Source organism: Hakea prostrata, chromosome 3 (assembly GCF_041222555.1).
Source record: "Hakea prostrata isolate BN-2017 chromosome 3, UWA_Hpros_2, whole genome shotgun sequence".
NCBI lineage: Eukaryota > Viridiplantae > Streptophyta > Magnoliopsida > Proteales > Proteaceae > Hakea > Hakea prostrata.
Genome location: NC_142602.1, coordinates 37,025,468 through 37,097,556, shown reverse-complemented (window position 1 = coordinate 37,097,556; position 72,089 = coordinate 37,025,468). Strand labels below are relative to the sequence as shown.

Here is a 72,089-nt window from a genome sequence, read left to right as displayed (position 1 = left end):
ATGGATGTTGTTGATGGAGTTCCATACTTGGATGTCTGTGTAGATTTGGAAAGGAAGCTGCAGTTGTCTGAAGATGAGATTAGTTGAAGGACTTGGAGTATTATCTGACTTGGTTTGAAGGTATTTCTTCACACTTGACTTGTTACTTGATGCATATGCAAAAGCCCATAAGGTTTAAAGCCCATTTGATCTTCCAAATCCCTGATTATTCCTTACTGTCTGCCTTGGTCGACTGACTGGTCGAGTGGGCCACTCGACCAAGCACTCGACCAAAGGAAGGTGAAATCCGAGAAATTGTAATTTTAGGGTTTTTCACTCTTATTTAAACCCTACTTCGTATTTCTTTGTTACGGCTGCCTCCTAAACACTTTGTGAACGTGAGAACACCTCTCCGAAACTCTCTCTAGTGATTTCGAAGATTCCTCTGCAGATCTAAAACCTCTCTTCTCTGTTCTTACAATCCAAGGTTAGTATCTCTTCTGAATTATTAATTCTCTTTTCTTGATCTTGTTCTTGATTGAGATCAGGAAGTTGATGCTGCATCCTTGCAACCATCCCTTCGTGATCTCCTTCGTTTCTTTGAGATCTATGATCATCATCATGATCTCAACCCTAGCCGAAGGTTTTCTTGAAACCCTAACCCTTGCTGGAGTTCTGGAAACTCTTGTTAACCTCCCATGCGAGGGAAACCTCATGGGTAATATTTCTAGTAACCTAAATTAGTTTTCCTATGATTTTCTTATTGCCTTTGGCCAATTATTTAATTTTCTTTCATTCTGTGATCTCAACCTTTTTATGGGAACCATAAGGTTGAAACCCTAAATTCTTGGGTTAAATCAAGAACCCAAATTTTCCCCATGACTTGATGTTTTTATCTTACTATATGATCCTAATATACCTTAGGAAGTTCCCCTTCGAATTTCGGATCATTCCGACTTCAAACGAAGAAGTTATGGCCAAAGCGATGCAGTACAATTCCGTACTGACTTGCTTGGTCGACTGGGCCAGTCTACCAAGCACTTGACCAAAGGATTCAGTAGCTTCGTTTTTCGCCCGAATTGATTCGTTTGCTCTCTGATCTTTTAGGCATCTTTCCTAATGTTGTATCTATGATTGTTAGGAGTCTATTTGCTAAGTTTGGAGTTGCTCTCTTTGATCTTTGGATCATCTTCTTCGATAATCGAGTAAGGACAGTTAATTCCTTAACTACATAGATTACTTGTTCTCTCGGGTTTCTACCTTATGAAACTATGAGATTACTTACTGTTATTATAATTTAATTATGATCTCTTACTGTGAGATCAGTAGCACTTGTTTATATTATCTTTTTCATTTTTCATGTTATATGAATTACCTACTATTGCCTAATCTAATTTTGCTTTTACATTCTCTTGTATATGATGAACTGTTGGTTGTATATGTTATGACTGATCTGAGAATGTGTTTGCTTAAGTTTGGTTTGGGATTGGGAAGTTGTCCTTTCGAAACTTCTGTCCTTGGACATCGGAGGGAATAGTATGGGATGTTCTCCGAAGATGCCCATCGACGTTTTCCCGAATCAATGGTTGTCATACCTAGGGCTGTCTACCAGTGTTTGGCTAGGATATACCCCTGTTATATCAGACCCGAATCGGAAGGGTATTGAGACCGAACGACCCGTGGTAGCAATGGGGATTCGTGGGCGCTCAAGACCGGTGAAAAGATCCGTGAGAGGACATGGATCACATTGTGGATACTCGAAAGAGGCCATTTATTGGAGGGTTGCATATGGCTAGACTTGGGCTCATGGGCGCTCAAGACCGGTGAAATGATCCGTGAGGGGACATGAGAGCTTCCCGTTTACCATATGTGGATAACCAATAGGGTTGATGAGTCCGTAGTCAGGGACTATTAGGACTCTAGTGGAAAGGATACCGGAGAGGATCGTCAGGGACGAGGAATGGAAGTATCTGGACCTGAGTTGATGTAACTGAGTAGATGACTTGCATTGGGCTAGGCTTTTCCCTAACATGCGCCAGTACTTATGCCAAATGGTTGTGAGAGAGTGTGTTGACTTAACCCCCTGCCATGGTTTGTCCTGAGGGATGAAGGACCCATTACCAACCGACTGCTCAAGACCGGTGAAATGATCCGTGAGAGAATCCAAGATATCTTAAATGGTTGAGGATGTGAGCGGACCTTCCCAAAGAAGTACGGTGCTATGACTTAAAGCATGTCTACCATAGAGACCAACATACATAGAGTTAGATGCATACATTCATTACTTGTTTCATACTGCATTGCATCATGTTATGTTTTGCCACATGTTATCTATGATGTTATGGATTAACTTGCCTTACTGAGTTTCTTCGAAACTCATTCGTTTTTGTACATTTCTTGTTAGATTATCCTGCAGGTACAGAATATTATGACGAGCAGTACAGCGAAGCACAAGCTGATGAAGCGTATTACACGCAAAGTGCTAGCAACGATCAAGATTACTTTGATGATCCCCCGGCGGATCAAGCTGCGTACTACTTTTGAGAAGCATAGAGTTAGAACGGATTCATTGGATTGATGAAGTCCATACTTATGAAGACGTTATCTATAAACTTGAAGACGCTTGATCTTAGTTTATTTCGTAGTACTTTTGTTTCAATTGTAATCCCTTTTGATTTTCATACTACGTTCCGCTATTTTTGGTAAAGTGAGTTTCCGCCTCACTTTACTCCTTTTTGATATCATTGGATATCTGATATCTTTCCGCACTCTGATTATACTGATTGTTCATTTCTTGTTTTGAACCTTGTTTATAATATTAAAACTTGATTTATTTCCTATTTATGATTATGTTATTGTATATGTGGGAGGATGATTTCCTCGATACGTGATCTTCGGGGCTGTGGATCACACTTCCGGGTATGCCAGTTAGGGTATCGGCTGGGGGGATGTGAGACAAGCGGCTTGCTGCAAATTTGTTTTGGAAGGGAATGCAATAGGATGTGAAGAAATACGTTACTGAATGCATTGTTTGCCAACGAGTAAAACCCCTGCAATCAAAGCCTGCCGGCCTCTTACAACCATTGCCTGTTCCAACTCAGATCTGGGAAGACTTGTCCATGGATTTTTTTACTGGCCTTCTTATCAGCTCTGGAAAAAATGCAATCATGGTCGTCATTGATCTGCTCAATAAGAACGCCCACTTCACGACACTCGCCCCTCACTTCATTGCTCCTAAAGTCACTACAGCGTTCCTTACCGCCATCGTACAACTTCATGGGTTTCCCAAAACTCTAGTTAGCCATCGTGATCCCATCTTCCCCAGCTCCTTCTGGCGAGAGTTATTCCGCTTACAAGGTACTACATTATCCATGAGCACGGCGTACCATCCGTAAACTTATGGGAAAACGGAGGTGCTCAACCGCTGCTTAGAGACCTATTTGCATAGCTTCTCTGATGAGCTCCTTACATAGTGGTACAACAGTTGCCATGGGCAGAGTACTGGTACAATACGGCGTTTCACACGGCTATCGGAACTACACCATTCCAAAGTGTCTATGGTCGCTCTCCACCAACCCTCATTCGCTATTGCCGGAGCCACTACAAATGACGTCGTTGACCAAGATCTACTGGCATGCGATGCAGCCCTAACAATCTTGCGCAACAATCTTCTGAGAGCACAGGACCGCATGAAAGTCCAGGCTAATTTCAAGCGCACTGATCGCTCATATGAAATCGATGAGTGGGTGTTTGTGAAAATCCAACCATACCAACAGACGACTTTGGCTCCTCGTTCCAATCACAAATTAGCAAAGCGTTACTACGGTCCTTACCGGATTCTAGCACGCATCGGCAAGGTGGCTTATCAGCCCGAACAACCATCAGATGCTCGTATCCACAATGTCTTCCATGTATCGCTTCTCAACCCTTACATCGGCAGCCTTCCACCGCCCCCTGCATCAACCCCTGCGGTGATTCCGACACCAGATCTGGCACGTCTAGCCATTTTGCAGCACCAACATGTTCGTCGTCACGGAAGCTCCTTCCCTCAAGTTCTTGTTCAATGGCAACGTCTTCTTCCTGAAGATGCGACCTGGGAAGATCTCCATCTTCTTCATCGACAATACCCAAGTTTGAACCTTGAGGACAAGTTTCTCTCCCCAGGAGAGAGTGATGTTACGAACACTGTTGTCGACGTTCCAAAGCTAAGGCATTCATGTAGAAAAGGGAAACGACCTACTTTTTTAGAAGATTATGAGTAAAACAACAAGTGGGGTTAGTGTGGGGGCACATTTCCATATTAGAGTAGTAATTTCCCTTTCGCATTTCACGTTGTTTGTTATGCCAGATTTCAGATCTTTAACAGCCTTATTTAAAGGTATTGACAGCTACGAGTAGAAGAGAAGTAAGAAATCACTTCCTTCATATTAAACCCTTTTCTTATCTCTACGGTCTTCTTTTATCTTCCTCTCCTTGTCTCTTCTGCCTCTCTTTTCTATTTCTCTGTTTCTAAAGTCCTTATAAAATTGTAACCATATCACAATCACTAGCTTGTGCACAGTTTAGGAATTTTGACAAAGCTATATATTTATGGTCACTACGGTATGGTATACTCCCAGCAAAGTAACTAACCACACCTTAACTGTTCATCAAGCAGCCTGCTTATCGGAATTAACAATCTTAATAAGGTACAAACAAAACCTTTCTAATCGATGGCAAACACATGACCTCCCCTCCCTACTCTGATATTACATTTGCTACCCGCAAATTAAGTTCGATCAATTTACTTGAGAATCGTTATCGATCGAATTTTTCTTTAAAATGGGAGTCATTCTTGAGTTGATATATTATGAGCTTGAAACTTGACTTTAATAGCCTTGAAAGTTAATTCCCATACAGTAATACCTTGATGATTGGTATCAACTCTAGGCACTTCTATCCCAGAATTAAGCTTTTCCCATCTTGTCAACATAGTTGTTGACATAATATTGATTCTTTCATGGTTTCCAGATTTGATATCAATGGGTATATATGTTACCGGGTTTGGCAATCCAGACTGGATGCACGAACATCTCCAGTGGTTTCAGCAGTCATTGAAGGATAGCCACTTGTGTTGGGAAAACTACTGTGGTGGATGAAGAAATGGCTTACAAGCACAACTTTTTACTCATTTCTTCTTTTTCTAAAATTTCATATATGATGGTTGTTTGAATAGCAATATTACCATGCTTAATTATAACACAAGTAGTTGTTTTTTTCTTCGTCATTGTTGAGTTATTTTATCACAAAGAGGATGATTGTGTTATATAGTCTTAGTCCCACATCTAGTAGAAGTGGGAGTTGTTATCCCACATCGAAAAGAAGTGGGAGTTTGTTGAAAGTTTTAGTCTCAGTTTGAGTAGATGTGGGAGAAGGCAGGATGGGGAGAGGCTATAAAAGGATGCCTCCCCCTCCACATGTAATTTATCCAAAAATCTTCCCTATTGTATATTTCTTTATCTATAGTGGAATTTTCTCTCTTGCTCGTGGTTTTTTCCCTTTAAGGGTTTTCCACGTAAATTCTTGTGTTCTTCTTTTCTCTTATTTTCTGATTGTTCTATTCGGTGGGTTTCTCATAACCCAACAGTGGTATCAGAGCAAGGTTTTGTTTTCATCCTACGGAGGTGCTGCAAAATTTTTTTTGAAGTCGTTATTCACGTGTTTGTTTTCTTTTTGGGTATCCTGGAAAGGTATATTGGGTGATTAGGTACAGGTCTAGGAAAATTTTGTCTAAGGAGTCTGGTATTTAAGCGGACCGGTTGTATCCCTCCAATCTTTCCTGGAAATTTTCTTGGTGTACTTTGATTCAACAATATACCAGTTGGAGGTAAACTGAGGAGATAATTTTCACGTGAACTAGTGGGAGTTATTCTGTAGTCAACAACAGTTTGTGATAGAAGCAATGGCAGCAAGGATTGACATCGGCAAGTTTGACGACACAAAATTCTAATTATGGAAGATGAAGATGAAGGCATTATTGATAAAGGATAACTGCCTGGAAGCCATCAATAATCGGCCGGCAAAGATCATAGATAATGAAAGTGAAATAGAATATATGCAATGACCCTTTCCAATTTGCATCTGGCATTATCTAGATGATATTTTAGCAGGCATAGAAGAGAAGAAAACTGCTAAGGAGGTTTGGGATCATCTCATCAAATTGTATGAAGCCAAGTCACTTCACAACAAAATTTTCTTGAAGAGAAAGTTGTATACCTCACGGATGTCAGAATCTACATCAGTTACAGAGCACATACATACTCTGACTTCGTTATGTTCTCAACTTTTAACGTTGGGACATAATGTTACGCCACAAGAACGTACTGAAATTTTACTCCAAAGTCTTCCAAATTCATATGACCAAGTCATCATCAATTTAACCAGTAATATCATCTCTGATTATCTGATATTTGATGATGTCGTTGCTGCAATTCTTGAAGAAGAAAATAGACGAAAAAGCAGGGAAGATAGGCAGGCAAGCTCACAACAAGCAGAAGCTCTGTTTATGACATGAGGAAGGTCAATGGAACGTGATTCCAATGGGAGTCACAATCAAGGGAGGTCAAAATCTAAGGGTAAGAAGAATTTAAAGTGCTATAATTGTGGCAGAAGGGGACACTTAAAAAATGAGTGTCAATTCAAAAAGGGTGTAGATAAGGCAGAAACATCTCAAGGGTGCGTTGCTGAAAGAGAGATTCTTTACAGAGAAGTAGCAATGGTATCCAAGGATAGATTGGAGCTCACTGATGCTGGGATCTTGGATTCGGGACACCATGGCACATGACCTCTCACAAAGATTGGTTTCACACTTATGAACCTATCTCTACAGGGTCTGTGTACATGGAAAATGATCATGCCTTGGAGATTGCTGGAATTGGCACTATCAAATTGAAGATATATGATGGTATGATACGCACTATTCAAAATGTGCGGCATGTGAAGGGCCTAAAGAAAAATCTATTGTCTTTGGGACAGTTAGATGAAATTGGGTGCAAGACTGCATCCAAAATGAAATGATGATGATCGTGAAAGGAGCGCTAGTTGTAATGAAGGCTGAAAGGGGCACTGCAAATTTGTACAAATTAATGGGAGAAACATGTCTAGAGGTAGAAGCATCAGTTGCATCAACCGGAACTGCGGAAGAGATGACAAAAGTGTGGCATAAAAAATTGGGCCACATGTTAGAGCAAGGGTTGATGGTTCTCGTCGAACGGAAATTACTCCCGAGCCTCACAAAGGTTTCATTACCCTTTTGTGAGCACTGTGTTACAAGTAAGCAGCATAGATTGAAGTTCAATGCATCTGCTTCCAGGAGTAAAAGTATTATGGAATTAGTTCATTCTGATGTTTGGCAAGTATCTATTACATCTTTGGGAGGAGCAAGATACTTTGTATCTTTTATTGATGATTATTCCAGAAGATGTTGGGTGTTTCCTATCAAGAAGAAGTCATATGTGTTTTCAGTTTTCAAAACATTTAAAGCGCAAACTGAACGAGAAACTGAGAAGAAAATCAAGTGCCTCAGGACGGACAATGGCAGAGAATATATAGGGGATGACTTCGTTGAGTTTTGTAATCAAGAAGGCATCAAGAGACAATTCATGGTGGCTTACACTCCTCAACAGAATGGAGTAGCGGAGCGGATGAATAGAACTCTACTCGAAAGAACGAGAGCCATGCTAAGAACTACAAGTATAACTAAGTCCTTTTGGGCAGAAGCCGTAAATGCTGCCTGCTATGTGATTAATCGATCACCATCAAGATCGATTGATCTAAAGACACCGATGGAGATGTGGACTGGTAAGCCAGTTGATTATTCACGCCTGCACACATTTGGGAGTCTTGTGTACGTGATGTATCATTCCCAAGAAATTTCAAAATTGGATCCAAAATCCAGAAAGTGCAGATTCTTGGGATATGCTGATGGAGTCAAGGGGTATCGACTGTAGGATCCCACGGCCCACAAGGTCGTCATCAGCAGAGACGTCATTTTTGCAGAAAATAAGCTGTAAAAGGAAGATGTGAGTAGCACTTCAATAGAAATTCCGGAGAGTTCAACAGTTCAGGAGGAAGAGAAGTCCAATTTAGAAAATTCTTTTGGAGCAAAATCAAAAAACGAGAAACAAGTACCAGTTGAGTTTACAACTGTAAAGTTTGACGGTCAACTCGTGAAAGACATACACCAACCTGGCAGTCTAATTATATTATGGAGAGCAATGTTGCATACTGTCTTCTAACAGAAGATGGAGAGCCATCAACATTCAAAGAAGTGATTGATAGCTCAGAAGCGTCACTTTGGATGGCAGGTATACAGGAAGAACTAGAAGCTCTTCATAAGAATAAGACGTGGGAGCTTGTACTTTTACCGCACGGAAAGAAGCCCATTGGTTACAAATGGGTTTACAAGATCAAACGAAACAATGATGATCAAGTAGAGCGGTATCGTGCAAGATTGGTGATCAAAGGATATGCTCAGAAAGGTGTCAATTTTACAGAAATCTTTTCTCCAGTGGTACGACTTACTACTGTCCGGATGGTTCTGGCATTTTGTGCTACGTTTGATCTACATCTTGAGCAGTTAGATGTAAAAACTGCATTTCTTCATGGAGATCTTGAAGAAGAAATCTATATGCTCCAACCAGAAGGTTTTGAAGAACCAGAAAAGAAGAACTTAGTTTGCAGGTTGAACAAATCTCTATACGGCTTAAAACAGGAGCCAAGATGCTGGTATAAGAGATTTGATTCCTTCATATTGAGCCTTGGATACACCAGACTTGCTTCATACCCTTGTGCGTATTACAAGAGGTTTGGTGGTGATGACTTAATTATTTTGTTGTTGTATGTTGATGATATGTTGGTATCAGGCCTCAACAAAAATCATATCGTAGAATTAAAGGCTCAGTTGGCTAGGGAATTTGAAATGAAGGACTTGGGATCCGCAAACAAGATTCTAGGGATGCAAATTCACTGAGACAGAAATAACAGGAAGATTTGGCTATCTCAGAAGGGTTACTTAAAGAAAATCTTGCGCCGCTTCAATATGCAAGATTGTAAGCCAGTTTCTACCCCGCTTCCTGTTAATTTTAAGTTATCCTCAAGTATGTGTCCTAGCAATAAAGCAGAGAGGATGGAGATGTCTCGAGTACCGTATGCATCAGCAATGGGGAGTCTGATGTTCGCTATGATATGTACAAGATCAGACATTGCACATGCAGTGGGAGTGGTTAGTCGTCACATGGCAAATCTAGGACGAGAGAGCATTGGATTACTGTGAAGAGGATCCTAAGATATGTTAAAGGAACCTCGGATGCTACTCTATGTTATGGAGGATCTGAATTTACTGTCAGAGGATATGTTGATTCTGGTTTTGCAGGTGATATTGATAAAAGGAGATCCACTACTGGCTATGTGTTTACAATTGCAGGAGGAGCTGTGAGCTGGGTATCTAAACTATAGACAGTTGTAGCACTGGCTACAATAGAAACTGAGTATATGGCAGCTATACAAGCTTGTAAAGAAGCAATCTGGATAAGAAGATTCATGGAAGAACTTGGGCACAAACACGAGAAGATTCTCTTGTATTGTGACAGTCAGAGTGCCTTGCACATTGCAAGGAATCCATCTTTTCATTCTAGGACAAAACACATAGAAGTACAATATCATTTTGTTCGTGAAGTGGTGGAAAAAGGAAGGGTGGATATGCAGAAAATCCACACGAAAGAGAACCTAGCAGATGCATTGACAAAGGCAATCAACACTTACAAGTTCATTTGGTGCAGATCCTTTATGGCTTGACAGAGACGTAGACAACATGGTGGTGGCAAGATAGAAAATGGTGTGGAGATTAATTGGTTCTCAATCTAATCTCCAAGTGGGAGATTGTTGTATAGTCATAGTCCCACATCTAGTAGAAATGGGAGTTGTTATCCCACATCGAAAAGAATTGGAAGTTTGTTGAGAGTTTTAATCCCAGTTCGAGTAGATGTGGGAAAAAGTAGGATGGAGAAGTAATAAAAGGATGCCTCCCCCTCCACATGTAATTTATCCCAAAATCTTCCCTCTTGTATATTTCTTTATCTATAGTGGAGTTTTCTCTCTTGCCTGTGGTTTTTCTCTTTAAGAGTTTTCCACGTAAATTCTTGTGTTCTTCTTTTCTCTTATTTGCTGATTATATAAATTCAGTGGGGTTTTTATAACCCAACATATTGTTGTTCCTTAGCATTGAAGTACTGTACTGTGGACTTACTTGCAGCTTTTTCTTTGAACACAACACTGTGAATCAATCTACTGCTCCAGTTTTCTATGTGGGTTATGCGCGTGTTGTCTTTAGCATTAAAGTGAATTATGGATATGCTTGGGAAGCTATTTCTTTGACCATAAAATTAACTTGTCAATGCGTGGATGTTGATCTTTCTGTGTTCTGCTTCAGTACTAGATCTATATGGGTTAGGGGTTCTATGTGTTGCCGTTGCTTTGTTCTGATTTTTACACTATTGGCATCATGTTAATTTTTTTAGTGTCAATGGAGAAAACAAACATTATGATACTCCAACCAATCCTATAGCTCCTGAACGCATACGAGGTGGATCATCCAGTGGATCTTCTCTGGCTGTTGCTGCTAAACTGGTTGACTTTCTCTTGGTGAGCTTCTAACTTTGGTTTGATTCATGGGTTTGTGTATTTAATTTATTGTCAGCTTCTTGATTACATGGAAGTTCACTTGAATGTTTAAACATTGTGTGGTAGAAAATTAATTAACAATATCTTATCTAGATTTTGCCAAATGGTTAAAGAAGTGTAAGTACTGCCTTATGTAAAGCTAAATTGATGCCATCCTACACTAATCAGGGAGCTGACTAATAATAGTTGCGGAAGGCTGGTTAAGGGGCACGAAAAATATGAGAAGTTAAGAGTTGTAGGGGAGAGACAATTGCATAAATAAACTTGTCAAAACCCTACTACACTTAAAAAACTCAAAAATTAATAAACCCTTCCTTCTCGTCTCTGTTTGGATACCATGCCAAATGGGTTCTGGTGATCAGTGCACTTGCCCCATCAATGCCCTGTGGAATTGACAAAAACTTAACCTCGATTTTTGTAGAACTGAGGTATTAAAAGCTCACAACTGGCACCTATCAGCTTCATGCTTGCAACTTGAAAATAATTCAAATTTGAAGTTTTGGAGTCGCATGCATCCATGTTTGGGAATCATGGGCAAGAGCAAACTCAGGGTGAGGAACGATTTTCACTTCATATGCTTCCTGTGTATTATTTGCTTAACAACTGGCACCTATCAGCTTCATGCTTGCAACTTGAAAATAATTCAAATTTGAAGTTTTGGAGTCGCATGCATCCATGTTTGGGAATCATGGGCAAGAGCAAACTCAGGGTGAGGAACGATTTTCACTTCATATGCTTCCTGTGTATTATTTGCTTAACAACTTTTTTGTTGTAGGCTTATATTCATTATTGCCTATTCTTGGGTGATGCCTCTTTTGGCTTAATTTTGAGAGAAATTCATTAACTAACCCATTTGATGTAGTCCTCCTAGACTGGAAGAGATCCAACTAGGAGCCGGCATTCAGGATATGAGGTGAACTAGTAAATTTTGTTAGGTCAAAATAAGGCTAGGGTTTTGATGTAGGTCAGCACTTAATTGGCCCATTATTCTTAGATTTCAACATATATAGGGATGATAGATACGGGGGCTAGGGTTTAGGACGTGCATACCAATCCAATAAAGTTTTATTTGAAACCCAATCATCATAAATGCCCAAGATAACAGCCTAGTTTGAAAATCTGGTTTTGGTTGATTCATTGAAGATCTTCGAAGAACTAGCCCTCATTCAATTGAAACTACCTCAGGTTTGGTAGAACCTAAGGTTATCCCCAGGAATCTAGAAGGGAAGGTTTGACATTGGAATATTATTTGATTGAAATAACATAAAATTAGGGTTTAGGTGATGCAAATCATGGCACGATGTCAACTGACCTGGTTCAAATTCTAGTTGTTCCAGCTACGAGAGGCTGGGCAAAGAAGTTCAAGGAAGCACTCTATGGGCTCCATGGTTGTCAAGGCGACAAGGCGAGGCTAGGAGATTGAGGGCAACGAAAGCCAATACGACACCAAATTGCCTTGACCTAAAAAATGGGCCTAGGTACGTAGGCGGCCACTAGGGGTGTCAATTTACAGCCCGAACCATTAAAACCGAACCGCACCGGCCCGTTATAGCCCGAACCGGTCCGAACCGAACCTTAATGGGCCATAATTGGGCTAAGAGTTGTGGAGCCCGCACCAACCCGAAACCGAACCGCAACCCGTTATAACCCGTTTTGTAATTTTACATGAAATAGTATTTGAATCATTATATTACCATTAGGTAGTTGGTATAGAGAATTAAAAAAATTAAGCATGAATTCAAAGATCAAATAATCAATTTACTACTTAATATCTAGGTTCTTGATTTCTATAGAATGGGCCTTTTTTAATTTTTTTTTTTTTTAATTTTTTTATGGAAATTGACTAATAGCAACTTTGCTTTCCATATAATTTTCGCTTTTATTGTAGGATGCTCAATTGTTTCTTGTTCTTTTTCTTACACACCATAAACCGTTAGTCAACCCGAATCTAAACCATTAGCCCAAACCGTTAGTTAGCCCGAACCCAAACTGCATCAAACTGAAACCGGCCTGAAACCGTTATTTTGCTACTGGGCCGTGTTTGGGCTAGGTATTTTTCAGCCCCAAACCGCACCGTTGACACCCTTAGCGGCCACCTAGGTGCGCCTAGGTAGGCGCTTTAACAACGATGGTTGATTCAAGAAATATGGTCCCAATCAAATTTAAGGCCCACTTAGGCTGGCCCAAGTCTTCCACAAAGGAGCATCTATGTTATTCAAATCCGAGAAGATCCAGGCCAAAGTTAATTTGGAATGATTTTGATAAGCATGCATTTACCATTATTTATTTGATTTAATTCCCCATACTTGTTTAATTAAAGAGAACTAATTGAGTATTTTTATGTATTTTTCAGGAATAAGGAGATTTTGGATATTAGAGATAATATGGAGTAAAGTTGGCAAATATATTAAGATATTGGTGGATTTTAAATCATGGCATTAAATCTTGCTGCTCAAGAAATCATGAAAAGTGAGATCTTAGCCAAATTGGAAATAGGTGGAGGTCTAAGGAACAAAATTGGTAATAAATCTGAAAATCGGGTAAACAGACCTACCTTCAGTATTTTGGGCATATCTCTCTCGTATGAGCTTGGATTTCGATGATTCAAGATGCTATGGAATGATATTGAAAATATCTAAAACTTTCCAGTTTTGAGTTTTTCCAAATTCCAAAAAAATAAAGGTCAAATAGATGGGTAAAGAGAGGGGATTCATTGTGTGCGAGAGACATAAAAGAGAAACTAGCCACAGAGAAGTGGAAGACGGCGAATGCGGCTCTCATCTCTCTCATTGCTGAAGAAGAAGACCACATCTCTCTCTCTCTCCCTATGTTTCATCTTTATTTTTCTAAGGAACTTTGTGATAATGAGTAGCTAGTTCCTTTTCTTTGGGATGTAGATGAACCATGTTTATTTCTTTAATTTGATTGTTCTATCTCTTCTAGTTGATTGTGTTTGAGTTTGGCCAAAGATGTTTATAGCTCAGCGAACTAAGCGTGCCAAGCTTCCGCGAAGGACGATAGTCTTGCGAAGATAGGGCATATCTAGGAAGACCATCCCTAATTTACTTTGAAGTGTAGAGTTATATCGGTTAGGGAAAAGCATTGGGGATTCGAAATCCCAAAGATCTTCACATATTCATAGTTAACGTTTTTGCATTAATTAGTAGATTTAGTTTAAATTTAGTTTTGTTGAATTCAATCTTAGTAACTTAGCCTTTCAGTTCCCCATAGTTCGACCTCGTACTTTCTGCTTGCTAGATTAGTATAGGATTTTGTTTTTGATTGGTTAGCGACACGATCAAATTTGGCGCTGTTGCTGGGGACCGAAAGCACGGTTGCTAGGATTGATTTTTGTCAATTAGGCATAATTTTTAGAGTAATTTTAGTGTTTTTTATTTTTTTATTTTTCTTTGCTTATTTAACTAATCTCTTTTTCTTTTGTTTTGTAGGTAAACTGCAAGAGTAGCGATTCGATAATTAGTTTAGGTTGTTATTTTTTCTTTCTTAGATATAATTGTATTTAGGACTTTTCAATTGTAATATTACATTAGATTGGGTTGTTTAGGTTAATTTTTTTTAAAAAAATCCCCATCCCTCAGATCCCACATGTGTAACTTTTGTTCGAAAGATCACGTGGATTGCGCTTCAGGTACGTCCTAAACTTTCCCTTTTGCTATAGTTATTTTCTTTGAATTTTACTTATTTAGCTTCTTCTTCTTTTTTTTTTCTTTTTTTTCTTTTTTTTTCTTCTTCTGTGTGTATGCATGGTCGTCCGTCCCTAAACCCTGAGTTGACTCCATTTGACTTAGAGTTAGAAGAGACTTTGGCCAACCTTAGCAGGCAAAGAACCATGGCAAACTATGAGCCTCCAATGAGGCCCTTGAGTGAGCATTTCATTCCTACGATATATACTTCGGTTTCTTGTATTAAGTTGCCTAACATAGAGCGGCTCAATATGAGATCAAATCTAGTGTGATTCAAATGCTACCATCTTTTTATGGACTTGCCAATGAAGAGCCTTATAAGCACTTAGATGAGTTTTTAGAGGTGTCCTCCACGGTTAAAATTCAAAACCTCTCAGTTGATGCTTTAAGGTTACTTCTTTTCTCATTCTCCCTTAAAGATAAAGCTAAGCATTGGCTTCATTTTTTGGACAATGTTAAAATTCCCACTTGGGTAGAAATGCAACAGGAGTTCCTTAAAAAGTTCTTCCCCATTGGCCGTACCAATAGCATTAGGAGAGCTATAACGAGTTTCTCCCAACAAGAAGGAGAACAATGTCATGAGGCCTGGGAAAGACTAAAATAATTACTTAGAAAGTGCCCCCACCATGCTATTCCTAAATGGCAATTGGTTCAATGCTTTTATGATGGCCTTAAAGACTGACATAGACAAATGGTTGATTCTTCCTATGGTGGGACTTTCATGCACAAGAATGAGAATGAGGCATGGGAACTTTTTGAGACCCTTAGTGAAAACTCCCAACACCATGCTTCAGCAACTAGGACTGAGATTCCATCCATTGGGCAACCAAAGAGGAGCGGTCTCTATGAGATCAATCCTACCGTTGAGATGAGTGCTAAGGTTGACTTGCTATCTAAGAAATTGGATTATCTCTTGTCATTAGGACAACAAACCACATCTCCACTTCCTACAAGTTTCTCTCCACCTAATCAGATTGAAGCATGTGCTTTATGTTCTAGCATATCCCATCATGTCAGTGACTGCTATTTGGCTACACAATACCCTGAGTTTGTTAAGGAGCATGCACATTTGGCCCAAGGAGTCTCTAAATTGGGTAATGATCCATATTCCAATACCTATAACCCAGGATGGCGAAACCACCCCAATTTTTCATGGCGAAACTCAATGCCCAATCCCTCTAATCAAATGCCTTATAGGCCACCTCCATTTAATATGCATCAAAATGCCTATAAGAATGAGCAACCATCATCTTCACAACCCTCACATAATTCATCATTTGAGGATAAGGTACTAAAAGCACTTGGTGGATTAGAGCAAAACACTCAATTGTTGCATTCCCATTCTTAGTCCAGTAACAAATTGGAAACTCAACTTGGTCAACTAGCTGATGCCATCAGTAGGAGGGAGGTTGGTCAGTTACCTAGTCAACCAATAGGTAACCCTAATCATCAAATTGGGTCTAGGAAAGAACAAGTCCAAGCAATCTCTGTTGTAACATGCAGTGGGAAGGAACATTATGCACCTTTGCCTACTCCTAAGCCATTGCCCATTGATCTTGAGAGTCGAGAAGAGGTTGATTTGACCCATGAGACTGGCACTGATGCACACAAGCCTAGTAAAGAAACACCACCTGTGAGTATTCCCCATCAAATTCCTTGTAAGGGGTTGCACATTCCGATTGTAGAGGGTCCTATTCCTAAATCTTACACTCCCAAAGCCCCCTTCCCTGAAGCTCTTGAGTCTTCAATTCCAGATTCTATAAAGAATGTATCATTAAGCCCAAATAGGGGTGAAGAGTGCTTTGCAATTAACTTTATTGATGAGGTAGTGGTTGATTATATTCCAAACATGCTTATTGATGATTCCCTACAACATTACTTGCCATTTGGGGAATCTAACCTAAATATTGAGGAAGTCAACACATTGTTGGACTCTTCCACTTCTTTAGAGCAGTCACCATTCACATTTAGATTTGAGCTTCCACCTCCATTGGCTGCATCTCACTGAGTCTGGCTGAAGACACTAAACTTAGCTCTTAATGGGAGGCAACCCATTTGTATAAATGTTATTTCTTGTTCTTTTTCTTCTCTTTTCTTTGTTTGTTGTTAGGTTTTACTGTTGCGTGCTCTATCATGATTTCAAACATCGGGTAAACTCTTTCCTCTATTTTCTTCTATCATTTTTTTTATATATCTTGCATGCACTGAGGTCATTGCATAATTTAAGTGTGGGGGGGGGTGTCAACTTGAGTAAGACTTGTTGATAGTTGGTAGAGCATTGTCACAAAGATAAAAAGTGCCCAATTTTTTCTGGCTTTGGTAAGATAAATGTTTTAATTCCTTGCTTAGATACAAAATGAGAGTTTAAGTGTTTTAGAAATCCCATCTGATGTAATGAACATCCTTTTGAGAGAATAGTAATGGGTTTTACATTTTGAGACCGAGGTTGAATCGGAAAATAGGAACTCCAGGTAGTCCAAAAGGTTTGACCATTTAGTTATCTTGTATTGCCTTGTGCTTATGGTGACAAGTTAAGACCGATTTTAGACTATTTAAATGTGAAGTGAATTGAAGTATAATGTGAAAAAAAAAAAAAAAAAAAAAAAAAATATGCTTGAGTTTAAAGGTTAGACCTCCTTCTTAGTAACCGGGTCTCGGTGTCACCAACATCGTGCCTCGCGTCAAACAGTTGGGGTGTCTTTGGTTCGGTCTTGGCCTGTAACCTAGTTGGCTTGAGTAAGTAAGTTCGAGGGGTATTCTACACCTAGTCCCTTAAGGCCATCTGGCTTGAGAGCGGCTGACCCAACACTCGTTACATAGGCCATCTAGAAAGCTTAAGAGGCAAGACATTGCACGGACTAGAACTTTGACCATTAAAGAAAGAAGTGAATTAATGTGCTTATAAAGGTGAAATGTCTAAGAAGGTCAATATTGCTTAGATCTTGAGTTCTTGGTATTATTTGGTACCTAGTTTAGTCTTATCTAAGGGTGAACTGGTAAACTGAAGATAAGAAGAGACTTCTTAATTGAGTTGTTTGCCTAGAGCTAGACTCAAGAGAGGGTGTAAAGAGCTTAAGTGTGAGGGTGCCTATAGTCCCTTCAATCTTTAGTGGAGTGTCTTTGTCTTGGAATCTATCTTTCTACCCTTACTACTGCCAGAATAATTAGAAGAGCACTTAAGAATTTTGTGTGTAAATTCTCTGCAAACACTCACGAGACACAACTCGTCCACTAGGGTAACCTAGGGGTTTAAAGGCTTGTTGCACATGCTAAGTCCAATCGTGATTCCTACGAAAGTGAGTTAGGTTTTTCTTTCTTTATTTTCTGTATTACTTTTATTGTCTTGTTTTGCTCAAAGACTAGCAAACACTCAAATGTGGGGGTATTTGATAAACATGCATTTACCATTATTTATTTGATTTAATTCCCCATACTTATTTAATTAAAGAGAACTAATTGAGTATTTTTATGTATTTTTCAGGAATAAGGAGATTTTGGATATTAGAGATAATATGGAGTAAAGTTGGCAAATATATTAAATATTGGTAGATTTTAAATCATGGCATTAAATTTTGCTGCTCAAGAAATCATGAAAAGTGAGATCTTAGCCAAATTGGAAATAGGTGGAGGTCTAAGGAACAAAATTGGTAATAAATCTGAAAATCGGGTAAACAGACCTACCTTCAGTATTTTGGGCATATCTCTCTCGTATGAGCTTGGATTTCGATGATTCAAGATGCTATGGAATGATATTGAAAATATCTAAAACTTTCCAGTTTTGAGTTTTTCCAAATTCCAAAAAAATAAAGGTCAAATAGATGGGTAAAGAGAGGGGATTCATTGTGTGCGAGAGACATAAAAGAGAAACTAGCCACAGAGAAGTGGAAGACGGCGAATGCGGCTCTCATCTCTCTCATTGCTGAAGAAGAAGACCACATCTCTCTCTCTCTCCCTATGTTTCATCTTTATTTTTCTAAGGAACTTTGTGATAATGAGTAGCTAGTTCCTTTTCTTTGGGATGTAGATGAACCATGTTTATTTCTTTAATTTGATTGTTCTATCTCTTCTAGTTGATTGTGTTTGAGTTTGGCCAAAGATGTTTATAGCTCAGCGAACTAAGCGTGCCAAGCTTCCGCGAAGGACGATAGTCTTGCGAAGATAGGGCATATCTAGGAAGACCATCCCTAATTTACTTTGAAGTGTAGAGTTATATCGGTTAGGGAAAAGCATTGGGGATTCGAAATCCCAAAGATCTTCACATATTCATAGTTAACGTTTTTGCATTAATTAGTAGATTTAGTTTAAATTTAGTTTTGTTGAATTCAATCTTAGTAACTTAGCCTTTCAGTTCCCCATAATTCGACCCCGTACTTTCTGCTTGCTAGATTAGTATAGGATTTTATTTTTGATTGGTTAGTTAGCCCGAAGCCAAACTGCATCAAACTGAAACCGGCCTGAAATCGTTATTTTGTTAATGGGCCGTGTTTGGGCTAGGTATTTTTTAGCCCCAAATCACACCGTTGACACCCTTAGCGGCCACCTAGGTGCGCCTAGGTAGGCGCTTTAACAACGATGGCTGATTCAAGAAATATGGTCCCAATCAAATTTAAGGCCCACTTAGGCTGGCCCAAGTCTTCCACAAAGGAGCATCTATGTTATTCAAATCCGAGAAGATCCAGGCCAAAGTTAATTTGGAATGATTTTGGGGATTGAACAAAGAGCAAAAATCTTGGAATTGCAGCAAGAATTTGAATTGATTAGGGGCTGATTTTGGGAGTGATTAGGTGTAGTGTAATTTTCGAAAACTTTCTTTCATATGGTTTACTTGGTTATATTTGTTACGAGTATAATCAGCTGACCTTTTATTTTTAAAAACTTTCCGTACTGGTAATGGCTGATTAGATTATGTCTGCAACATTTGTTTCCTTAATTTAGGAGTGTAATCAGCCATATTTTATTTCGAAATCTTGTGATGGCTGATTTGACTCAGTCTCCTTAATTTAGGAGTGTATTTAACCATATCTTAGTTTGGAAACTTTTCCTTTTCTTTGAGGTTGCATAAAATGCATGCTTTAGTGAGTAATAAGCAAGTAATTGGTATTCAAAAATTTAAATGTCTTCTCCTTTTAATTCTTTTGAGGAATTCTTAAACTTATCGGAAATGTCTGTGGCGTTCAATTTTTGACTTATCAAATGGCTTTCCATCACCGTTTGTGGCGTCTTCGTAGCAAGGGTTGAGGTGGTCCATTAGAATTTGATCGTAGAACAATCTTGGATTTTCCTGATCTGATTGATGGGTCTCGTTATTCTTAGTGAGATTCGCATCATTTGGTTCCTCGGCGGCTCCTTGAAAGAAGTTGATGAGAGAACTTAGGGCTTCTAATGGTCAGGATGGCAGCTGGGATTGGAGTTTCCCTATCGTGAGGCCAATTTATCATAAAGTGAGCAATTCTGATGGCTGGTTTGGTCTGTGGATTTTTGTAAGGTTTGTTTGTTGATAGTGTCTAGAGATGGGTAATGTTGGAGTTTTTGGTGTAAGGATTAGGAGAAGAAGAATGGAGTTGAGTTGATTCGATTCTACTTATTGTTGCTGAGGATCCTCTTGAATGGTAGCTAGCTTGATTAATGGAAGTAAGTTGTCCTGTTGCAGAGAATGAGCAGTAGCTAGTTTCAAGAGATCGAATAGGACAGAGTTGGCAGACTGGGGTATGTTGAGGAATTTAATTTGATGAGAGTTGGGACTTGGGAGACCGACAGAACAGCTCTCTCAAACCTAAGCAATGCTCAAAACAACATACATTCTTAGCAATGAATCATGGGCTCATCACCTGAGTAAGTACAACTGTATTTATATATATAACTATATGTATCCACAATGGCTGCAATAGAATTCAAATTTTGAAGTTGGTTCTCAAAATAGAGACTAAAACTAGGATTCGCTGTCAAATCCCAATTGGGAACTGGGATTACAACTTCAAATAAGCTCAGATATAATATAATACTCGAATGGGCCCTTGATTTTGTGCTGGTGGAAGGGGGATTCCTAGAACTAACTATTCTGGTTCTAGTGTAGAAAAGCATACCTGTTGTACTGTTTAATCAATCTGTGGGTTCGGGAGTCAGAGCAGGTGATGGAAGGGAAATTTCCAGCGGGAATGGCTAAAGGAACAACAAAGAGGCATCAATGAAGTTGGTATCTCATTGACTTCACTTCGGGGATGAAGTAAAGAACTATAAGTTGGTATCTCATTGACTTCACTAGGGCCTCTTAACCTGGCTCTCTCTATCATAGCATCTGTATCTTATATGTTCCAAAGCCAAGCTTTCTTCCTTTTGAACTCAATTTGGGGAACCGTAATGCCCTCTGCGGTATTAAGACCTCCAAAGCTCCTTCATGCATGCATGGGATGGACCGCTTACAAATTGGGAAACTACAAAACTGCCCTGGATTGCCAATCAAATTTGTAGTTACATGAAAATAGTATGACTGGAATCAAACAAGATCCTGTAGGTTTAGAACCAAAAGCAATTAACACCTTCGTACTGAAAATAGAAGCCAAACTAAATCCTAAAATTGTCATTAACTAAATAAGAAATAAATGCTAAGTATTAATTCAGTACAATATCGGATCTCGACGGAATCAGGACCATATCTTCAGAGTTGGCAGCTTTATATCTGAAGGATGATACGCCTTGTAAGTCTTGAAGATCTCCTCTTAGGTCCTAATGTGGTCCAATAGAGTGGTCCAACTACGGCTGATTGAACTCCTGTTAAAACATTATGATCAAGTACCATGAGAAGCAGAAGCGGCCTCAGCAGCCCTTTTCTCTCGTTGCTTCTCCCTTTTCTTCTTGTTTTTCAAGGCATTCTTACTCACTTCTCTGAATTATGAAAGATAATGGCAAAACATATTATTATCTGACGATTGATTCATAAACCAACAGAGTGAAGTGGGTGAGGGTGGGAAAATAAGTAAATGAATAACTATTTTACTCACTCTGTTGAAGCAACCCCTCCAAACAGCTGCATTTTGAGGAAGGGGGGGGGGGGGGGGGGAAACAAATAACATCAATTCAATTTGAAGAAGGTTTATAACTTGAAGCTGACATGTAAACTGCATTCCAATTCTAATTCATGTTGAACCAATTAAGTAGGCCTCATCAGTACACAAATTTTATCATTGAAAAAAAAAAATTTGATACACAAATTAGTGTTTTCAAAACACCACAATGATGACTTGAGAGTTACCTCAGACTACTGCTTGCCTAATAACTAATTTGGACCATATTTACAGTTATTCTCCTTTTAAGGAGCCACTTTGGTAGAGCGGCCCAACCCCAGCCACTTTTATGACCAAATCTGGGAAGGCATTTTGAAAGCTTGTTTTGTGACTAGAAACCAACAATATAAATTGCATGATCACATTTTTGTTGGTGTTTAGAGCCTACAACCATGCCAAAAACATCCTGTCCAGTTACTGAAGCAGAATTTGGAATGCCGATGAAATTCTCCAGGGTTGATTTGTCTCCTAGACCTCTATGCAAGCAAAACCCACAAAATCACTTTACATAGGCAATGCTGGACTCACATAAACTGAGATAGCATGTAGCTCCTTAGAAGCACTAAATGAGGATCCTCGTCCATGAGGGTCACCTTAGGAGTTAGTATTCAAGACCTATGCAGGGCTTACCCACCGTATGCATGCACCAACTCTTAACTAATAAATGCATAATCAATTGCTAATGTCATCTCCAACATTTATGCTTTAAGGAATTCCACGAGACAAGAAAATATGAGAAAATGGGAAAATATGATCATATGTAAAAGCAACCACTGATGAAATTGGAGGCATGGGTGGTAATGGGTCACACACAAATCCAGCAGCCATCTGTCATAAGTATTAAATGTATACACTAGAACCTTCATAAATCCCTACCATTTCACTTCTCCATACCCCTCAGCCCCTTGAAACATTTAAAAAGAATTTCAGGGGTTATATGGACTCGCAGCTATCCAGACTCCTGTTCTGGGTATGCCCTTTTTAAATATTTTCCCAGAGTCTTTTTGCTTATTTCTTCAGCAGCAATAAGTTGTGTGACCTTTATTGAAGAAATCAGAACTCTGCAGTCCTAAATATTTTCATTTCCAGCTAGTTTATTTTTGGTTTTACGTCCATTTATGTTTATTATGAGATCCTTATCAGGATTAAGAATTCTCTTCTGTAATTGTAAGTAGCATAAAAATATTGTGATGGGGGGAGGGAAGATTTAACTCGTAAGTTGATCATTCTTGACATATCCTCAATCGAATGAAAACCAAGCTGCCATGATCTCGTATAGAAGTAACTCCTGGCTCAAATATAGAGTTAGGGTAGGTTCAGTAATGTTCTGGGGGGTTTCTTGGGTTATGGGATGAACTTCTAAGTGAAAGATTTGGGGGTGTCAAAAGGGTTTAGAGAGTAATGAAACTTGGATCGAAGTTCGAACCTTGTGTTTATTGAGCTGGTAACGCTCCCAAATTTTGGAAGGATTTGGATGAGTAAAACGAAAATTATGACAATTCTTGATTTTGAGATTTCAAATTAGTGTTTCAAATGAAAAACTGATAGATCTTGGGTTTGACTGGTCAGTGTTAGTATGAGATATTACGATGTAACACAATAGGGGGAGTCCACCTATCGTGGCTTCTTTATATGTGTAGGTCCTTACTTATTTGAGTCCTAGTTTGAGTTTCCTATTAAGCTTTAGGCTTTAACATTTGGGTAAGAGTTGTATGCCTTTCATAGTTCCCTATAGTTTATTATTACAAATAGATGTGTTGGCTGTATGGTAGAACACGTATTCTACCACACGACCCTTTTCTTCCATTATTCTATCAATCTCTCTTTCTTCTTCTCTCATCTTTACTTGGAACTGGTTACAGAATTTGGGATTGTTTATATCGTATTAGAGCAGTGACTAATACCCAATTCTCTCCATAAAAACTATTTTGAGAGTCATTTAGATTTTCAGTTTGAAGAACTAAACCCTAGTTAATAGAGGAAAATGAACTAGGGTTTTCATGAAAATTAAACTGGAAAATTCATACATGTTTGGATTGTTAGTGGTGATTACCACTTTTGTTTCAGGCAGAAAAAAGGGTGATCCTAGTGGCTATGGCTTCCGCATATGTAGGATCCCCTGGGGGGGAGGGGTTGGGCATTTTCCAATGCAGCCTTACCCTAAGAATTTATGCTGAGAGGCTGTTGCAAAGCCTTCACCTCAGGCTACAACTTGTGGTCCACCAACCATTACACCATGGCATGCCCCTTGTTTGTGTTACAAGGCGACTCTCTCAAGTGATAAGGTGGCAGTGGTTTATTAATTCTAGCAAGTTTTTAGGGTGGAAAAGGTCAGCAATTGTTGGGGGTTGATTCAGTTGGATAAGTCTTATGGCATATCAAGGAAAATAAAGATATCTATGCTGTTTCCTAAATAGTAGATAAGGAGTTAGGGAATTGGTTGCAACGGGTAACTTAATCCTCGAGTTTAGAAAGTGGCAGGTATGTGGGTGTAGAGAGTTAATGCGGGGATCTTCTTTATATATGGGATAATTAACGTAGTACGGTTTAAGGAAAATTATTATCAAATAAAGCAATTGCTTACCGAGAGTTTGGTTCACTCAAAAGAAACTGTTCCTTGTTTCCCCCTTTCATCTAAAAGAATAGGTCGAAGCAAGGCTACTTGATCTAGTGCTCGTAACAAAATGGCATCAAAGCCAGACTCCATTGAATTAACAGCAGCTCGAATGCGTGGGAGCTGATCTGGGAAGATGGTTGCTTCACAAGATTCCAAGTTTCAGGAGATGATGGATTTGATGCAACAATTTATTTGCAGCAATGAATATGAGGTTGGACAACGTGGATGGTAGTAGAGAGCTTTGGGAATCATGCCATAATCAATCACAGCAGCATGTGTAGAAGAATTTCCGATCAATTTTTTTTTACCAAAATGCCTACATTTTTGAAAAGCAAAACAGAATTTCAATTATTTCCTAGAAGTCACAGGTTTTTACCGAAATGACACGAAATTAAGGTCGAAACGACACAACATTTTGCATCGGGATGTACCTCCAGTTATAAAACTCATGTGTTTCGAGCGAAGCCTTTGTTATTTCACAGGTTCCGCCAGTTTCAACGGAAACCACAAGGCTAAGTCTCATCCCTAAACCACTTTTTTCCCCCATTTCTCTTGCATTCAACCCTCTTTTCACCTCATTTTAGCGACTCCTTTGCATTCCTTCTTCAATTTTGCTCCTCCATTGTTGAGTTTTTGAGAATCCAAGAAAGTGAGTTAACAAACTTCTCTATTTTTTATTTTTCTTTTGTTTATGGTTCAAATCAACTTAGATTGCTTTCAAATTAAAGTATGTCTAGTCTAGAGTGTTGATCTATGAATTTGAAGTGTCAAAAATAATTTTTGGTTCTTCTTAGTGTTTCTTTTTCTTTTTTCCTCCTGTTATTAAAAATTATTTTGTAAATTATATAAGTGCTATAAATGTATATGTATACTTGTATAGTAGATGTATAAACTTCAAATTAATGTATGTGAGGTTAAGACACCATATTGCTGTGATGATATTGAATCAATTTTTTTCCCTGTTAATATCTTTTTTTTACTATATTTAATATATATTTAAATAATTTTAAAAATATTGAAATATTAAAAAATACTACTTAATTTTAAAAATATTAAAATATTTTAAAATACTACTTAATTTCTGTTTAATATTTAAAAATAAGAGAGCATTAGTGGAAGCATGTATACAATTTTTGGAGGATGTTGTGGAGCTTTTTAAGATAATTAGTGTGCATATTATATATTCTTTAAATTATTTAGATATTAAAAAAATACTGATTTATTTTTGTTTTATATTTAAAAATAGGAGTTTATTATTAGAAGCATGTATGTAATTTTTTGAGTATATTGTGGAGCTTTTCAAGATACTTAGTGTGTATTTCTTATATCAGACGCTATCTTTCAAAGATGTCAGACATCAAGGGAGGTCACTGACAGCTGATAGGAAGAATAGTAAGTGTAATTACTTCAAAAAACAAATAGGAGGAGGTGGGACCATTAGATTGAAGGTGCATCTAGCTGAGGGAAACAAGAATGTAGTAGCATGCCAAAAGGTGCCCTAAAAGGTCAAGAAGGCAATGGCCTTATACTTGGTTGGGGGAAAGCAAAAGAGGAAAGAGAAGAGAACACAGAGGGAGGAGTTTAAGGATGCATGCCTAGATGACCTTCCAGAGCCAGAGGATTATGATCTAGAGAAGCCAAGAGGGTATGGATGTGACCCTGATCTAGAGTCCGAACATATTAGGAGGGCGACGATAACGAGTAAGGAGCAGGCGAGGGTTGATGACATGAGGAGGCAACAAAAGGCTATGGGTTGTGGGTTCTCTAGAGAGCCAGCAGGTATGGGAGGCACAAGTAGCTCCCAAGTCCCTATGAGGAGGAGTCAAAGTGTGAGGCAAGAGGTTCCTATCCCACGGGCCCCAACAAGTGGTCGAGCTTCCTCAGCACATACTACAGATTCGGATCTAGAGATTCTTCACAATGATCCGACCCTATTTAGGAGGCTTGAGCACAAGCAAATAAAGTCGAAGCACTTATGGGGGAGCGTGAAGGAGAAAGTGGGGATGGCTTTCTCCAAATGGGCTATGTACCATAGTATTCCAGCACATACAATCCAAAGGCCCTACTATAAGGATATGATTGAGGAGCTAGGCAAGGCTAGAAGTGGTGTACAAGGGCCTACTTCATATAAGATATATAATGTCTATTTGTCTAAGCATAAAGAGGACTTAAATAAGTATATTAATGGATTAAAACCCATATGGGCTTATTATATGGAGTGACTGTGATGGTTGATGGTTGGATTGGTCCCACTAGACAATTCATCAATTTCACGTTGAATTGTGATGGAAGGACAAAATCGTGATGGGAGGACGGTGTTCCTCAACTCAATAGATGCATTCGATGAGAAGAAGCATGCAAAATACATTTATAAATTATTAAAGAAAGTGGTGAAGGAGGTTGGAGTGGAGAATGTGATCCAAATTGTGACTGATAATGGCTCCAACTACAAGAAGCTGGGTTGAAAATGCGGGGAACCCCCAGATATCAAAAGATGCTTCTACTTCTAGTATTAATTTTTATTTTTAAATACATATATTTACGTTATATGTACACTTTTTATAACTTTGTATTGATGTCTTGATGGATAGATATAGGCTCACTTGGACTCCATGTGCTGCTCACTGCATTAACTAAATGCTAAAAGACATCAACAAGGTCAAGCTTGTGAAGAAGGCCGTGAAGCAAGCCCGACAAGTTAGCACCTTCATCTATAACCACACATATGCATTAAAGATGATGAGGGACAATTGTCAGTGTGACTTAGTGAGGCCAGACATAACTGGATTTGCTACCAATTGGATAGCACTACAGAGCTTTGAGAGTTGAAAGACTGGCCTTGTGAGCATGTTTGCATCAGAGCAGTGGTTTAACTAGAAGATTTTTTCATCTGTAGGAGGAAGCAGAGCACAGTTGACCATACTCGATGATAGTTTATAGAATAATGTGAGGATAGTTGATGCAGAATTGAAGACATATTTAAAAAAGAAGAAGCCCATTGGGTCAGGCCCATCAAAGGCCTAAAGTATCACCCAAATCAGCCCATGGCTTTCATGGGCTAGGACTGTTTTAATGGATTAAAGTTAGCCCACATATTTTGCTCTTCATGGTCTAGACCTAAGCCCAAGTCTAGTTCTCGAAAAGTCAATAAAAGGGGTTGTGCTTTGAAAATAAAAGAACTCATTGTCAAAAGAGTTTTCATTTGTCAAGAATTAGGTAGTAGTTGAGTTATTAATAGGTAGGTGGTGTTTAAGGGTGTCAATTACGTATCGAAACCGTTTAACCGTACCGAACCGCGCCGTCTAAAACCGCACCGTACAGTACCGTTCAAAATTCGTGGCGTCCCCAATTTCTTGGTCGGTTCCGGTTTAGGTCTCATCCGCGGCAAACCATCCGTTGGTCGCATTAAGAGATTTGTATTTTACAATTAAAACACTAACTTTTCCCATCCCTAATTCCCTATTTCATTTTCGTTTCGCTTCCTTCTCTTCTGTATACTTGTTTGCCTCATTAATTGATTTTTTGTTTTCTTGTTAATTTCTATTATTCGATTGGTTGATTACAATTTCATTATGATCTTAATGCTAATACAAAGTGACATAAGTTCATTTGTACCAAATTGTATCCTGATCCGTGTTTAAACCATTTTCCCGTGCCGTTTAATACCGACCGTGCCGTTTTGTTCCGCCGTGTAAATTGGTTCTGTTTTCGGTATTCGTTGGTCCCCCGGCTTCCGCGTCCATTGCCCCTAGTGGTGTTAGCTAGTGGTTAGATGTTAACATTAATTTTTATGTATATTTAGATAGCTATATAAAGAGACTTATGTAAGAGGTGAGAGCACAACTCATCAGTTGAAATCAAATTGTTTTGTTAGCATTCCTTCCCTATGGAGAATCCTTGTGTTTGATCAAGGTAGGTTGGTTTTCGATCCAATCAATCCACCTCACGGTGTGAAGCCTGGGTTTTACATTTTAATTCTCAATTCCCTCATATTGTCCTTTCAATTTCTTCATCATAGTTTTGCCCCTGTTTTGAAGATCTATTCAGCCCGTCTTGTTATGCTATTATCCTTATAATACCACTCTAGTTTTAGCCCTCTTTCACATCTGAATTCTGTTTCATCTTAAGTCTACCATATCTGAAATTGATTCCCTGTGAACGGTCCTATTTGGCTACTATTTTGATCAATCAAATACAGTACTACATTAATAGTGGTGAAGATGCTTGAGCTTGTGGTACATGTGTTGAGAACGGTAGATCAGCATATGGGCTGCAATAGATATGATGAGGCAGCAAGTTGCTCAGGTCTACCCACTCGGCAACAAGAAAATCCTCGACATCATCCAAATTAGATGGGAGTCTATGTTACAACATCCACTGCATAAGGCTGGTTAGTTGTTAAGTCTAAGAATCAATTTAATTTTCATTATGTTATCACACTATATGAAGGGCGGGCCTGGCGCAATGGTGGAGTCTCTCCATTGTGCACTGGAGGTCACGGGTTCGAATCAGCCTCTCTGCAAAAAAAGCAGGGGTAAGGTTGCCTAGAAAGTCCCTTCCCCTAGACCCCACAGTGTGGGAGCTTCGGCACTGGGTACGCCCTTTTTTTTATGTTATCACACTATTAAGTATTGACTATTCTTTCTTATTTTTGTTTTTTCTTACACAACATACTATTTACCCAAGTACCATTACAAAGACAATCTTGGGATGAGGCAAGATTTGATGGATGCCATCCAAAATGTAGTGGAGAGGTTGGAATTGGAATACATCGAAACAAGCGATCATCATTATGGAGGTGAGGATAGTGATTTGATATTCAGAATTCATAGTTTTATACTATATTATTAAGTATTAACCTAGTTTTTTTTTTTTTTTTTCTTTATATATTAGATAAAGGCATTTAGGGATGCCACTGGGAGCTTCGGCCGTTCCATGGCAGTATTGAGACAAGAATCCGCCCTTGGGGTTAAGTTAATTCATTATGTATTTAATTATTATATTATATCTTTAACTTAGTTATTTAAGTATTGAAATGACTCGGAGTCTATGTTTGTTGCAGCTGAATGGTGGTTGCAATTTGGATGTGACTCACCCTACTTGAGTAAGATTACAAGCAAAGTGTTCTCCCACACATGTTCTACCATTGGTTGTGAGCGAAATTGGAGCTCATTTAGCCTCATCCACTCAAAGAAGCACAAATGATTGCGTGTGAAGCGTCTAGAGGACCTTGTCTACTTACACCATAATATGAGATTGAAGGAGGATCATATTAGACATGGGATGGATAGAGAGAGAAACAATATCGAGTTGGCCGACATATTTGAGATGGATGATGATGATAACCCAAGAGATAAGTGGATCAAGGACAATGGAGAGCCCTTGCTGAATGAAGAGGGAGGTCGTTCCAATAGACAGATTACAAAAGAAATGGGGGCTGATGTGGAGTTCATGGCCCAGGATGGGAATGCACATGCAACGCCCGCCTGTCCCTTCATGCCACACTTTATTGCATCCACCAAGAGTGAGGATTTAATTGTCTGGTCCAACATTGAGAATGATGTGACTCAGGCGCTCGATGATGATGACAATAGTGATGATGATGATGATGATGATGATGATGGAGGGGATGAGGGTGTTGGACCTCATGAGCAAGATTCAGCTGATCTTAAGTACAGACCACCAGCACCATCAAGTACGTGAGAGTTAAGGGAGGGGAGGACGACCACTAAGATTCACAGGAGAGAGTCAGTTCACCCCACTAGACATAGGATTCAGACCATACTAGAGCTGCATCTTAAGGCAAAAATGTTTCCTCGACATATTCGAGGAAGGGGAAGGGGAGACAACACAAATATAGCACAGAGGACATGCCATCATATGGGTCTTATCGTCCAGCTGATACAGAGAGCTTGGTGGGATTTATGAGATTGATGAGCATAGATGATTCTAGAGACTCCACCTCCAAAGGATGCGGATTGCATAGGCCTGCAGAGTCCTCATATGATACTGCTGTGGAGAGTATTGGTTATACTAGGTTGACTTATGGAGCTTATGGAGTTCCTCCTAGCTATCACCCTCAAGGTCAGCCACCAGTGGAGCCTTATGGTTATGGAGCTTACAGAGTTTATGGAGTCCCTCCCACGTCACTTGTCAGAGTCAGCCACTAGAACCTTATTGTCAGTATGGACCTTATAGTTTCCCTGCCCTTACTGACAACCAAGATGTTCCTTCATTTGTTGAGCAGATCTTCCACTCTATACCACAGCCACCATTAACCTTTCCATATGCAGTTAAGCCAGTTCCTTATCCGGAGATTCACAACTTCCCACCATCAGGATATATTAGGCATGTGGATGAGGCCACATACAGAGTTGCAGTTGCCGACTACGTCAACAACCATATGGGGCAAGCAACCATTATGGGACTTGTATTGTCATTTGTATAGGGTGCAAGAGGAGAGGGAGACATGGAATAGAGTCCACTTGTAATTGGTAATATTCTCGCTTCTTCTCATATATACTATATACTTAAATATTACATTTTCAATAGTTTTTTTGGTAAACTAGTAGCTCCATAGTGTTTATTATGCTTGAAATAGGTAGGTATGCAAGAATCCAAATTATTTTGAGTCCATATGAGTCCCAAAACTGAAGTTCGAAACTTCAGTAAAAAATCACAAGTTTCGATTGAAATTTTGGCCTTTTCCAATGTCAAAATTCCTGTTTCGACCAAATTGTTTCCTTGCCAGTATGGAGGTCGCACTCATGAGGGCCCTACTATAAGATCGAACAATCTAACCTTAGGCACCTATCCTCCTAAAATGGTGAAGATAGATTTCCCCGAGTTCAATGGGGACAAGGATCCAACGAGTTGGATCTGTCGCACTGATCGATTCTTTGATTTTCACCATACTATTGATCAAAGAGGAGAAAGGAGGCTTCTAACGAAGCCCACTTTATTTCAAGATTTTTTTGGAAGATACAACCAAGTTGCAACAAGTTGGAATACTTAAAGAATATCAAACCCCATTCAAAAGATTATTAATTCAAGCGGGTCAGACTTCTTGTTTCGCTTGTGGACTCAAGGACAGCGTAAGGGTGGATGTGCAAGCTTTTCGACCAGCAAGCTTAGCAGCCGTGATCAGGCTTGCTCACCTTTATCCCAATCTCAAGTCACTCCACTATAGCTATTAAAAAAAGAAAAAGAAAAAAAAAATGTCACCCGCTGAATTAAGTGAGCGGAACACTAATATAAATGTCTTTTAATTCCAACTAGACGCTATAATAACTGGAGGGAGAAATGCTGACCCGTCAAATTGTTCAACAGAAGGAAACCTGGAGTTTTGGACCATCCAAATCATGGCCTCACCACAGAGCTAATCATAGGACAAATCATAACAAGACATGAAGTCACTAGAAAATGGTTATATTTTTAGCATACCTCTGCCTGAGCTGCAGCAGCACTCTTAGCATGCGGTGGACGATATGGAGCAGGTTTTTGTGCAGGTGGGTTGGCATTTGATTTTTTTATGGTAGTTTGGGAAGACTTTGCCCCTGAAATCAATTAATACATACCAAGAAAAATAAGAAAATAGAGAAATATAAACATATATAGGTAAATAGAATAGCCATAGGAAGAAATAATAACCTTCTAATTTGAGCCCACCAATTTTTAATGACTCAACTGAATTTATGAGTTGAGTGATATCACCAAACTTCTCAGCGGCCTCTGGTTTCCAATCAGCCTGTGTGAGTAGCAACATTTAAACATTAGTATACTGAATCACAACACTAGTTCTGAATAAATATAGAGGAGAATGCCCAAGACTTACCTGGAACAGTTTGTCAAACATCTTCACGAAGTACGGAGATCCATTATAGAGGAAGATTCTTATCCTTCAAGAAAAAAGAGTGTTGCTCAACAGCTTATCATGGACAAGTTTATAGAACAAATAAAACACAAAAATTAGAATAACACCAAGAAAACATCAGACAAGTTGATGAACCAGGTAACCTTAGAGTTGTAAGGCTAAAAATATACCAGCCTTTGATTTTAGGAAGTCTGTCCAGAATCGCAGGCTGCTGCTGGTTCTTTCTCAAAAAATCTCATGAGAGTGCAACTCTCATGGCTACACAACAATTTCATAAAAGTGTACCTCCAACGACTACACAAAAGCCTATCCTAAGGAAAGCACTCCAACAATCAGACTCACTCTTGAGTCCATTAAAACACTGAGAAAGTTTCTTGTAGTCAACTCAATCAAATGAAAGCAACTAATAATCACCTCAAATGACAAATATTACAATAAATTTCAAACAAAAGAACCCATAAATAAAATCCCAGTTATGTCTTCAATCATCCTCCCACAACAACAAATAAAATCGCAAACTAAGGGATCCATGGTCCAAGAAGTTTAGATAAAGGCAACATTAGTAATTAATCCACCAATCCCAACTCAAACTTTGGTTGAGTTCAAGTAAACATACCAATTAACTTAAATCCCTTGGTTCCAAACTGTTATGATAACTCAGCTCAGAAAAATCAACAAATTGGCCCAGCTTAAAATGACAATATTGTAATAAATAAGAATTTTTCTAGGGGTTATTGGTATATAAAGGAAAAGAATGACAAATCTGTAAATATCACAAAAATTGAAACCGGAATGTCATGAATGTAATTAAAGAAATCCCTAAAATGAAACACAAACAATAACAAAAGGGTAAACTAGGAAGGAGAATACTCTCAATGGCTAAATGTAAATAGCATGAAAAGGTGATGTGAACACGATTATACCCCTCGCTGAAACCCTAAATGGGGCCCACAAACCCGAGTTTACAGCTGGTTCACTTGGTTAAGATCCTGAGGGTGAACCTCAGATTTAGGGCTTGCATCCATCAATTAAACCCTAGATCCCTGGTTCACATCAGAAGGGTTATAAGACTTCCAACTAAGTCGTTAAATTTGGCCATACCATCATAAACTGGATGGATAACACCTTCGAAGCTACAGAATCTGCTAGGACATTGGTGTCTCTAGAAATATGGGGAACCTAGAGCTTATTAAGAAGCTAGATAGGTAACAGATCTATATCACCAGAACTAAGTATGTAAACTAATATATCAGGTGTACAATAATGTCCAACGCTTACTACCAACCAGGGGTGCAAATCCAAAACACATTTTATCTAAATCTTTTTAGGAACATGAAGGTTTACCTATGTTTATTTAGCCTAAATAAGGTTTCCATAAAGTACTAGAGCCTACTATGAAGGGGCGGGCCTGGGTGCAATGGTCAGTGGATCACAATTGTAGCCTGAGGTCAAGGCATCACAACAGCCTCTCAGCAAAAATTGTTGTCTTAAGGCTGTGTGGTAAAATTGCCCCACTCCCCCCCCCCCCACGGGACTCTGCTTATGTGGAAGCCTTCAGCATCACATTCACCCTTTTATTGGAGCCTACTATGGTTGTTTGCCTACTGAAATGACCTTTGAAACATAAAACAGGGAAGGGGAAAAAAGGCATAATTTCAGCAACTTTCGGTAATTCAAATAACAAAAGAAAAGGAGATTTTGATGTCGAACCTGGGCATAATTAAACCGGCTTCAATTGGACCAATTGGACCTGATGCAATATCAAAGAAGAAATTCTACTAGAGACAAGAAAGAGAGAGAAAAGATAGGATGAAGAAGAGAGAAATCATGTGTATTCTCTCCTTCTCCCCATAATGCTTTATTTATAATGCAAGTTAGGAAAGTAAAAAGGAGATTTTGATGTCGAACCTGGGCATAATTAAACCGGCTTCAATTGGACCAATTGGACCTGATGCGATATCAAAGAAGAAATTCTACTAGAGACGAGAAAGAGAGAGAAAAGATAGGATGAAGAAGAGAGAAATCATGTGTATTCTCTCCTTCTCCCCATAATGCATTATTTATAATGCAAGTTAGGAAAGTAAATAATGAGGATTACAACAAAAAAATAAATATAACAAATAAATCAAGATTTTAATGCTCCCACTTTGACTTGTGCACAAAGTAACTTGCAGCCCAAGTTACTTCGACAACCCCCCCCCCAAAGTCGGAGCATATACACTACCAAAACTTAACACATCTAGACTTGAAAAAGGATCCATATACAGCTTTAGTAAATAGGTCTACCAATTGAACATGTCATCGAACCAGAGGAGTAACAATAGTGCTCTTTAATACCTCATCTCGAACAAAGTGGGGATCCACCTCAATGTGCTTTGTACGTTTCCTAAAGTTAGGATTACTTGCTATACAAGTTACTACTTGGTTGACACAGAATAGTTTCATAGGCTTTTCCATTCGAAACCCAAGTTCTTGCATAAGTCCCTTAATCCACATATTTCTGATACTGTATGAGCCATTGCTCTATATTCAGTTGTTGCACTAGATAAAGCCAAAGTGATTTGTTCTTAGTCCGCCAAGTAATAAGATTTCCCCCAAGAAAATTATAATAACATGTGGAAGATTTCCAATCATCTACCAAATCTGCCCAGTCAGCATTTGGATATGCTAGTACAGCAACACTAGCATTATGTTTGTAAATCAACCCTTTTCCTATAGCACCCTTTAAATAACTCAAGATCCTGCATACAGCTCCCCAATGAGACTTAGGTGTTTGCATATACCTACTCACCACCCCAACTGTATATGAAATGTCCGGTCATGTGACCATTAAATAAATCAACTTCCTACAAGTTGTCGATATCTCTAGGGGTCTTGATAGTTTTCCTCATTGTCATCATCAAGGCTAAACTTTCCATCCATTGGGGTTTTAGCTAGTTTACATTCAAGTTTGCCAGTTTTGGCCAGTAAATCAATGACATATTTCCTTTGGAAAAGGCTTATTCCTTTATGGCTTCTCACCACTGGAGAGGTGATCTCAAATTATCCAGTCCATATGTTTGGGTATATCCTTTGGCTACAAGATGCACTCTTAAGCGCTCAATTGTCCCATCAACATGGTATTTAACCACATACACCCATTGACACCCCGTAATTTCTTTTCCAGAAGGTATAGTCCACTAATGTCCAAGTGTTACAAGAATGCATAGCATTCATCTCAATGTCCATTGCAGCCTTCCAAGAGGGATCATGTAGGGCTTTCGTCACAAAAGTAGGCATGGGTGATCATTGAGAGATTTATCAAGAACTTGATAGGCCGAAGATAAATGGGAAGTAGTCACAAAATTGGTTATTGGGTATGCAACATTGGATGTATTTTTCTGAGTGCAAAATCTTTTAGGTTTCCAAAGACCAATTGGTAGGTCCTCAAAATTTTCAGCAACAAGAATTGCTTTTGGTGTAGAATTATGCAGGAGATCTTCCTGCTCAGGGTCATCTGCCAATTTCTTCCTTCTTTGATAAGTCAGTAGGGGGACCGGAGGTGTTTCTACAAGTAGATCATCAAGTATAGGTATTAGAGGAAGAGGAAGATCAATTTTTTTATAATCAGCTTGAGAAGCATAATATGGGGTATTTTCAAAAAAATTGAAATCAACAAAAACATATTGGCGACAGTTAATGGGGTCAAAACACATAATAACCTTTTGGGGTTTTAGAGTAGCCTAAAAATATACATATAACGGCTCAAGGACTCAATTTATCAGATCGATGAAAAACATGAGTACTTACATACACCCAAAAATCCTTGGAGAGAGATTAAACAAGGCATGATCCAGATAAACGACTTAAAAGGAAATTTTATTCTACAGAACCTATGAGAGCATGCAATTAATCAAGGTACATGCAATTAAGACAACATCACACCAACACCATTGGAAACGTTCATGTGCAACAAAAGTGACCATATGACTCTAGGAGGTGTCTACTTTTTCTTTCTTCGACTCCATTTTGTTGTGGAGTACTAAAGTAGCTTGTTTGATGGATGATCCCTTTTGAAGCACAGAACACTGAAATCTCATTTTTTATATACTCTAGGGCATTGTTTGAACAGAACACTTTAATTGTTTTACCAAATTGCGTTTGAATTTCAGTAAAAATTGTTGAAAATTTGTCACAAACTCAGATCTAGATTTTAATAAGTATAAACATGTCATTCAAGAATGGTCATCAACAAAAGTCACAAAATACTCATAATTGAATCGGTTTGAAGCCTTACAAGGGCCCCATATGTCCGAATGCACTAAATCAAAAGTTTCTAGACTAATAGAATTAGACAAAAGGAAAGGATGTTCTATGTTGTTTCCCTAACTCACAAGTTTCGCATTCAAGAGATAACATTCTTGCAAGAGGGAACCACAATTCTAAGTTTGATAAAGAAAAGTGACCCAAACGCCTATGCCACTATAATGCACTCAGTTTTGTAACAGAATTAGCAGCGATGGAAGTTGAGGCAAATGATTCCAGGGAATAAAGGCCATCCCATTCAAGTCCTAAACCAATCATTCTCCCTGTCCTATTGTCCTAAAACTCACAGAAAGCTCAATTAAAAATAATACTGCAAATGAAATTATGGGAAAGTTTACTAACAGATAAGAGAATAACAGGAAGATTAAATATAAAAAGTACATATTTTAAGGAAAAATTGGGATAAGGAGATACATCTCCAATTCCGTGGCAGCTATAGTATTTTCATAGGCCAAGATAAGAGGTGAAGAAATTTTCCTTAAGTTTGAAAGGAGTGCAGAATTTTCTGTCATATGAGAGGAGGCTCCAGAATCGATTAACCAAGAATTAGGACCAAAAGAAAAAAAAACAAGGTTACCTGAATGTGCCAATGTCGCAATAAAGGTGGGTTATAGAGAGGTTTCTAATTGTTGAAAGCCTTGAAAGATCTGAGATAACTCATCTTTAGTGGCTGAACTACCCGGATTAGAGTTTAAAGATGCTTCAACAGTGTTTGCAACTTAGACCGATACTGATTATTGAGATTATCTGCCCAATCTGGTTTGCCATGCTTTGCCCAACATGTTTCTTTAGTATGATTATGTTTACCGCAGTGAGTACATATTCTTGAAGCTTTTTCAAAATAGGCTGAACTTCTTCCTCTACCTCGTCTTCGGACCGAGTATCCTCTACCTTGAGATGGAAGCCCTTGCCCGGGGCCAGCCACCATGGCTGAGTTTTCTTTAGGTGGGGCAACAATATTTCCTCCAAGAGTCTGGAGTTGTAATTGAAAGAAGCTTTCAGATAAAGATGGTACCTTTTCGTTTGTTAGCATTTGGTTGTGAACAAGTTGATTATCAGAGTTAAGACCTGCTAGAAATTTTGCCAATTGTATTTTGGCCATTTGTTCTCGTAGTTTTTCAGCATCTATAGTAAAGGGTTGATGACATCCAATTCTTTCAGATTCTCTTTGTGTGCATTGTAATTACTCCCGATGATCCTAACTTAAAACCCAAATTTCAGGTACGAGTACTTGAGCCTCTAGTTAGAAGAAGTAGTGGGCCATCTAAATTGAAGCCCATGTTTTAGCCCTAGAACCCATGGATCTAGCTAAAGATGGTGAAGAACCAGCCTTTTGGAACCGAAAGAAGATCCAGTAAGAACCCAGATTGTTTGGGCCAGTGGATATCCAATGCAAGAAAGTCAAGGTTAGAAGATGTCAATAAGCAAGGTAAGAACCTTTTATATGATGTTTAAGGTTGCAACAGTGTTAGGGATCAATCGAGAGTGTAAAGCGCCCAAGTACTGAAAAGTACAAGGGACGGTTGCTTGAGGCGATTGATTGGCCAAGCAACCACCACCCTGGGTGGTCAATACAGGCAGGTTTGTCTATTTTGCCCTCGGCACCCTATTTAAATCCCCTTAAACCATATTTTTGCATTATTTTAATGCTTTTGACTATTAGGGATGGTTGCAAAGTCAGAGAGCACATGTTGGAGAGGAAGACCCCCCCCTTTCACGGAGACTGTTGACTTTTGGATCCTGTAAGAAGATAAACTAACTATTCTCTTATTCTATTAATTTTCTTCTCTTTAGATAGTGATTTTTCTTATAAATCTCTATTGGAAGAAGATTGGAGATGGGAAATAATTATTTTCCTTCGTTTCCGATCAAATCACGTTGGGGGAATAGATCAATATCTATTTTAAAGGTGGATACTTTTAGAAAGAGATAACTTCGCCAGTGTTTTGCTTCAGCAGCCGGCACCGGAAAAAATCTAGCCAAACCCTTTTCATAGATTCGACCTTATATAATAAAAGCGTCCCCCAACAAAAGATGTGATGCACTACATTATAGCCCGGGTATAGTGACAAATGGGCAAGGGTTAGCTAGGGCGTCCCCTTTAAGTGACGCGTCGTATCAGCACCTGAATGCAGTTCCCGCACCATGGACGAGTGTAGGCAAAGAAGCTAGTCCAAAAACGTAGGATTAGATTATCATCTTGGAACATAGGATCTTTAACACGTAAGAGCTTAAAATTGATAGATGCCATGAGGAAAAGAAGGATTAATATAGCTTACATTCAAGAGACTAAATGCAAGGGTAAAAACGCTAAAGAGTTGGATGACTTTATACTTCTATATATTGGGGATAAAATTAATAAAATGGGGCAGATATGATAGTGGATAAAAATTTTAAAAATGATGTAGTGGATGTTAAAAGAGTGAGTGATAGGATTATTGCTATTCAAGCTTATAATGGAGAAAGAGTTCATAAATATAATTTGTGCATATGCACCTCAAGTAGGATTGGATGAAAGTCTAAAACTAGAATTTTGGGAATTTGGATGGATTAATGCAAGGAATTCGTCAAGGAGAAAAGATTATCATAGGAGGCGATCCGAATGGACATATTAGAAAAGATCAAAAAGGCTATGACAATATACATAGAGGACATGGTTTTGGAGAAAGGAATGAGGAATGGATCTTAGTTTTAGATTTTGCTATTGCTTTTGATCTATCAATTGTAAAATACTTACTTCAAAAGAGAGAGGAGCATTTAATTATTTTCAAAAGTGGACATCATAGAAGCCAAATAGATTTTTTCCTAATTAGGGAGTAATAGATTATTGTGCAAGGATTGCAAAGTGATAAAGGGGAAAGCTTAACCACACAACATAGACTTGTGGTCTTGGATATGTGCCTAACCCAAAAACTCATAAAAGGTGCAAGGTTAACTATCCCAAGATAAGATGGTGGAACTTGAAAGGAGAGTGCTTGAAATCCTTCGCTAATGAAGTAGTCAATCAAGGAAAGTGGGATTTTAAGGGGGGATACTAATGCAATGTGAAATGAGATGGATGTGTATCAAGAAGGTGACTAAAGATGTTCTAGTTGAATCAAAAGGAAAGGTCCATTCTTATAGAGAAACTTGGTGGTGGGATAGTGAAGTTTAAGCTGCCATTAGGAATAAGAAAGCTAGTTTTAAGACATGGCAAATAACTAAGGATGTTAAGGATCTTCAAAGGTATAGGTTGAATAGAAATGAAGCTTAGAAAATTGCAGGAAAAGCAAGGGAAAATAAGTATGAAGAGTTATACAATAAGTTGGGCACGAAGGAAGGGGAAAAATCTATTTATAAGATAGCTAAGATGAGGGATAGGAAGAGATAGGAAGAGTAAAGATTTTGACCATGTTAGATGTATTAAAAATGGAGATGGTAAAGTACTAGTATGTGATGAGGACATTAAGAAAAGATGGAAAATCTATTTCTCTAGTCTACTAAACAAGCATACTTCAAGCACCTATGATTCGGACGATTACACCATTCACCAAGGCACCAATTTTCAAACTAATATACGGAGACTTTCAATGTCCGAAGTAAAAGAAGCACTAAGATGGATGAAACTCGCTAAGACACAAGGTCCTGATGAAATCCCAATAGAAGTATGGAAGAGCTTAGGAACCCATGGACTAGTTTGGTTGACTACGTTCTTTAATAAGATTATGAGCACAAGGTAAATGCCAGATGCATGGAGGAGAACCATCGTGGTTCTAATTTACAAAAATAAAAGAGATATTCAAAGCTGTAATAACTATAGGAGCATTAAATTGATGAGTCATACTATAAAATTATGGAAGAAAGTAATTGAAACCCGTTTGAGACACTTAACTACAATTACGAAGAACCAGTTTGGGTTTATGCCGGGAAGATCTACAATGGAAGCTATTTACCTAATTAGGAGACTTATGGAAAGGTATAGAGAATGTAGGAAAGACTTTCATTGACTTAGAAAAAGCTTATGGTATTTATTAACTTAGAAAAAGCTTATGATAGAGTTGCTAGAGCATTAATTTGGCAAGTACTAGAGAAAAGAAATGTTGCAAGTAAATATGTAAACATAGTTAAGGATATGTATGATGGTTCGATGACAAGTGTAAGAACAATGCGGGGCAAAATAATGAATTCTCAATTACAATTGGACTACATCAAGGATCAACTTTAAGCCCATATCTATTTGCACTTGTAATGGATGAATTAGCCAAAGACATTCAAGATGAGGTCCCCTAGTGTATGCTTTTTGCTAATGATATTGTGTTGATTGATGAGACTCAAGTGGGGAATAATACCAAATTAGAATCATAGAGAACAACTTTGGAATCAAGAGGCTTTAAACTAAGTAGAATGAAAACATAATATCTAGTTTTTAACTTTAGTCATGATCGGGCAGAAGGTGAGGTGGTGATACTTGACGATAAGGAGATTCCTAAGAGTGATTGTTTTAGGTACCTAGGTTCAATCATAAATAAAAGAGGTGATATAAAGGATGATGTTTTCCAAAGAATTAAAATAAGGTGGATGACGTGGAGAGGTACATCTGGGGGCTTGTGTGATTGACGTATTCCATGAAAGCTTAAAGGAAAATTTTATAGGACCATTGTTCGACCAGTTATGATGTACGGTGCAGAGTGTTAGGTTGTTAAAAAGAATCATATAGATAAACTCAATGAAGCAAAAATAAGGAGGCTAAGATGGATGAGCGGCAAAACTAGGAAGGATAAGATAAGGAATGATCATATTAGAGTTGGTTGGGGAGTTGCTCCCATAAGTGAAAAGCTTCGAGAAAGTCGTTTGAGGTGGCACGACCATATTTAATGGAGACCTATAAATGCCCATGGACAGAGAAGTGATATAATCTAGATTGAAGTGACTAGAAGAGCTAGGGGTAGACATAAGATAACCTTAAGAGAAGTGGTGAGAAAGAATATGCATAGCTTAGGCCTTGTATCTAGCATGGCCTCAAATAGAACTGATTGGAAGCAAGAATCCAAGTAGCCGACCCCATTTAGTTGGGACAAGGCTTATTGTTGTTCTTGTTGTTGTTGTATACTTTCATAAAGAGATATAAATTTATAAATCCATGTTCAAGTTAGTTTTTTATTTCTTCATGGTTAGAGAGGCTTGTGTAGTGTCTCAAGAACGTGATTTAGGCCTAGGATCATCCGAAAAATCTATAAAAGATCGGTGATCAAAGGTCCAGCTTTTAGACTTGGAATTCTACCGAAAGACTTGGCAATTGCTTAAGGAGGTCGCTTAGACCAACCAGCTCAAGCAACCAGCTCAAGCAACCAGCCCAAACAATCGGTTGGTTAACAGAGTGTGTTTTGAGGTTGTTTCTGCTAAGTTTGATTTTTAAACCTAAACGTAACTTTATGAACACAACTATAGGCTTTACTGGTATATACTGGAGTATTTCATTTTGAGGATCTTGGTAAATTATCAATATTTTTCCGCTAAGTCAATATTGATCTGATGATTATTCTTAGCATGTCTAAAATTCTATATTATGTTGTAATTATTGTTTATACATGATTAATTATTTACTGTGAAACATAAACGTTATTTGTTGTGCATTACTTTAGTAAATGATGTGAGATGATGTTTGGTGTGATTTTGACATGGGAAATGCATGGATTAGTATCCCTAACTTTGAACATCAGGGACTGCCGTCTAGACTATTGTCCTTGGTGCTTATTGCAGTTTCCTTGGTTGTTGTCCTTCACGACTAGGAAGTAAGGGTGTCAACGGTGCGGTTTCGGGCGGTTTCGGGCTGGGCCTAACAGTTTCGAGCTGAAAAACACCTAGCCCAAACACGGCCCATTAGCAAAATAACGGTTTCGGGCCGGTTTCGGTTTGGTGCGGTTTGGGTTCGGGCTAACGGCTTAGACTCGGGTTGACTAACGGTTTATGGTGTGCAAGAAAGAGAATAATAAGAAATAATTGAACACCTACAACAAATGCCAAAATTCTATGAAAAACAAAGTTGCTATTGATCAATTTCCATTAAAAAAATCCACCCATCCTATAGAAATCAAGAACATAGATATTAAATAGTAAAATGATTATTTGATCTTTGAATTCATGTTTAACCTTTTTAATTGTCTATACCAACTACCTAGTAATAATATAATGATTCAAATACTATTTAATGTAAAATTACAAAACGGGTTGTAAAACGGGCTATAACGGGTTGCGGTTTGATTTCGGGTTGGTGCGGGCTCCGCCACCCTCAGCCCAAACACAGCCCATTAAGGTTCGGTTCGGGCTATAACGGGCCGGTGCAGTTCGGTTTCAATGGTTTGGGCTACAAATTGACACCCTACTAGGAATTCTAGATACATGGTTAGGTTACCTATTACATGCTACTACTCTTTCAGCAGAGGTATTAAAGCCGAGTGACCCATGATGGCAATGGTTGGTTCCTATTCATGTCCAACAGAGGTAACCACTCCGTGAGGATACACAGGCCCACTGTTATCATGCAGTGGTAAGATTGCATATGTTGAGGGTTGGGCTCATGAGCGTCCAAAAGAGGGCTTGGGTGTCATGAAAAGACATGAGAGGCATCTACCCTAACATTTGTGGATGACCATAGGGTTGAGTAATGTTGTCCAACAAAGGTGACCAGTCTGTGAGGATTAGCATTCATAGGCGGAGAAGGATACTAAACTAATAGGGCACTAGGCATGAAGAAAGGTATCTGGACCACATATAGTGTGTTATTGTATGACCTTGCATTAGGTTTTAAAATCTCCGACATGCGCTAGTATTCAAACCAATGGTTGTGGTGAGAGAGTGTGAACCAATAACCCCAGCCATAGTGGATGATGCGGATCGTACCCCTTACCCAGGATCCCAACAGAGGTAACCAGTCCATGGGGGATCAGAGTGACGAGACCTACCCAGAGGAGGGCTGGTGCATATATTAATGCATGTCTGCCTAGATATAAACTTGCATAGTTAGATTCACTAGATGCATACTTAGTATATCATTTAACTATTCATTTCGTTATATTCATACAATACTGGTATGTATGTGGTTGTTGCCTTACTGAGTTCTTTCGAACTCATTCCTTGTGGATTTTTTTGTTTTCTTCAAATTACTTTGCTTGTCATGAGGGAACCTTTCTCCAGGAGAGTTCAACGCCAACGAAACCAATTTATGAACCCTCAGGGGAATACTCTGAGGCACACAGAGACTCCTACCCTTGTTAGGACTGTTCCTACGGAGTTCAGCCCATCTAAGACTCAGGAGGTTGCTTATGCGAGCATAATGGCCTTTATTAGGACCATGTTTCTGTTTGTTTGCCAAGTTAGCCGGGTTCCTAAACTTTCGAATGGTTTGGGATAAACAATAATGAGACCATTTTTACCTTTGCTTCCGCTCGCAGATTCTTATTTCAGATACTCTAAGCATTCATTTTGGAATTTTGGATCCTTTTTATTTATTATTAATTGATGAACTGATTATTTCTTGCTCTTGATTATAAGATTAAGTACCTTATTTATTACTGAGACTGCAACCTAATCTTGTAGCTGTGGATCACACCCATGGGTTGTCGGGGAGAGTCCGATACCATCGGGTGGGGTGTGACATGCACTATAGTCAACCAAGGATTGATCCCCTTGTGTGATATTAAAGCACTTTTGATAGAGATGGTAAATACTAGAGATATTTATCTCACCAGAGTAGACTTCCTTTATATTATCCCAAATATTTTTGGTAGTACCATGGAACATGATGTTGTTGGCAATTTGTGGCTCTGACGCTATTCCATAACTAGATTTTAGTAGTAGAGTCATCTTTATTCCATGTTTCTAACTCAACAACAGATTTATCGTTCGATGACTCCATTTTTGGAGGATCCTTTGTCAGATTTTTTTTCTTTACCTTTGACATATATGAATGCAAGAACTAATTGTGACCATAGTAAATAACTACCAACACCACTGAGTTTGTTGGTGGTGATTTGAATCTGAAACGATTCAACTTTCGCAGCCTCGTCCATGGATTAAAGAAATAATTAGGGTAAACAATGAAAATTTAATGGTGCATAAAAATACCTAACAGTATTTCAGCATCCTTAATAGCACCGTACAAATATGGGTAGAGTAGGCAGTGTCGTGGTGCTGCAACCAAGAGAACAAGTGTGAATTAGGGTTGCTCAAAAGAAATAGATGATGAGACTCCCTAAATCGAACTACTGCTCTGATGCCATGATGCAATATCAGAGAAGAGACTCTACCAGAGACGAAAGAGAGAGAGAAAAGAGGGGATGAAGAAGAGAGACATTGTGGGTGTTCTCTCCTTCCCCCATAATGCTTTATTTATAATATAAGTTATAGCCCTATACTATTTAGGAAAGTAAATATTGATGAGGATTACAACCAAAAATAAACATAACAAATAAATCAAGATCTTCACACTCCAGCTCTGACTTGTGCACTAAGTAACTTGCTGCCCAAGTTACTTCGTTAGGACCAATTGGACCAGGTCAAATAAGCCCAGCTGGTCTTCTAGAAGGGCCAAAACTGACCATATGAACAACGACATGAATAGTATCACAGCCCCTCTTTGGTGTTGATGAAATACTGCTGGAAGATTCTGATGTGGTCCACATGAAGAATTTGATTGAACTTTTTTAGAATCCTAGATCTTTAATCTGTCTCTATTTTATTGAGTCCAAGTTACAATGAAGTTACTTTCTATGTTAGTATTCATGCAGTTGTTGAATTATAAAGCCTAATAGGTCCTATTTTCTTAGTTTCTAATATCAGATCAGAAAGTTTCTATCTTGTGGCTGCTGAGAATAGTAGCTAGATAACCCAGCAAAGTCTACTCAAGCATACCTTTGCTCTATAAATACGTGATTGGCTGCCCAGAAGAACAATAATGAAACTGAAGAAGAAGCTTTGCTTCTCTGCTACTATTCTCTTGTCAATTAAGTATAAGGGCTATAGCCTTATAGGAGAGCTAAACACCTAGGGACTAGGGAACCCAGCTGTTGACTGCAAAATCCTAGTGCTGAAAGAGCTTTGCTGTTGAGAGCAAAATCTACCTATCTTTGCCTCTTTTTTTATATGAACAGAATCTGTTGGTATTGTTCCTAAGTTACTGCTGCTGTTGAAGACTAAAGTAGCGACTACTTCACGAAGTTACTATACTAAGCCTGCAGCTGATTGCTCCATTCAAACCATCATAATATTATCTACGACAAAACACCATTCTTTCACTGAGCTCATTTTAATGGCTGTTCCAGAATAAACCTTAGACTTCAAAACCTGTTTTAGTTCTGACTTTTCTGATTTGTGGGTTAAATAGGGCTAAGCCTTAGAACCTTTCTCCCCACATTAGTCTCATGTAATAGGCATGGAAATCTATCAACCACCAAGTCTTGATTGTTTTTATGCTTTACGGGTTGATTACATGTCTGGTCAATGTTTAGGATAAATATTAGGACTCCTCATATGATGGGAGTTCACGTGGTTTCAGCCAAGAGGTGATATTTCAGTTTCGACCATTGGGTCAATTTTTAGGGTTGACCACACATTTCAGCTATTGGATTTATTTGATCAGGCACCTTTGCTGAATTAGGTGCCTTGGGTGCCTTGAACGACTTAGGTAACTTCGTCAACCAGTTGGGCACCTTGGATGCCTTGGCCACCTTGTTGGTGTCTTAAAATTTTTAACCCTCTCCAATGCCATCCTATGGGAAGATGCTGTCCATGAAAGAAGACCTAACTCTCATACACAGTGTGGGAATATAAAAGAAAAAGCTGCATACTGATCACCACCACCATAAAATTGTAACCTAATTGTGATTGGGAATCAATACCTACACCCTTGCAGTTCTTGTGCTAATCACCATGCCATCATCATACATGACTTCAATTTTAACCACATATATACTCTCAGACATTCTCTCACTTACAAACCAACAACTATTCTTCTAGTATTCATCCACCAAAAAAAAAAAAAACTATTCTTCTAGTGCCCAAATTTAACGAAATCATAAGTTAGAATAAATATAAAACATGCATCTTGGAAGATTATATACACAAAGATATACGTACCCGTTATCTACTTGTAGTCTTGGAGCCGTTGTTGCAGTCATGAGAAAGCGTCCATCTGGAGACCATTCACTTGTCACAGACCATTCAGCCTTTGTTGTTCCAAGTAACTTTTTCTCCTCATAATCCCAAAATGCCTAAGATATAGTACCAGCATGAAGCACAACAAAAACTCAGAGCTGAAAACAATGAAATGGAAAATATGACAAGACCTGGGGTAGTTTAAAGGAGCAAATTCTGGAGTATGAATAACCCCCTTTCTTGAATTTTCATACCCTATACAAAAACCCAAATCTCAAGCATAGATCTAAACTGATCTAATTGTTAAAACTATCCCAAACTTCAGGAATCATCCCAGTGTATCTGATGTAGACTTGGGAATGGTCCACCATGGCGGGCTTTCATGAGCGGGGAATTCAAAGAACAGGAAGAGGAAGAAAGGGAAGTAGAAACAGGGGAATAACACTAAGCTTATCGCCACTCAATCTATTCAATCTGAAATTGCATACTAATACAAGCTATCAAAAGGAAATAAAACACAATCCTTGTTGAAACCAAAATTAAATTTCAAATCAAAATCTGACACTTAGGTAGAAATACTAAACACTTAAAAAACTAAAACTAAAATTAAAACTAACTAATTTATTTAATTAAGTCTAACTCTTGTTGGATGAAACCCCAGTAGGCTGGTTCCTTATGGGACTGGACATGAACCGATTGAACCACTCTATTGATATGATGGAATAAATTTTGGTCAAAATTTGCAAAATTTCGATCTGTAAAATCCAAAAACAAGAAAATTTCGTCCTAGTACCACATTTCGACAGAAACACATTGGGCTTCTGGTCGAAACAACGTGAAATCCTTGTTTCGGCCGAAACTGATACCCGGGCGTTTACAAAATGCAGGTTTTTGACGGAAGCTGCAGAATTTTGACACTTTCTGCAAGTTCCACCAGTTAAATTGCAGAGATGGAACTAGGCAACCATGTTTTGCTACCCACTTCTTTTAATCATGTTTACTTTTTTAATTAGTTTAGTTAGCAAATGTGATAATGGATAACAAGCTTGAGTAGATAAACCCTATGCAATACATAGGAATAAAAGCTTTTGTTTATCTATTTTCTTTATAAGTTTATAATAGGTTACAAACTTACAATGGTTGAGAATTTAGTACGGTTTGGTCCAGGTCCATTCAATTTGGGCTAACAGCCCACAAACAGGTTGGCCAAACCAGCCTGAACCGTTCGGTTTTTTACCCCTCAGCCCATAGTCAGCCCATTAAGCTTCGGTTTGGGTTGGTTTGGGCTATAACAGGTCAGTTCAGTTTGGTCTTAACGGTCCGGCCTACAAATTAACACCCGCTACCAAAGCCACTATATGGAGCACATAAGATCTTATTTCGCTGGAGGTCAAGATCAAGAAAGGGGCGCAGACCATCACAAAGTCAAGCTTGAACTTAAAGGGGTTAATGGATTTCCTGATCCATAGGTATTTTATGAAGGGACGCTCCCCTAGAGGACTACTTTGACTGGTATGAATTGTCTGAAGACAAAAAGATGAGGTTGGCCAGAGCAAAGTTAGTTGGTGCTGCTAGAGATTAGCGGAACACTATGGAACGTGAGTTCTACTATGAAGGCAAAGAACTCACTACATAGAATGAGATGAGGAGAGAACTGATTCCTAGTGTCATTCCATCAAGTTTAAATGCTGTTTAAAGCCCCCACCTCATTGTAAACAAATCAGTTGAAGATTAAATAAAATTTCAAAGACTTGGGAGTTGTTGGAGCCAAGCCAACAACCTGAGTTAAGAGGAAGGAAAGTATTCTGCAAAATTCCAGCGTTGTTCTTCATCTTTTTTCGAGCCTGCGATAGCCTAAAAAGCCTTCTCCAACTCATTCCTCAGTCCACCACCCAATCAAATCAAGTAAGTACAACCCCAGCCCCATTCCCAATCTGATTCCCTTCCTTAACCGTGAGACTCTTCCACCCTTCACCCTCCATCACACAGTTCCTGACCACTCCCAAAACCCTGCAGCACCCCTCGAGTCCTTCCCTTACAAACCCTAGTTCATCCCCAACATCCCCTGTCCCTAAACCCTAAGTACAGCCATTCCCCTTTCTCTTTCCTTCTTTTCTCCTTTAGTCTGCAGCAGCCAAGGAAACCAAAAAAGGAAAGGAAAGATGAGAGAAAAGAAAAGAGAAGAAAAAAGAGAAGTCAAGATCCCATCAAGAAAACCAAGGAAGTCCAAGATTGCAAGAAAGAGAGAATGAAAGCCAAGAACCTCTCAAGAGCCATTGGCAGCCATTAACTTTCATCCCTAGACACCTACAGCCCAAACCACAAGCTCCAAGAACCCCTTCCCTTTTCCGCAAGACCCTTCACCCTTCACCCTTCCCTTTGACGTTTACCCGACCCATCTAGAGTATTGGTCAGCCCTAATTTTCCCTAATTCCATCTCAAATAACCTTCCCACAATCCCATCCCAGCTTAGGTATTCTTTGGGTAATAAAACCCTAATTTTTTCCAATAGAATCCCATAAGATTGCTGGTCATCAAAGAGAGGATCCTGAAATGAACTCAATTTAGGGTTTTATCTCAAATTTCGAAACCCTAGAATTTCAGGTTACATCAGTTGTAACAAGGCCCAATATCAGAGTAGAGTGGACAAATTGAATTTTGAGTTATTATTATTGATAATGGTGAGGTACAATGGCATAGCATGGTTCTATGACACCCCCCCGGGGCTCCTTATGCGATTTCTTTTCTTTTCTTCCTCCCAAGAGCATCTTCTACCATTCAAACTGTTTTCCAGGAGGATTTTCGATAATAGTAAGTTGAATCATCCCCAAGTCCAATTCTTCATCTTCTAATCTTATCTTCAAACACAAACCCTATTTCCCGTTTTTCTTATTGTATTTCTGTTTTCCTTAAACCTATCCCCAAACTAAAGTAACCATAAGAAAGATCATAAGATTTAGGACTCATCCCCTCCAAGTTGCAGCCCCATCCAACCACTACAATATATGTACTTATATCAGCTACCCTCAAATCCTAAAACCCAAACCTTTTGAATTGAGATCATAGAAGACTCGCTCCTAGTTGACCATCTATCAATCTAGGACTACATTATTCTATTCTCTCTTATTTTCTAATTCCATTGGTTGCTAAGTTGTCAAGTTACTATTTTGGAGTTTCTAATTTTGTAAGTTGGTGCAAGTCTATTTAAAGGGAGCTATAGTAATAGTTTAAAACAATGGAAGAATGAAATAAATTTGAAGGCTTTATTGAACTTGACCATGGAGAAAATCCATGTTTCAAAAGCTGACAGAGCTGTGGATGAGAGAACCAGGCTGAAGGAGCCATTCCTACTACTCCCTTCTCTTATCTCTTTCCTTGCTGTGTTGCTGTTCCTCTGTTGATTACTGATCCCTGAAGTTGTTGCAAACAACTGTGAAGACCAATTGTGGAGGCTATTGTTGCTACACCTATATCCATTCAAGTGTCCCTGCTGCTGCTCCTGAGGCTTACTTTGAAGCAAATGTAAGGATGTGGATTTCCATCATCCTAAAACAAAACCCACCAGGTTTGAACCACAATATCCTTCCTTCAACACACTTCTATCCCATTCCACTTGCTGGCTTTTCCAATAAGACCAACCAACTATATTCATTCCATCACCATAACTTCATCACCGTCCACCACCCTTTCTTGTTGGTTTGGTCTTCAGGACCTTAGTTTCTATCTTGGGAGTTGCAACTATATCTTATAACTGGACCATTAGAATTTGATCGAACTCCTAGGAAAGTCACATCCCAATACAAACTAAACTTGATAGGAACTGAGAGACATGTTATGGGCAGGTTTGGTTTGAAACCCTGAGTTTCTAATTCTGCCATTTGGTTCTAATTTGGTTTTCTAGGTTGGGTCATTTGGTTCTAATTTGGTTTTCTGGGTTATTTGACACTAGCAATCTAGTCTTACATTAAAAGGGGGCTCCAGACAAGCTTTGATTAGCGGTTATTGGCATCTCCTTCATAAATGACTGATGGACTTTCATTATTACTCCATCCCAGATACATCCAGACAGGAACAAGGAGATCACATCTGCAACCCAACCAAGCCAATAGATAAGCTACAAAAAATGAAGCTCTGGCCATATAATGGTCCAAAGGGGGGTGCTACATCTTATACCCAATATGGTCCCAAGGATCACATCATTAATCTGGAGAAAGCTAAGATGAAAAAGAAATTTCCCTAGTAGCCAAAATCAGAGCAATAAAATAAGTATTCGCACATATATGCCTCCATTCAAACTTAACAATCTCAGGTTCTTCCAGATGACCACAAAAACTAAATGAAATTCATAGAGTCCTCAGTATGACTAGAAAAATGCCCCAAAACTACAGCTAGGACATTATTAAAATATACTTATTATTTGTAAGAAATAAAGCAGATTCCGAAGACCAAAGTCTAAAGATATGATTAAGCTGGATGATTATAGTGAGAATTATTTGAGTGACCATCAAAAGCACAATTTGCATACCATGTCTCCAGGTAAGTTACCAAAACCAGCCACGCAGAGAACTGTGAAAAGAGAGAATTAAGGGCACAAGTATAAATATATGAAATACAGAAAAATCTGCATTTTCATAGTCCTTCATGGTACTTTATGTATTGAGTACAATCAAGAATGAACAGATATATTGCATAAGGATACATTTTCCTTTCGGATTCCATCTGAGAGTATTGTAAGGGCCTGTTCCAAGTTCAAGGACTGGGTTGCACTTCTTGTTGAAAACAGTCGTTTTTGCAGGCATAACTGAGGGGTTGGTCAAGGATCTCTACAATATTAGTAAAGACGAGCTAAGCAGAATAAACATGAAAGGACAAATAGTAATTTAACTAAATATCCTTAGTGACTTCGTTTTTCATAAAATGTGTTGAAGCAAAGTCTCATGAATTATATCTATTAACAGATTTTCCTGGTACAGAAGCTAATGTGCCTCCAACACTTCTGCCCCCATTAAAACAGCTTCTCCCTGTTCTGATGGACCAGAAAAGGATACATCCATATACGACAGCAAACTCAGAACCAGATGCCGACCATTGAACATCATGAACTGGTCCTTCTTTACCTGCCAACACATCCATCAGTAATGTAACTTGCAGAAAGTCCCACAAACAATTTAGTTTTATAAATTAAACTAGAAACTTACTGAGAGGCACAAGTCCTTCATGTGTCCCATCAGTTGTTAAGTAATTCAACTTTGATTCACCATAATAACTCTGGTTTGTTTTATCAACATCAGACTGAGCTGTAACGAGTAGTCCGGTGGAACCATGATTCCAGCTTAGTTGCACTGTGGAACACCGGAAAAAACTCCGTCGTGCAACTGGTTGAGAATGTGATTCATCCCCACAAGCAAATATCTGAACACTGGCAGGAATTCCCTACAAAAGCACAAATATGGAGTTAAAGAATAATAGTAAGAGTATAATCTAAGAAAAAGAATGTCTGAAAAATTGATGAAATTTGTCTCAGCACAATGCCAGGATGCCATTTAAAAAAATCCTTACAAGCCGCTTAGCTTATCTGGGCATCATGTAACATATCAATATATGCTATATCCGACACTATTGTAGTCAAAGTTTCTGAAAGTTCTTAAACTCTTTTTGCCAAACTTCTGGGCTCAAACTTAGTGCTATACATCATTGTCATCCAGTAAGTGGATTAGAAGATGATATGCAATAAGAAAAAATTAGAAAATTAAATGCTTCCCACACAACAATGAGCCATGCTCCATCCAAAATTGCCTAGTTTTCCTTCCAACACAAAACCTACTTCTTGTTAGAAACAAATTGACGCACTAACCTTAGATTCTGGAATAAATGCAGCAACGTGAGATGCAGGACTTTTAGAAAGCTCAAATGCAGCTATTCCAGGGAGTCTGAGCCGATATTTTATACCTTTAGAAAAATCACCAGCATCAAAAAATTTAATCTCATTTGTAGCCAACTGGCCGGCAACAGATTCATCTGAACTAAAACGGATGGAAGGCCTGAGGCACCAAAAAATGACACAAACATCAAAGAGACATACAGTTCCATGTAAAAAGAGTAACAGACCAGAAACAGACGGCAAAAGAAAGGGACACTGGGGCATTATCAATACCATGTGGCCTTTGACATGTTCTTCTGAAAATGATGATAAACAGCAGAACCGGTGTCAATCCTCCACAAGGTCACATTTTTCTCCTGTGGTGTTGTTGATTTTTGAAAGGTTTGGAGATAAGTCCCGCGTGGAGATAACGTAGCCGCAAGCATGCTGGGGACTTCAAAGGATCTAAGCTCTGCAGCAGTATGGCTATCATAGATGGCCACTGAAGAATCAGATTTGACCACCATGATTCTTGAACCATCTTCACTGAACTTTGCAGAGGTGCAGGGAACTCTTTCAAGCTTGATTCGTGGTTGGCCATTGCTGAATGGGGGTCCAGTCCAGATAGAAAACCCTTCTGGTGCCCGGGCTGGTTGGAGAAAGGGAATCAGAAAGAGGTGAAAGAAAATATGAAACAACAGACGGCGGTGACGGAAAGGTACCTAAAATCTCCAACGGCGGTGATGGTTCCATTACTGCCAATACAGGATCAGACACCCAATACAAAGAAGGAGTCTCAACAGTTACTTCAAGCTTCTGCAAATTATTGAGTTATTTGGTCGAAGAATACGAAACTCTTTGTAGTCGAAAGTGTATTCTATATGATTCTAACGAAGAAACGATAATTCTACCTAAAAGGAAAAAACGAAGAAACCATATCGCATGTTTCAGAATTGAATTTTTCAATTCAGTAGCGAAAGAAAAAATTGAAATACGAATTCTGAAAAGGGTTACCTGGTTATTGGTCGAATAGCTCTGAAAATGCTACACAGTTATATGGAGAAGAACGGAAACTGCGTCGAACAAGTGAACAACAACGGATGAAAACATTTTTGATAGTTAGAAGAAAAAAACTAATGATAAAGTTCAATGTTCTTCGAAGTTCAAATACGATTTGAATATGTTTCCATGGTTAAAAGGAAAAACCTTCATAAAATAAGGGCCTTTTTGGTGTCAACTTTCATTCTTAATTATTGAAATTTTGTATCATTTTGAAGTGTTTGGCATTTATTGTTAGTTTTATTTTTCTTTAAAATGATAGAAAAAATTCCCAAATTCATAATTGACTTTTTGTCTATTATATGGATTATGGGTTAGAAATTCACTCTCCTCATTTATTCGCAAGTTTACTTAAATTTGCAAGTTAAGGAGAGGATAAAATGGTCAATGTACATTCTTTTTTTTAAAACCTTGGTTTTTCTCCCTTTGCCATCTCTCAAGCCCTAATCCCAATTCGAAATTTCTCGTGGCTTTAGACGAACAGGCCATGATTTCCGACAAATCTCAGATTGCAGAAGAGCCTCTTTTTGCTATGGATCAACAAAGAAGACGTGAAACTGAAGAACACAAAGTTGATGATGCAGATGCTGATGAAGATGCCAAAACTCCTTCCAATTTTAGCAATCCTTATTCTATTTTTGCTCTCAGTCAAACCCTAGCATCAACTCGAATCTCCATGAAAAATTATCTCATTGATGCGTCCAAAATCTGCTCAGCCCTTGGATCTCCACGTGATGTCCTGCAAAACGAAAGCGTCAGATGTGGCCCGACCGCTGGGGTCGGGAGTCCACCTCCGAAGGCTAAGTCAGTTGATGAACTTAATCACAAAAGGCTCTGCTAGAAGCACAGAGCTAAAGAATGAAGAACTGGGAAAGGTGATCTAGATAGCAGATCGCTGATAGTTTAGGTCTATCAGTATGTATCTGAACCTGAGTCTCAGATAGTATTCTTTTCGATCGATTGATCCGTCTCTCACCTTGTATGGTAGTGAGGTTTATATAGAGTGTACCTTCGAATCTCCTTCGTTGGATGCACTTGAGCCTTCTTCGGGTAGTCGTTGGATCTTATTAGTTAGATCCGTTGAGCGATAGACTTCTACTAGTTTGGGCTAGTAGAGGACTCCTGAGATAACCGTTAGGTTATGCGATGGTTATCCCTTCGATAATGATTATCCGCAGCCGTCAGTTTGAGTCTGCCATCATTAGGGTGATTACCCTAATCCATAAGTAAGATTAGGGCACGCTTGCAGCCGAATAAGCTTTCTTCTTCAGCAAGCCATCTTCCGGATCCGGTTCGCTCGGGAGCGATTCGGTTTTCTCCGTCTCGACCGGGGTCGAGGGTCGGACCAGGTATGAACCTGGTCTGATCATAAACTCTCCATATCACGAGCCCCCTAGACCAAGCGTTCGGTCGATCCCGAGGGCTTGGTTTTTAACTGGGTTCGTCGTCAGGTGATGATCTCTGCGTGCTTCATTAAATGTCATATCACATTTAATGCGGTGGTCACTTTTCCTCGAGCGTTGTGAGTGTAAGGCCACATATCTCGTTGCGGGGTGATCCGTCGTGGCTCACGTCATCCAAGCGACGGTTTCCGAACACCTATTTCGGATTCGTGAGTTCAAACTTTCAAACGTCTTTCAATCTTGATCGTTGATTTTGAATCAATCTCGATCGTTCGGATTCCCGAACACTCGTGCGGGAGTTTTAAAAGCGGTTCGTTGTCTTCGTAGGTTTCATTCTTCCCTGTCCGGAATTTGAACCTTTGTTGTCCGCTTAGCGCCTTCCTGCTCTCAAGCTTCCGTCTCCTGAATCGGTAAGTTTCTTGGTCTTTTTCCTTTTGTAGTTTATCGAAACGAGTAATGGCGGACGATAGGGCTTCTTTAGTACCCCATGTTGGTAATAGCGGTGATGCTTTTGCTTCTCCTGCTCCCGAACAGTCGGATAGTGATAACAAAACCCTAATCTGTCCTCTCGGCAGGAGTTCGCTGAAGTTTCTCAAAAAGGTTTTGAAAGAAAAACCGAAACTTCTCCTGTCCTTCTCGAGTCTGGATCTTCCAAGATTGTCGAGTCCTCTAGGCAGCCTCAAACCTCCGGGTCCAATGGTGGACTCGGCTCTGATTCCCTCCATTTACAATGAGGAAACCCTTCTTTCATCTGTCCAAGATATTGATCTTCCTCCCTCATATCAGGTTAGGGCTCCCCACCCCGATGAGAGGGTTGATTCATCCCTTTCGGGTGAATTTTCTCTCGTATATAGATGCACCTTGGAAAGCGGGGTTCGCTTTCCCTTTTTTAATCCTTTGTTCTCCGTAGTTTTGAATCATTGGAACATTTGTCCCGGAATGCTCCTCCCCAATAGCTGGCGTCTCATCGTCGGCTTCTTGGGTTTGTGTTTTGAGCTTGGCATTACGCCATCTCTTTCTCTTTTTGTACATTTTCATGTTCTTTCTATCTCCCATCCTCCTGGATGGGTCTTTCTTTCCAAACACAATAAGGCTGAGCTTGATTGGAGGGGCAGCATCCTTGTCAAAGGAACTTGCCCTTCTAACCACAAAAGATGGCGCGAACGATACTTTTTCGTCGAGCGCCTCCATCAGATCTTAACTTCCCAACCACCTGGAGGAGGTTTACTTCTTCATCCGAGAGTAACCGGGGCCTTCCCTTATCCAGAGAAGACGAGGCGGCCATCAGGAAGATCAAATCCATTCCGTGGTATCAAGAGATACATGGATATGAAGTGGAGTATAACTCCATCCTTCAAGATCTTGGGGCTTGGCTCATTGTGAGCTTCTAACCATCATCTTTTGATTTGACTGAAGTGATATGTTTTGAATTCCCGACTCTTGTCCTTCTTCTTTGCGGTGCCTCCCGAATGAACCCCGAAAGCCTGCGGGTGAAGGCCGCTAGGGCCGTTGTGACAGCCGAGCAACGATCGCCCGGGGTCTTGACCATAGATCAAGAGGCTTCTCTTCCCTCTCCCGACCCCTCTTATAGGGGTATCAGGAATATCAGGCCTGTAGCCGATGCTTCGGGCAAAGGGAAGAAACCAATGGTGGAGAGGGCTAATGTCTCTTCCTCCGCCCGAACCAAGAGGAGGCATGACACAATTGATGCTCCCTCCAATAAAAAATCCAAAGCTTCGACGGATGGTGAGGAGGTCTTCATCCCCAGTGGACCTTGAAGATGACCGACGGGGTTACTCGGGATCCCGAGAAAGCTGCAGAATGGAGCTCCCTCAGTCTTGCTCCTTCTGATCGCCAGGAGTTTGAAGCCCTGGATGACACCTCCCTTGTTAGTCAATCTACAAGGTATCGGTCCTCTTGATTACTTTTGTTTTCATAATTTCTTATGACTTCTTCTGATATCTTCCGCCTTCCCAGGAATGTTGTGTTGAGCTTTTATCAACACATGGAAGCATTGAGCCGGGTTGGTCGCACCAGCTCCTTGCTGCAAACTTGTGAAGAGAAATTGGCCAAGGCCAATTCCGAAATAGACAACCGGTGACTGCAGCTACCGTGGAGCTGCAAAAAAAGCATGAGGAAGAAGTGATCTCCCTCAAGGAAGCCCTCGAAGCTTTGAAAATTCGTGTCACTGCTGCCGAGCGTGAGGCCAGGAAGCAAAAGGCAGCTGCCACGTTGTTTGGTGACAGCCTCGAAATCAAAAGTAGGGAGCTCGAAGAACATCTGAAGTTGGCGATCCCTAGCAAGCTTTAGGCATATAAAGCCAGAGCTTCGGAAGGAGTGCATTCGGAAATACCTGAATAGCGTACCTTTCTCCGAGTTGCTAGGTCTCTACAACATTCAAGCTTATCGCATGGGTCAGAACGACGTTTGGGAGCAAATCCTTGGAATGATCCCTGACTTCGACACTGCTCCTTTTCGTGAGGTATGCCACCAAGAGGTCTTCGGGAAAGTTGGTATGGATCTCCCGGACTGGGCTCAGGAAGAAGATGATCCTTTTCCAGTTGACCCTCAATATGAGGCATACCTGAATGACGAGCCGGCACTTCCAGAGGAGAAATCACAAGCCGAGTCTCAAGTTGTTGTTGTAGAGGACTCAGCCGATGCCACTCTTGAGGAAGGCTCTTCTCATGGTCCTGAGAAAAGTCCTCCCGACCAGGGTCCCTCGGGCAACAATGAAGAAAAGGCTTAGGGAGTTGTCCTTTTGTAAAGATTTACCCTCAATTTAATGAATAGACATTTCTTTTTTCATGTTGGCCTCTAAATTTCCCCGTCTCTTGCCGAAATCTTGCCTTGAATATCAAAGTATTAATGATAAAACTTATCACTTAACTTTTCATTCCTCGCCGAATAATAATCTTGTAGAAATATTGTGAAGATGCGTTTCGGGAAGATGCATTAATCTTCCCCACTACTTCATTTATTGCAAAGTCCGCACGTTTCCCTTCTGCGAAATTCAAACGTTTTCCTGCTTTTGTATACCATTCACTGTTTCCAATGAATCGGAAATACATCCGTTATTTTAATGGCAGTGTGACGATTGGAGGTATCTCTGCATCAGGTGCTCGCTTCCACATGTTTCCATGTGGCATCCCTTCGACCGTTGATCTTGCTTTTTGCGGATTTCGAAGCGTCATTTCGATCTGGGTCGTCGGTTGTCCTTAGCCTTCAACCGTCGTCTTATACCTGAGGCTATTTAAAGCCTTCGTGGGTACTCTCCATCTATCCCGACTTCGCAAGTTAGATTTGCTAAAGTGCCAAAGCGACCTTTCGTCCTTCGGCCGCTTCCGTATTCCTCGTACTCCAACAACAGCTCTATCCACTTCGAACAAGTGAGTTTTTTGATTACTCATCTCTTTCCCCACTTCCCCCCCGAGTAAATTGCACGGTAGTTATACTTGGGGTTTAGTTTGTTGGTTTGTCGAAACTCGTAGAAAACTAGGGTTTCCCCACCGTTCTTTGTCGTTTATTTCTGTACTGATACGGCTGTTTGTTTTGTTGTTTTGCATAGTGGCTCCCAAGATCAACCCGAACTTTATCAGAGCAAAATCTTGCAAGAAAATCATTCCGTCGGTGGTGGTTGGGGCCAGTGCGGTGGTTTCAGCTAGTGAATCCTCCAAGCGTAAGGCGATCTAGCTGGAGTGAATCTTCAAGTCGATTCCCGCAGTTTCTATTGATGCCGTCCCTGCGCCTCCATTGCCCGAAGTGATCGCTCGTCTTTCCCGGAAGATCTTGATCACTCCATTGCCGATGGTGCTGCCGGTGCTCCTCGCTTTGGTGAGCTCGTTGGTGCACCACCCCGAAGGAGACTCTTCGGGCATCCGAGGCAACTATGTTGGCGTCCGATGAAGGTGTGGTCCCAGCAGGTGCTGCTCCTATTTCTAACTCTAGTGCTTGTTTGGCATCCTCCTCCTCTCCTTCTGAGTTGGAGGATTTTGCCACTAGGAAGCGCCGTCGGGTGACAAGTGATGAAGCTCATCCTTCTCTTGGTGTAGTTCATCCTTCTCATCCTTCGCTTGAATTAGTGTCAAACGAGTTTGACAGAGCGTTGGAATGTTGTACTGCTGCTCGAATGACTTCCGAGAGCGCAGTTCTTTCCAAACTTCCGGATGAAGTCTTTACGAAGTCACTAGTGATGTAAGTCTTTTTTCATTATCCTCCGATTCTGAAAAATTACTTTTCCGCTCCTCGCTAACTCGGAAGTTGTTTGCAGGAGTCTTGCTTTGTAACTTCCACAACCAAGTGGAAGCAAGTTTACTAGACTCAGGAGGTTGAGCAATGAAGTTTCTAGGCTTCGGGAAATCTCTGAAGCTAAAGATGTTGAGATTGCTCGCCTTCGGAATCTAGCTTGGGAGGTGGCGGGGAGAAAAAAAATTCGATGATTGGTCGTCTTCGGTCGGACTTGGATTATGCCGGGGAGAAGATCCGGCGATCGGAGCGAACAGTTGGAAAGTCGGGAGCCAAAGGATCTGAAACGTTACACGAAAGGCAAGTCAGTCGTTCCTTTGCCCGAATCCCTTCCAAGCGATGTTCGCAGAGCTGCGTCTTTAAGTATTTACACAGTAAGCCCTTTGTTGATATGCTGAATGCTTATAACTTGCGGGCGTACCGGGATGGTGAGAACGAAGTATGGGAATCAATATTAAGGAAGGATCCTCATTTTGATACGACTCCCTACAATCTTGTTTGCCATCCTTAAGTATTTACCGACCCGGGGTATTCCTCCTCCCGACTGGACCAAGGATAAGATTGATCCTCCACCTTCCGATCCAGATATTATGCAATATCTGGAAGATTCTCCTATTTATTCTCCGCTTGAAGAAGTCAATTATGACGAGCTTGTACTGAATGCGAGTTTGGTCGAGGACCATTCTTCTCCTGGACAAGCTGGACAAAGAGTATGAAATTGCGGAGGATTTTATGCATACCAAAATATTTTTGTAATCCTCATTTCTTCTCTTCTTTTCCTTGTATCCCCACCAATGGTTGACTCATATGTTTGTTCTAGCAAAGTCGCGTCGATCTTGTATAACTTGTTAACAATCACCTGTAATGACTTTCTTCTTTGATCGAAGATTGTATCCAGCTCTTGTAATTGTTTTGATGCTTCTTTGGATCTTTTGAAGAAATAAGAAATTACTTTATCTTGAACTTTGCTAGCCACTTGAATCGCCATTGTATTAGGTCTTAGTTGTCTGAAACAATGCCTTTACTTAAGGATTTCCGAAGAAATACAATAAGTCTTAGAAGGAACTCACTCGGGTTTTAAACCGATGCCTTTACTTAAGGATTTCCGGAGAAATACAATAAGTCTGAGAAGGAACTCACTCGGGTTTTAAACCGATGCCTTTACTTAAGGATTTCCGGAGAAATACAATAAGTCTGAGAAGGAACTCACTCGGGTTTTAAACCGATGCCTTTACTTAAGGATACTTCAAAAATTCAATAAGTCTTGAAGGAACTCACTCGGGTTTCAAACCAACGCCTTGCAAAAGGAACTCACTCGGATTTTCATCCAATGCCCCGACTTAAGAAAGTTCGAAAAATTTCCATAAGTGTTGAAGTGTTGAAGGACCCATACGAATTTTCATCCGATGCCTTATAGTTGGATCTTGTTCTTGAATGTGGTGTATGATGCCCCCCAATCAAAAGATAGTTTGTTGAAAGCCAACAATTGCATTGATTGAGTTGAAAATGATTACATCGTGAACAAAATTGAAATCATCCTCAAGGATAAAACTTTTTGAGATGCCTAGCATTCCACGAACGATCCAACTCTTTCTGGGAATCGATGTTCTTCAGCTTGTAAGCTCCTGAACCGACCGGTTTCACAACCATATAAGGTCCTTCCCAGGAAGGGTCCAACTTTCTTTGGTGACGTGGGTCGGAAGCTAGGGTGTTTCTCAACACCAGATCTCCAGCTAAGTACCGACGATTCATCACTCGAGTATTATAATGAGACGCTATCCTTCTTTGATAATGTTGAGTTCGTGCTATTGCCTTTGCCCGAACTTCGTCCAACAAATCAAGACTATCAAGCAGTCCTTGTTCATTTGCTTTTTCCTCGAATTCACGATCCCGTAACGTCCCCGCCATTATCTCCACTGGTGCCAATGCTTCGGATCCATATGCCAATCTGAATGGAGTTTCTCCTGTGGGTGTTCGAACCGTAGTTCTATAAGCCCACAATACATTATGTAGTTCTTCGACCCAAGAAGCTTTGTCAGCTTCGATTCTTCTCTTTATTCCTTCCAGTAGCGTTCGGTTAGTAACCTCTACCTGGCCATTGCTTTGGGGGTATGCCACTGAGGACATACGATGCTCGATCATATATGTTCCACAGAATTGCTCAAATTGTGGACGAGTCGAACCGAGTACCATGGTCGGTGACAATAATCTTTGGAATCCCAAAGCGATATATGATTGATTCAAGCACAAATTTCTCCACTTTTTCTCAGTAATTGTCGCCAGTGCACCGGCTTCTACCCATTTTGTGAAGTAATCAATTGCTACTATCAGATATTCCCGTCCGCCTGATGCCTTGGTGAATTTGCCCATGATATCAATTCCCCACATTGCAAAGGGAATGAGATTTAGAATTGAAGTCATAGTTTCCGCCGGGCGCTTTGATACTGTAGCATGAATTTTACAGTTACTACATCGACGAACGTAGTCCATAGCAGCCTCTTGGACCTTAGGCCAATATAACTCAAGTCTTAGAATTTTGTGGGCCAGGGCTCGGCCACCCATGTGAGCCCCACAAATTCCTTCATGAACTTCAGCCAAAGCTGATTTTGCTCCTTCGGGGCCTATACATCTCATAAGGGGTCCAGCATAAGATCTTTTGTATAGTCTCCCATTCTGAATGACAAATCTAGCTGATCGAATCTTGATCAACCTTGCCTCTACTGGATCCTCGGGTAATTTGTCATCCCTTAGATACTCGATTATTGGATCCATCCAAAGAACGTTCCGCTTCAATATAAGAAATTTCTTTCTCATGATAACTTGGAAAAGTTATCTCTTCAATGTAGACCGAAGGGTCTAGATTCTTTTCCTTGGCATTGGCTAGTCGGGATAGCTCATCTGCCACTGAATTTTCATTCCTCGAAATCTGAGATATCTTCAAATTCCGAAATTGGTTTTGAAATGCCTGCACTATCTCCCGATATTTTTGCAAGCGTGGTTCTTTAATGCCATACTCCCCCTGGACTTGGTTGACTATAAGCTGAGAGTCACTATAAATAGTAACATCTGCAATAGCTAATGCTTTTGACAACCGAAGTCCTTCTATCAGGGCCTCATATTCCGCTTCGTTATTACTTGCATCAAATGCGAATCTCAAAGCATATCGAATAATAAATCCTGCTGGACTTTTTAATAGAATTCCAGCACCTGCTCCATCTTTATTACTCGAACCATCCACATATACCTCCCAAGTGGTTGGTATAATGGGATCCTCAATGGTGAGTTCCCCTGGTGCAGTAGTTTCTACTACAAAGTCGGCTAATGCCTGAGCCTTAATTGCAGTTCTGGGCTTAAATCTCACTTGGAACTCGCTGAGCTCAACCGACCAGGATACCATTCTTCCAGACAAATCAGGTTTGTTAAGAACTTTACTAAGAGGAAAAGTTGTAAATACCTCAATTGGATGAGCCTGAAAATATGGCCTTAGCTTCCTGGCGGCCATCATGAGAGCCAGAGCCTGCTTTTCAATTTGTGAATATCTCGTCTCTACATCTAGCAACATGTGGCTTACATAGTAAATCGGCCACTGTTTCTTATCTTTCTCCCGAACAAGTACTGCACTGACCGCCGAAAGGGACGTCGCTAGATATAGCTGTAATATTTCCCCCTTCTCTGGCCTAGACAGGATCGGTGGTTGTCCAAGTGCTTCTTTTAATTCCTCGAAAGCTTTCTGGCACTCTTCAGTCCACTTTGCTTCCTTTACTGCCCTTCAGGTCTTTAAGTGCCTTGAAGAAAGGCAAACATTTTTCTCTAGACTTGGAGATAAATCGATTCAAAGCAGCAACTCTCCCTGTCAAACATTGTACATCCCGAACGGTTTTGGGAGCCTCCATATCAATCAGAGCTTGTATTTTGGCAGGATTAGCCTCAATTCCCCTCTGTGATACCATGAAACCCAAAAATTTACCCGATTTGCCCGAGGAAACTCCAAAGGCACATTTTTTTGGGTTTAACTTCATTTGATGTTTCCGCAGTACTGAGAAAACCTCAGTCAAATCTGCAATATGATTTGCCTTTGTAAAGCTTTTTACTAGCATGTCGTCAACATAAGCTTCAACATTCTTTCCTATCAGCTCTTTGAAAATCTTGTTGACGGCCCTCTGATATGTTGCTCCCGCATTCTTCAGGCCAAAAGGCATGACCTTGTAATAATAGCTCTCACGATCAGTCATGAAAGCCGTATACTTCTCATCCTCCTTATTCATAAGGATCTGATTATACCCTGAGTAGGCATCCATGAAACTTAAAGTTTCATATCCTGCAGTCGCATCTATCAAGAGGTCAATCCGAGGCAACGGGTAGCAATCTTTTGGGCAAGCTTTGTTTAGATCTGTGTAGTCTGTACACATCCTCCACTTCCCATTCGCCTTTTTCACCATCACCACGTTGGCCAACCAAGTTGGGCACTCGATTGGTTCTATGAAACCAGAATTCTTAAGTTTTTCAACTTCGCTTCGAAAGGCTTCATACTTTTCAATAGAGAAATTTCTTCTTTTCTGTATCACTGGTTTCGCCTTAGGGTCTATCCAGAATTTGTGCTCTGCAATGGCCCGATCGATCCCAGGCATGTCCTCAGCAGACCATGCGAATACATCCTTATTCTGTTGAAGAAATAACTTCAACTCATCTTTAAACTCTTCCAGTTGTTCAGACCCGATATAGGTAATCTTTTTCTCGTCTTCGGTACACAGCTGGATTTGCTCCAGTTTCTCCACTGGTTCGGGCCTTTGCATCTCTGTCTCTTCCCGATCATCTCGAACTTCTATGGGGAGGGCAGTTACCTTCCTCGGACCCTCCTTGTCTTTTAAGTTGGCAACATAACACTGCCGAGAGATCTTCCGGTCGGAGGAGACTTGACCAATTCCCATATCGATCGGGAATTTTATCTTCAGGTGTTTTGTCGAAACAATAGCACCTATCTTGGATAAAGATGGTTGCCCGAGAACCATATTATAGGCTGGTAGTTCTCGAACCACCAAAAAATTTATTCGGACAGTTGTTTCCTTAGGAAAACTTCCAATGGATAGATCCAACTGAACCGATCCTTCCGCTACTGCAGATGACCCCGCAAAGCCATATAGGTGTGTAGATGAAGGTTTCATCAAGTCCCGATCCACCTTCAATTTTTGATACACTTCGTAGGAAATTAGGTCAGCTGCAGACCCTATATCAATCAATACTCTATGCACTTCCCGCCGTGCAATCTCTACCTTGATGACTATAGCATCATCATGAGGTAAACAAACGTCTCTTTCGTCTTCCTCGCTAAAGGTGATAGAATCTTCACCATTCAGCTTCTTCTCGCTTCCTGCGCCTCTCCGGCTCCAACAAATTTGGATTTTGTTTTCAGACTCCGGAATGATTCGGGCTCTGGTCCCCCGAAGATGGTAAGGATCGGTGACTGAGTAGCAGCTTCAATCACCTCCTTGCCTTTTCTAGACTTCGGGGCCTCCCTCGACCGTTCTAAACTAACCGAACGATCCCTTTTAGGAGCAGCCGCACGTGGCCCACGTGGCTCCTCCCTTCTCCTCGCTAACAAAACGGACAGATGTCCCCGAGATATCAATCTCTCAATATCTCGCCTTCGATGACGACAGTCATTAATATAATGACCATAGTCCTTGTGGAATCGGCAATACTTTTCTCGATCCTGCTGCTCTCCGGGTTTCAAAAGAATTTTAGGCGGCCACTTTAAAATATTTTTTCTTTTGAGGATATTCAAAATATCAGCCCGAGGAGCATTCAATGGAGTGTACTCACTTTTACCGGGGGATCTTTGGCGCCAAGGCTGGGATTTTCCAACCCGATCGCGAACATTTTTCTTTGGCTTACGCTTTCGGGGAGCCTTTTGTTCCTTATTGGAGACTTTATTATCTCCTTGGCGCGCATCTAGAATCTCCATGACTTCAGCCTGCTTCGGCATCTCTGTACCAACTCGGCATAAGTCGCAGGTATATCCTGTAGTAATAACTCAAGGAGTTTCCGATTAGTGAGTCCTGTGAATAGAGCGGTTCTGGCTACTTGTTCATCCAAGTTTTCTATCTCCATCGTCACTTTGTTGAATCTTTTTAGAAACTCTCTGATCGATTCGCTCTTTCCTTGTTTGACAGTAAACAAGGTTTCTTCCGTTTTCTTGACCTGTATCCCACTCTGGAATCGCCCTATGAATTGGCGCGCCAATTCATCAAAGTTTACGATCCTTCCAGAGGGGAGGTTCGAAAACCACTTTTTTGCCGCTCCAGTTAGAGATGAACCAAAAACCCTGCATAAAATTTCATCAGAATTACCTGAAACTGCCATGGTCTGTTGGTAATAGCCGATGTGAGCTGTTGGATCTCCGGAGCCATCGAATGTTGAGAAGGTAGGCAAACGGAAGTTATGGGGAAACCGATATCCCGCAATTGGCTCAGTAAAAGGGGTCTTCCGAATGACTGAGTAAATATCCTCAGTTATTCTTCCCTTAGCCAACTGCCCTAATTTCTCATTAATGTTGGCCAATTCTTGGCCAATCTGGGTCGGGTGATCTTCAGCAATAGGATCACGACCTCGATTAACACGATCATCCCGTGCTACTCGATCATCACGAACAGCCCGTCCTTCCCGAGCATTCCTCTCGTCACGAACTGCTCGATCATCACGAACGGTTCTTCTGACAATGGGTGAGTGAGTTCTTACCCCTGTATCCAACCTTGTGTTTGAATCAGTTGTACTCTCTTGCGGTCTGTCGAACCGATCGCCTCGCCTCGGTTGATCATCGATCCTCCGAAGTCCTCGGTCTCCTTCACGGAAATTCTGATCAACATTCCGGTCTTCCTCCAGTCTCTGGTCACTTGGCAATGCACGTCTCCCTGAATCGCATTGATCAGGCTCTTGTGGTAAAACCACTCGTCTGGTGAGCATGCGGAGTGGTTGGCTCACCTCCAAGAGTTGAATCTTTACCTGATCCAATTGATCTTGGATTGTATCAGGAGGAGGATTACGTCCTCCCTGGCCATCATCCACTTCGATAGGATTTTGGCTTTCCTGAGGAATATCCGGATTATTCACTCCAGGTATCTGAACACCGGAATTGCGTTGTGCAGCGGCTGCTGATTTAATCACCATGGCTTTTCAAGTCATTTCCCACAGACGGTGCCAAATGATGGGTCCAAAATCTGCTCAGCCCTTGGATCTCCACGTGATGTCCTGCAAAATGAAAGCGTCAGATGTGGCCCGACCGCTGGGGTCGGGAGTCCACCTCCGAAGGCTAAGTCGGTTGATGAACTTAATCACAAACGGCTCTGCTAGAAGCACAGAGCTAAAGAATGAAGAACTGGGAAAGGTGATCTAGATAGCAGATCGCTGATAGTTTAGGTCTATCAGTATGTATCTGAACCTGAGTCTGAGATAGTATTCTTTTCGATCGATTGATCCGTCTCTCACCTTGTATGGTAGTGAGGTTTATATAGAGTGTACCTTCGAATCTCCTTCGTTGGATGCACTTGAGCCTTCTTCGGGTAGTCGTTGGATCTTATTAGTTAGATCCGTTGAGCGATAGACTTCTACTAGTTTGGGCTAGTAGAGGACTCCTGAGATAACCGTTAGGTTATGCGATGGTTATCCCTTCGATAATGATTATCCGCAGCCGTCAGTTTGAGTCTGCCATCATCAGGGTGATTACCCTAATCCATAAGTAAGATTAGGGCACGCTTGCAGCCGAATAAGCTTTCTTCTTCAGCAAGCCATCTTCCGGATCCGGTTCGCTCGGGAGCGATTCGGTTTTCTCCGTCTCGACCGGGGTCGAGGGTCGGACCAGGTATGAACCCGGTCTGATCATAAACTCTCCATATCACTCATTCATCTTCTTTCATTCCTATGCTTCTTCACATCTCTTTCAATCAAGATCATGGGTGTTTTGCCATGGGTATAGATCATGGATTCCGAATCTATTAATCTATTTCCAGATCAACAAGAGATTTGTCCAAATTGGTGCTAATAGGAGCACAGGGTTTTAGCTGTTGCTTGCAAGAGAACCTTTATGCAAGAGGAGTTTGATCTGTCTTCTTTAGATTTCATTCTTCAGATGTGTTGTTGTTGGCGCTTCAATATGTGTTCTTTTGTCTTCTAGATCTATGATTTTGTTTTGTGATTATGAACTTTCACTTTGATCTTGTTAGAACAGAGGTTTTTATTGCTTTCAATCTACAATTACATTAATTTATGGCCTGATTTGCTTCTCTATCTACCTTATTCCACTCCATTAAAAAACTCTTTTTGCTTTTACAAAATTATGACTTTTTCATATTAAGACAAGTTGTCTATGATAGTGATGATTAGTACCCCTTAAATTTTTTTAATTAGTGTCGCATCCCCCTAGCCAGTACCCTAACCGCGATACCCGAAGGTGTGATTCCACAAGTCCCACAATAAAGTCAAGGAAATCATATAACCACATAGCACACTAACACAATCATGAGCAACGAATAATCAATGCTTAACTTTATTATGAAACCAATCAAAGAGATAATCTTGGAAATATAATCAGAGTATAATCAGAGTGCGGAATAAAATAATACCAATCAAAAGATCAACTACAGAGTATAGCGGAAATAACTCTATAAATCGGAATACAGAAGAGTAGATCAAATTCTAAAGTAAATCTAAAGCTATTACATTTGGAATAAACTAAGAACATATTGGAAACTATTCTATTCATACAACTCATATAAAGTATGATCATATTCATAAACTCTTGTAATAAAAATGGTCGCACTGGCTCCAAGATAGGACTAATCCTGGTACGCTTCATAATCACACAAGGAATCTTCATCGTTATCTTCGTAACAGCTAACACCTTGCATAGAGTACCAGTCACTCGTTGTTGCTTCGATGTCTTGATTCTCAAAGTCATCGGTACCTGCAATAGAATCTAAAAACATATCTCCCAAAGCGTGAACTCAAAAGAACTCAGCAAGTAGTTCAATCACAATAAACAACTACAAGAAGTTCAAAGCAAACATGATGCAATGATATAAGACAATGAATGCAAATATGCTTCAAACTCTAAGTATGTTGGTCTCTATTGGCAGACACACATTAAGATACAACACCATTCTCCTATGGGTAGGTTTCAAATCACTCTCCCTCATGGCTCTAATGCACATCTTTTGGATTCTCTAGTGGTAATTGGGTCATGCATCCATCCTAGACATTCCATGGTTGGGATTTAGGTCAACACTATCGCTCACCACCATTGGTCTGAGTATTGGCGCATGTCAAGGTTATTACCTAGCCCAATGCAAGTCATCTACTGTGTCACATCTGCTCGGAGTCGGATATCTCCCTTCCGTGCACTAGACAGTCCGTTTCGGAATTGTCACATCCACCCAGCCGGTACACCATCAGGCATACCCGGGTATGTGATCCACGGCCCCAAGGATCAAGTATCAAGCAACCATGCCTCCCACATACACGATAACACAATCATGAACAATAATAATCAAGGTAAAAACATATAATAAAAGAATCATGGATAAGATAAACAGATAATCAGAGTGCGGAATAAAATGATACCAAAGTATATATAATTCAAAAAGAGAGAGAGTGGGCGGAAAGTCACTCCCTCAATGGCAGCGAAAAGTAGATAATTCAAGTAAGGTTACAAGTCCAAAAATTCAAAGGAGTATATCAAAGAAAGTTAAATTACAAATCCAAGTTCCAGAATAACAACATAAAACCTAGGTTAAGGTTTCCTCAGTCTTACACAATACGTCCTCATAAACATAAATGTAAGAAACCCAGCACGGCCGCTCCCACACCAATACCAGACTAATCCTAGTACGAAGCATGATCCTCTTCGGTACCCTCACCGTGATCTTTATACTAGCTACTACCTTAAGCGTAGTATGACTCATCATAGGGCACCTCGTAGGACGTGGCATCAGTCTCTTCAAAACCTGCAAAATAGTCTAACAAAACAATTGGACAAAAAGGAATGAGTTCAAAAGAACTCAATAAGGCAGTTATTCCATAATACACAAGTCATATGATACAAAACGTAACATGATGTGAAATGATATGAGACAGATGATGCAAATATGATTCGAACTCTACATATGTTAGTCTCTATGGTAGACATGCTTTAAGTCATAGTACCATACTTTTTTGGGTAGGTCTCAATCACTCAAGCCGGGGAATTGGGTCCTGCATCCCTTGGGACAAATCCATGGCTGGGGTTTAAGTCACCGCTCTCTTACACCACCATTTGGTCTAAGTATTGGCGCATGTCATCTACTCAATCATATCATGTCAGATCCAGATACGTCCATTCCTCACCCTCAGCGATCCTTTCCGGTATCCTTCACACTAGAGTCAGCATAGTCCCGGACTATGGACTCATCAACCCTATTGGTCATCCACAAATAGTAAACGGGAAGCTCTCACGTCCTCTCACGGGTTGGTTACCGGTCTTGAGTGCCCGTGAGCCCAAGTCTAGCTATTTGCAACCCTACCAATAAATGGCCCCTTTCAGGTATCCGTAGTATGATTTATGTCCTCTCACGGGTTGGTTATCGATCTTGAGCGCCCATCAAACCACACTACTACCATGGGTTGTTCGGTCTCAATGCCCTTCCGATTCAGGTCTGATACAACAAGGACATCCTAGCCATACATTAGACAAGTCCTATGTATGTCATCCAATGATTCAAGAAAATGTCGATAGGCACCTCCGAAGAACATCCCATACTATTCCCTCCAATGTCCAAGGACAGAAATGTAGGAAGGACATTCCCCAATCCCAAATCATACTTAAGCAATCACATGCTCAATTCCATCACATCATACATGATTGACATTTCATCATATAAAAAGAGATACAATGTAACACGATTGATCACATATGTCATTATCAAAATAAGTAAGCATGGTAACTCAAAATGATATATAACATGGTACTACTGTTATGAAAGGTATATAGCAGTCATATGATGTCTAACATATTATTATGAAAGTAAATTTACCACATTTCAAACATAGCGGTGAGATTCACATAACTCATGTAATTATGACCATAACCGTCCTTACCTTAATCGAATCAGAAATTATACCAAGTGTCACTAGAATAGTCCCCCAACTCAATGCTTGTACCCTAGACAACATATGTGCAACATTAGAGAAGGAAACAATCAAATCGGAAATCAAACGGAGCAAATTGAGCAAAGATAGAGTTGCTGTTCTCAGCTGGTCGACTGGCTGGTTGATTAACTTAGTCGACCAAGATGAACAGTAACGGACATCATAGTGATTTTGGTCCGAAACCGATCTTCCGAGGGCTCGGATCGATCCGAAACTTGGAGGGAATGATTGTAACAGTATAAGGACACTATACAACAAGTATTAAAATGATCTAATGGTCCAATTAGGAATACCCAAATTGAAACCCTATGCTCTATATGCTAAAATCAAGAATTGAATTGGAAATTGTTACAATGGCAAGGAATGATGGGGAATTAGCTAAGGAAGTGATAAGAACTAGATTAGAATCATAAACCAATACTAAATCAGACCTAGCATACATCTACACATCATTTTAGACCAATAAGACAAGTTGAAATGAAAAGAATCATAGAAATGCAATGCTAGTGATTGAAATGGAAGCATAACATAGCAAGAATGGAAAGAAACTAATGGAGATGAAAGGGGAAACACATGACCAAGTGTTTGCAAGGTTGCAACACTTTAGTCATGGTCTCAATAGCAAGAAAGAGTAGATGAATGAGTAGAATAGATGATGAGAGAGAGAAATCATACCTTGAGGAAGCAATGGAGGTGGAATGCAATGATTGAGACCAAGAATCTTCACCAACTTCAAGAAATGGCTTTGGGAAGCTCACTCCTCGTTCTCTGGAGTCCCAATGATTAGAATGGGGTTCTACTCACAAGGTCCCAATCTTAAAATAATCAAGAAATTTGTGATTTTCGTATTTAATAATCTACTGGTCGACTGACTGGTCGATTGGGCCAATCGACCAAGCCATGACAACAACTTCAGATAGGGAAATGGAAGGCCAGACTGATCCAAATTGAGTTGGGTTTTATCCTACAAGTCAATCAACAAGTCTAGATTAGAGAATTACCTTCGAAACAAGATTGGGAGTGCATTAAGTACTTCAACTAAGCTTCCCCTCTTCTAGGTGTAGTTTCTCATTGAACACTGACAGTGTATCCAAGTAAGAGGCATCACTATCAATATCCATAGGCTCTGAGTCATACACCAAATCTTCAACTACGAGGGCCCAAAAGTCTCTTCTTCCACCACTCCGGGTCTTTGGACCTACAAACATCAAAGGACCAGGGTCGGGTCAGGGTTAGGATAGGGTTGGGTTTCACAAGTATGATAGCCTCCCTTCTGCCTATGTAGTCCATTCCGGTATCTCCCTCCCTAGAGTCATTGTATCCCTCTCGAATACGTAGACTCTCAACCCTATTGGTCATTCACATATAATAAACGGGAAGCCCTCATGTCCTCTCACGGGTTGGTTACCGATCTTGAGCGCCCATGAGCCCAGGTTTATTATGTGCAACCCTACCAATGAATGGCCCCCACAATGTGAATTATGTCCTCTCAAGGCTCTTATGCACGTCTTTTGAGAATTCTCATTGCTGCCACGAGTCACTCGATCTCAATTCCCTTTCCGATAGGGTCAAATATGACAGGGTTTTCCCTAGCCAAACTCATCTAGACCAAATTCTAGGTATGTCATCTAGTAATTAGCGAAAGTGCCAAGGGGCATTGTAATACCCCCCGTATTTCTAACCCGAGATCCGTATTCCAGGTCCGAGAACCCGAAGGTCTAGTCGGGTGAACTTGTGGAGTATCCGGATTGAAGCCCATGATCCATACCCAGGACCCATGGATATTAATCCTTTATCTGAAGAGCCTGCCTTGGCTGGAGCTGGGAATTTCGGAAGTCGGTGTTGTTCCAGAGATGTCCAGAATGAAGGTAAGATCTCCCCCATCTCTTATTTAGGGCTAGGTTGGCCTTGGGTATCAGCCCCTAGTAAAAGGACCCTTGTATGGCAAATTACATGGG

At 40.0% G+C, this 72,089-nt stretch overlaps 1 protein-coding gene across 2 annotated transcripts; it reads right to left on the bottom strand.

Annotated features, from left to right (window-relative positions):
• Positions 1–20,809: 20,809 nt before the first annotated feature.
• On the bottom strand, positions 20,810–53,464 carry LOC149022181 (Eukaryotic translation initiation factor eIF2A family protein). 2 transcript variants are annotated; one of them, XM_089150354.1, is made up of 14 exons: positions 53,264–53,464; positions 52,972–53,160; positions 52,544–52,898; positions 52,244–52,430; positions 51,588–51,822; positions 51,438–51,506; positions 51,089–51,190; positions 50,915–50,955; positions 46,372–46,505; positions 31,915–31,978; positions 31,731–31,827; positions 31,524–31,636; positions 21,401–21,426; positions 20,810–21,284 (listed from the first exon to the last, which is right to left on the bottom strand). In XM_089150354.1, exons 2-14 carry the CDS (start codon positions 53,000–53,002, stop codon positions 21,188–21,190), a joined length of 1,551 nt encoding a protein of 516 aa, XP_089006480.1. In that variant the 5' UTR covers positions 53,003–53,160; positions 53,264–53,464; the 3' UTR covers positions 20,810–21,187. The 2 variants fall into 2 exon arrangements, with proteins under 2 accessions (XP_089006480.1, XP_089006479.1); XM_089150353.1 differs by having other exon boundaries at positions 52,972–53,065; positions 53,264–53,463.
• Between the last annotated feature and the right edge of the window lie 18,625 nt (positions 53,465–72,089).

Coding starts and splice junctions, on each gene's coding strand:
- LOC149022181 (XM_089150354.1), bottom strand. CDS start 53,002: ATGGAACCATCACCGCCGTTGGAGATTTTAG. Junction 46,506..50,914: donor GTAACTTACCTGGAGACATG/GTATGCAAATTG, acceptor ACTATATCTTAG/GCATTTTGGGATTATGAGGA. Junction 21,427..31,523: donor CTGCTGCAGCTCAGGCAGAG/GTATGCTAAAAA, acceptor CTCAAAATGCAG/CTGTTTGGAGGGGTTGCTTC.